Genomic DNA, 72,089 nt, shown 5'->3' with positions numbered 1-72,089 from the left:
CAGCTGCTGAGAGGGAAGAGCAGAGTCTTGGGGAAGAAATGACATTCATTATGCAATCATGATCGAGGCAATGTCTTTTTCAGAGATATATTCCAGTTAGAGTGCATAAGGAAGTTCCATTGTGACTGCTTGCCTTTCTCTGATTTCAAAAATGAAAAAAAAGGAAAAAAGAAAGGAAGGAAGAAGGAAAGAAAAAGAGAAGGAAAGAAAGGAAGAAAGAAAGGAAGGAAAGAAGGAAAGGAAAGCCTTGCGGCAGAGCCTCTGTAAAGGAAATCAGTGGGGAAAGACAAACTATCAGACTGTGAAAGCTGGAAAGACCACAGAGATATCCATGTGGTACTTTCAAACTTCTACTCTAGCCACTCGATTGTTAAAAATCTCTCCTTCCTTTTCTTCAAAAATTTCTTGTCTAGTCTAACACACTCAAGTCAAGGCCTAGAGAGAAGCTGAGATGTCTAGCTGGTGAACTGGGACAGGCGATGGGGCCAGGACTTGCTTCTCTAATACTTAGGTCAAGGCTCCTCCAAGCTTTCAAGACTTGACCTGCTGTGCTAGGGTTCTTTGTTCTGGTGCTGAGATACAAAGAGGAGAAATGGGGCACAGGTTCATCTGGTTTTCTGAGGGTTTCCTCCTCATCGGGCAGGGAGTGAGTGTGACCTCACTCATCATGTTGCAGCCCTTGGCCAGCCTTGGGTAGAGGAAGCTTCCTTGCAGAAGCTCTTTTCAGGGCTCAACGCAGGGCATCCCCAAAGCTTGCAAAGAAGACACAGTGGGAAAGCAACAAGAGCCCACCTGCACTGAAGGCATATATGTACATATGTGGTGCAGTGTGTTCCCAGGAAGTTCCATCAGGGTTTCTTGTAGAAGGGCTCCCTTCTGTGGGGAAGAGGGTGGGTTGGATAGCACAGTCACTGATTCTCCTGGCTGGAAGAAGCTGTGCTCTGGCCATCACTTCTGCTAATTCAGAACCTGGCATCGTGAGGACTAAGGGAATAAGAGCGGAAGAAGGATTGGGAAACTCTAGGGGGAATGAAGAGAACAAGCCCTCTGGGCTTAGTATGACTAGACAGAGTATGGAGCAGGTTTCACGCTGAATATGAGAACTTTTGGGGTCACTGTCAGCATTTCTCTGGATTCTACTGCTTGGTGAGGGATAGAGAATAGGTGTGTGCAATCTACATTGAAGTGATATGTAACATATTTTGATGTGCACTAACAATGCACTTACTTTTGCTGCCTCCTTACCAGTCAGTTTGAATAGGTTTAGGACACTTTTTTGGCTGCTGGACCTTGATCTTTTGAAACAGACATGGCAATGTGAATTCTAGCTATGTTTGGCATGCTGGTGCATAGCCATTGTAATCTGAAGTTGATAGCAAGGTTTTACAAAGGTTCTTGTGTCATCTGACTGGTGCTCAGACCAATTCCTTTGCTCAATCAGGTTAAGGTACCAAGACTGAAATAAGTAAATCCAACACCTACTTCTGGTGCAAGGGACTTGGGCTTCTGTGATCTCATATGAGGGGTTGAGTAATAGGCAGGTGTCATCTGAGTCTGTCCCAGGAGAGGGAAGAATCACTGGCCACTTCACATGTTAAAAAGAAAAATAATCAGTTGATTGAACTGGGTGGGGTTGACTCTAAGCACACTAGTTGCTTTGAGACAACTGCGTTAGCTGGAACTGTTCCATCTTGAGAAGGGAAATCCAGAGCTGGCTGTTGATACAGGCAGAATTTGGATGTGAAGAGAATAGGATCAGAGCTTTTAGTGAGAGAAGACAATTGGGTCAAATGAAAGCCTAAACATGTGGATGGATAAGTCACTCTCAGTGTCACAAAGGATCCTAGTAGCTACCATTTGCTATCACGCTCTATGTAGCGACGGTGTTGAAAGCCCTCCACATGCATCTTTTCACTGAGTTCTCACCAATGTTTGAGTCAGTCCCTGGAGTAAGGGAAGCTGGAGGATGCAAATTAGAGAACAGTAGGAAGCATATTTTGCATAAAAGATGAGGTAAATCAATGATTGGTGGTTGATAAAAACCAGTTATACAATATTCAACAAATAGGTATTGAGCTCTGATTAAGTCCTGATTGGTATACAACTTTAAAAAAGACTTTAAAAAATTCTCCTGTCAGTTATTTCTGTCAAAACTTGCCTTTAATATTTTATGTAGATTGGGATAAGATAAGTGATGTTGCATTGATAAAATACCACAGAACATAGTGGCTCCGTAAGCCAAGCTTTGTTTCTTGGTCAGTGACGTCAAGGAGTAGAGAGAGCACCAAGTGTGTTCCACCTTCCCCCCTCTCTTTACTGCCCTTCCTTGGTTTTGTTTGTCTTCAAGATTGGAGCTGGAGTTCGACTCCAAGTCTTGGATATGGCTTCCAGAGACATATGGTTGGCTGACTTTTTTAGTTTCAGAACTCTAAATCCGGCAACTGGACGAGGCTGTATTAGCCTGGGGAGACTGAAGGTGATTAATGACTGTGTTTGTGTTTGACTATTCAGCATTGTACTCCATTTTCAATCATACCAAGCATCGCATAACTTCAGGATTGATGAGTTGCACCTGCTCCCGGTGCAGTGCTCTCCAGGAGGCATCCAGAGCCGCTCCAGGCGGGGGCAGGGTGAGCTGAGCTGCCAGGTCAGCCTTCCTTAGCAACGGATCACTTAGCAACAGGGAGCTGCTGGTAAAGGCCTGGATTCCATGAAGCAGGCGCCTTGCTCAGAAATGTTGGCTATCTTCAGTGAGTTCCAAAGGAGCTGCCTCTTTTCTGTTGTTTTAGATGAGAATTTTTGTTTCATTTCCCCAAGGAGTAGCTATGCATGTGTTCTGTCTATCCAAGCTTACTAGTCCTCTGTTAACACAATACTTCGCTCTCTCTTCTTTTTCTCCATCCTCTGAAGCACTACATTGTAGGCGCTGTTACACAGGTCATGTGAGATCAGGAAAACTCATATTTGGGTTCCTCTTCTGCACACTGGCTTCTGGAGTCCAGCTGCTGCCCACTGGTATGATAGAAGGAAATCTATTTTCTCGTTTGACAGTGGAGGCAAACAAAGAGCTGTTTGAAAACCCACAGCAGCTCAGGCCAACCCTTGCCCTTGGGAAAGGAGGAAAATGGGATGGAATTGTGATTTGACAGAGAGAACTCTGGAATGGCAGGGGAGAGCAATCTTATGAAACATCCAGAAGTGGCACTCAAGGTCCCATGATGGACACCATGAGCTGCAGAGGGGCGGAGCCACTCAGCTCTGAAATCAAACTGTGGAGAATTCCCTGGAAATGTAATGTCTCTTCAAGGCTTGTTTTGCATGGTCTGAGTCTCCTGAGTAGGATTCCCAATGAATTCTGCCTGCTTTGGGAGTTGATCATTTCTCAGTCTTTGTGACTTCTTCATCTGACAAGAGGGTGCATGTGTGAGACTCCTCCATTGCTTGAATGATTTCAATTACTACTCCTAGCTGGTCCTGTGGGTCATTAAAGGGAACATCTCAAAGAAATTCACATGTTCAGTTACCCACAGGAGGAGGCACCAATATAGGAGGCCGTGATGTTGAATTTTACATTTATTTATTTTCAAGGAAGGTTTTGGGGTTTGGGGAGAGAGATCATCATGAGCTAGTTGACTTCCTGAAAGGTCTGTGACAGCAGCACAGGCTGGGAACTCAATCCAGAACGTCCATAGGGGTGGCAAGGACTGAAGTAGTTGAGCAAAAAATCATCTGTCTCCTCCAGGGTTGTTCATTAGCAGGAATCCGGATCAAAAACAGAGGATCCAGGACTTTAAGCGTTCTGATAGATGTAGGTGTCCCAGTGACCCAACTGTCGTGTCAAGTGGCCACGCTGATGCTTATTTTCTTTTGTTAGGAATGTATGGGGATGTTGTGATAATGGTAAGACAACACAACCCCCCAAGTCCCCCAAACCCCCAAAAACTTGGCTTCTGAATTTAGACCTTGGTTTGAATCATGGTTTGGCATTTGACCATGGTTTTAGGACACAGCTCCTTGAGTCTTGATGTTCTGGTGTATATAATATGGGGGCGACAATAGACCTTTTCTCCTGGCATGATTTAGTTAACACATAGAAAGCACTTGGCATACACAGTCTGGTCTCTAGTACACGCTCAGTTGACACTGGTTTTCATTAATAAATCCTGTCTTGTCCCATTCATGAAGGGCATAGATAATAATCCATATCTCTAATCAAATATTGGGAGATTTTTTTTTTTTAGGTTAAAAAGGCAGCATCTGGGCTCAACACAGTAGCCTAGTGGTTAAAGTCCTCACCTTGAACGTGCGGGGATCCCATATGAGCACTGATTCTAATCCCGGTTGTCCAGCTCCCTGCTTGTGGCACGGGAAAGCAGTTGAGGATGGCCCAAAGACATGGGATCCTGCACCTGTGTAGGAGACCTGGAAGAGGCTCTGGGCTCCTGGCTTCAGACTGACTCAGCTTCAGCCATTGAGGCCACTTGGGGCATCATTGGATGGAAGATGTTCTTCTCTGTTTCTCCTCCTCTCTGTATATCTACCTTTCCAATAAAAATAAAAAAAATCTCTTTTTTAAAAAAGGAGGCATTTGTTTGTACAAACCTGAGGTCTCAGGAGGAGACATCACAAGCAGCTCTTGATGTTATGTAAAGGTGAGGGGTGATGGTTCTGTGCTGTAAGGTAGAGAGCATCAACCATGACTTAGCTTCCAGGGGAGTTTGATGAGGATAGTATTCATGTTGAATTCATTTAGCTGTTAACATTTAAAAGCCAGGAGATTTCAAATAAAGATTAGCATCTCCTTCCAGCCTAATGTCTCCCACGTGTTACTCTTTTGTGTTAGTTTCTTGTGGTAGGCAGAGTCATGGTGCCCTGAAGATATCCACATCCCAATTCCTGGAACCTGTGAATATCTTAGACTGCATGACAGACAGACATGAAGGACTTTAATTAGGATTGCTGTTTGATCTGGAAGTAGACATTTGGGTCCAGGTTGTATTGCAGTGGGTTAAGCAATGCTGTCTTTCTATTTCAAGGTGCTGATTCAAGTCTTGGGTGCTGTGCCTCCTATCCAGCTTCCTGCTAATGAGTCTGGGAAAAAGCAGCAGATAGCCCAAGTGCATGGGTCCCTGCTATCTGTATGGAAAACCAAGATGGAGTTCCTGAATCCTGGCTTTAGCCTGGCCCAGATGGAGATGTAATAGCCATGGTGAAGGGTAGGGAAGTATGTGTGGGTGTGGGAAAGGGGTGGGTGATGGACCAGGCCATATAAGATCTCTCTCCCCCTGTCATTCTGGTTTTCAAATAAATATATAAATAAATCGTACATTTAAAAAAATGTATTATCCTGGGTTGTCTTGGCCAGCCCAGTGTGATTATAGGACTCACTGAGAGGAAGAGGGACGCAGACCGAGAAACAAGTGGTTGTGGGAGAATGGCCATGGAGATGCAACATTGTTAGCTTTGAAGATGAAGGAAGAGACTGAGAGTCAAGGATTGTATGTGTGCGCTAGAAGCTGGCAAGGGCAATAAAACAGGTTCCGTGGCAGAATCTAGAGGAAGGCAGCTCTGGGGCAGCCCTTAGTGGCTTCTGTCCTGTGCAAGTTTAAGATGATATTTCTATGGTTTAAATCATTAAGTTTGTAGTGATTTGTGCCAGTATGAAAAATGAATATACTGCTTTACCCTGGACCTGTAGGATAAGACTTTCCTCACCTGTTCTTGATGTTCACATTTAATCACAATTCCTTTCAGGTGTTCCATAATCCCAGCAAAGCTCCTAAGCCAAGTGCAGGAGCAGAAAAATCTTCTGCCCACTGGTTCACTCCCCAAATGGCCAGAGCAGCCAGAGCTGAGTTGATGCGAAGCCAGGAGCCAGGAACTCCGTCTTGTTCTCTTACATGGTTGTACAATGCCAAGGGCTTGGGCCAACCTTGACGGCTTTCCCAGCTATAAGTAGGGAACTAGATGGGAAGTGGAGTAGCTGGAACATGAACTGGTGCCCATGTGCAATCCTGGTACTTGCGAAGTGAGGATTTAGCCATCGAGCCATGGTGCTGGGCCCACGTGTTGACATTTGTAAAGGACTTTTATTTTCACAAGAGACTGGCCCCTTTGATATGGAAAAGTACCACATGAAAATAATTATTTAGAGTGCTTGTGTTCTGTGCTTTGAGATTTTAGCCTCAGGTTTTCTCATGGTTGGAGTAGTTCAACTTTTTCCTGAAAGACAAATTGCCTGGGCTGTATAGGTGATTTCAGAGGAGAGGGGGGTCTTGACTGAGAAGACAGCTTCATTCATCTCTGCACCAATGACTGCAGGAAAACTTAAGAGGAACTTGAGTCAAGAGAGGCAGGAAGGATCAGAATTCTTCCTGAGCTCCTGGAGAGAGGGCCACAGGGCTTTGGGAGCAGACATGAATGGGGCCCAGATATGCATGAGGAACACGGCAGTGCTCCAGCGAGGCCACCAGTAGGAGATTAAGGCAAATTCTTCAGATGCTTCCCTGCCCTGGGCGTGTCGTGATGGGAGGCTGATGGGGGAGCCTGTTTATCCTCATTTCGTGTTCCAGGGAGCCTTTGGGTGGGGCACAGCTTATGGGATTAGACCTACAGGCCTGTCTTGAGATTGGGACTGTCTGAGAGATGCACACAGGAATCACAAATATGGAGTCATTGATTCCATCCTGGGTACATACTTAAACGAATAGAAAATGGACTCAAATAGCAGTTTGAATTTGTGTGTTTATAATCGCATTACTCACAGTAGCCAAAAGATGGAAGCAACACACATGCCCTTTAGTGAATGAATGGCTAAACGAAATATGGTACAGCTATGCAATAGGATATTATTGAGCAGCCTTAAAAAGAAAGACAACTTTGATACTTGCTACAGAGGAACAAACCTTGGGGACTTTATGCCAAATGAAATAAGCCAGTAACTGAAGAATAAATACTCTGTAATTCCACCTATATAAGTTACCTGAAATTCATAGCAATAAGAAGTAGGATGGCATTGCCAGGAGGAATGGGAAGTAGTTACTGTTTAACACGTCTAGAGTTTCAGTTTAGGAAGATGAAATCTTTTGAAGATGGATGGTGGTGATGGTTGGCAAATAGCTTAAAGGTCTTTAGTACCATGCAACTCTATATTTAGAAATGACCAATAAAGCAAATTTTATGTTAGATATATTTTACTGCAATTAAACAGACTGAAGAAAAAATGAAAAGCATTTCTGGATTCCTTGCAAAGTTTGTATTGGATGGCGAAACTTAAAATGTGCAATGACGTGGAACTGAAGTCATTTTCTGAAGCCAAGGGAAGCTCTTGTGACTTCCTTAGCATCTGACTTCCTGCTGGTACAAGAACAAAGTGTCAGAAACTTCCCTCAGGGATTAGCAGAGAGTGGGAGCGTCCCAAGGCTGGCTCTACACAGACACCTGCTGGATGTGGTCAGTTCTCTATCTGTTCTCTAAATTCTGCATTCACACAAGTCTTTCTTCTTTTCTTCTGGATTAGACAGTGAAGGAGGGTTAGAAAATCTCTTCCAATAATTTTTATATTGATTGGGGCTAATGGAAAAATCTCTCCCCTCTGAAAAATACGGAGTGGAGAATATATGGACCCCTATAACTTGTATCTTAAGTTGGGTGTTTGGGGAAGCTGTTCTTTAGCAAATGCTTTGAGGTATCTGAAATGAGGGACATTCTGAAGTAATTAGATCTCCCGATTCAATGGTGCTCTTGGTTTGTAGTGACTTTGATTGAGGTGTTGCACCATCTTAGGAGAGAAATGGAATTCCATAGTTTACTCTTGATCTTGAATGCCTGACTCTAGGCCATGTTCTCTCAGGTTTCTGAATATTGTAATCTTGGGAGTTGGTGAGCTGTTCTGGGCATTTGAGAAGAGCACAAACTTTTCTATCCTGACCTGCCACCACTCTTCTCCACTGGCCACTGCTTGGATATTGGCCATTAGCTTGGAAGGTGCTGCCTATGTTCCTTTCAGCACAGGTCTCTCAATGCCTGACTGAGGATGCGTTAGCTTATTATTTGTTCACTTCAGGGTGGTGTTGGTTATGGATGTTCAGTGAGACTCATCCATTACATTTTGGGTTTTGATCTTTTCCTGTACTAGTAATATCCAGGACGATCCTCTTGCCATGTGGAGCAGTAATAACAAGTGCAGCTTCAGCCTCATGAGTGACAATGTGTGCAGTGTGTTGTCCATTTTTAAATAGAGGTATCTAATGCACTACCTGAGTTGTTGACAATGTTCTTTAGATGATGGGTTTTGTGTTAGATGATCTTGTCCATGGTGGGTTATTGTTGAGTGTTTTGCATCCTTTATAGTAAATTGGACTAAGCTGTTATGCTTACAGGTTAGGTATATAAAACGGGCATTCAATTTCAGATATTTTAAATTTGCAATGGGTTTATCAAGACACAGCTTCAGTGAAAGTAGCACCTGTAGTTTTAAAGTTATTGATTGCTAGGACTCAAGGCTTGAGAACAATGATATCCTTCAAATACAGACTCTTATATGCTAATGCTTTGATTGACTCCAGATCCAGAAGTGAAAATTCATTCTAACATGTTAAATTTTCTGATAGAAGGATAGAAGGAATATTTACCACTTGTCTCTGTATTTTAAAGGCAGATGATATTACAATTTGTTCTCATCTCTCCAACGCATACAGTGAGCTTACCCCTGATACTTCAAATCCTCGTCCTTCCATGTGAACAATTGCAATGCTTCTTTGTGGATGCATAGACACTGACATGATCTTCCTGTGAAGTCTTAAAGCTAGCTTGATGGAGGCGGCCAGCTTACTGTCTTGGAAACTGACTGAGCAGTGGTTTTTAGAGGTTTACTACATAAGCCCAAGTTCGAGTCTGACTTGTCTGGGAGGAACTGGGGGGCTTGACCACTGAAGTAGTGAGATCCTGATCCAAACATCGTCTGTCCTGCTGCTCCTCATGGCTCGTAATTCACCAGGTAGAAATGCAGAGTGTGGTACTTGGTATTGTCTAAACAAACAAACAAACAAACAAACAAACACACACACAAAAAACCACCACCAGCAACAAAAGAAACAAGCAGCAGAAGGGAAGATCTGAGAATGATTAGTTTTTCAGATGAAAACTTTACAGATTTTCTAGGCAGAAAGAGGCGATTCTGGCTCCCAGAAAGAATGCCATTGCAATGAAATTTGAAAAGCAAGTCCATGAGCTGGGCTTCATGTATCAGATTTATGTGTGCTGTCAGCTTTTGAGCAATATAATTATTGTCATTTTTCTGCCTTGAGTTACTGCCTCTGGTTTCTGGGAATAGGGCTAGAATATTTCCCACTTGGTGACATTTATTGTCATCACCCCCCATGGCAAAGCTCGCCCCGAGTCTTCAACCTGCTGTTCCTCACTAAATCTTGCATCTAAAAGGATTCCTTAGTTGTGTTTCTACTGTTAACACAAATAGCAACCAGGTGACACGTTCACTTTACAGTGTTGTACCAGGGTAGATTTCTGTATCTCTGGCAGCTGAAAAATTGCTGAGTGTTTCAAATTTCAAGTAAGCACCAAGAAGTCTATTTCTGCAGTAGAGATGGGTCTGTGGAGTGCCCCTGCAATGGACACTTTGATCTGTGAACCCCTCCTGTCTTGGAAATATTGATGATGATTGAGTGCCTCAAGGTGAAATTCTCAACTGTGTGTGTGCATGTGCAGATGCATCAAATGCCCCTCCTGCTCCAGCCTGGCATTGGTGGATGTTTGGCACTGGGGTGTGTTGTTTCCTAGCTCCTGCATTGAGGATGACCTGCAATGTGGCAGTCTGCCCAGTGACAGTAGTTAACCAGTGCTCATCATTGAGGTGTGGAGAACAGTGGTTTACAGATCTACCATGTTGGTCTTGAGGCTTTTCCATCATCACTATCAAGGCCACAAGTGTCACACCATCGCCTTTGACATGATCATTGCCATCATTTCTAACATTTACCAGAAATCTCCAGTCTAATGCTGTGCTGGGTACTCTTTAGGAAGCATCTTAGGGTGGACATTAGGTTTACTGGTCAGAATTCTAGTTAACATGCCTAATTCCTGGATCAGAGTACCTGGGTTCAGAACCTGGCCCTGCTTCCAATTCCAGCTCCCTGCTAATACAGATCATGAGAGGCAGTAGGTGTTGGCCTAAGTTGCCAAGTTCTTGCTGCTCACATGGTAGACCATGCTTTCACATGACCCAGTCGTAGGCATTGTGGCTATTTGTGGAGTGAAAAAGCACATGGGAACTCTCTATCACTCAAATAAAACTTAAATAAGAACCATCTTAAATGTATTATTCATATAAAAATCACAAAAATTAGATATTTCTGTGTGTCAGCAAGGCAGGTGTGGATCAGAGTGATTAAACTTTCATTTTTAAAAATTTATTACATTTTTGAAAAAGAGAAACAGGGATAGATATATGAGAGAAAAACATTTTTCAATTGTTAGTTTATTCCTCAAATGCAACAATGGCTAGGAATAGCCAGGCTTAAATTGGAAACTTGGACCTCCATGTGTGTCTCCCATGTGAGTGGCAGGGGACATTCTGTGGCTGCTTTCGCAGGGCACATTAGTAGGAAGATAGATTGAGGGTAGAACAGATAGGACCAATACTGGCACTCACATGGGATGCTATTGTCTCAGGCAGTGGCTTATTCTGTTGGGCTACAATGCTGGCTCATTGACTGAACTGAGTGATGGCCACAGAGTTCTTTGACTTCCAAGCCGGTATTCTCAATACCATGGTGTGCTGTTTCACTTAAGGTTTTAGTCAAACCAATTTTCTTTTTCTTTTTTTTTTTTTTTTGCAAACAGAAAAGTTTATTTGCGAAGGGACCAGGGAGCAGGGAAGGGAAGGAAAGGGAAGCACCTCCGGAAGAGAAGCCGGGAGGTGGGGTGCTCTCGAAAGAGGAGGGAGAGAGAGACACCAAAGGTTTGAGGAAGGGTCTAGGGGTTTTAAGCCTTCCTTGACCCCTCCTTGTTGGGCGGGGAACCTATAGGTGAGATGTTCCCCATTGGTGGTCTCTTGATTAATTAGGAAATGGGTGGACAATGCTGGTACCGCCCACCTGAAGGTGTGGCCAAGACCTCAGAGGACCTGGATGGTCTCAGTCCCCCCTCTTGAAATCCCACATCCTACTTCTGTAGGGGAAAAGGGGCGACGATGTCTTCTGGCTGCTTCCTGCTGAATCGGGACGACGTTTGGGTAAGGGGCCCCTGAAGGTGTGGGATCCAGAGAGATGGTCCAGGTCATCCAAGTTGCCATGGCAGAAGTTGGTCTGGTTGTCACACAAGTTTGCATGTACAAGGCCACCTTGAGTCTGAAGACCCCTAATCAGGAAACAAACATAAGACAGTTGAGGAGCCAGTTGCATGCTCTATGTAGAGCAGGAGCCAACACAGATGCAAAGAGTATCTATAGGCTAATTTTTCCAATTGAAAGTTTAATACAGGAAGGCTATGGTGTAGTAAGTTCCGATGCTCAAAGGAATCCCAGTATCTAAGGTAGCAAAGACTGAAATATCCCTGTTCAGCCTCCCATTTCCTGCGCCATGCTAGTTCTGGGACTCCTGCCAGTTCAAGTATATCCTGGTTTTGCACTGGGACACACTCGTCAGAATAGCATGTGCTGGGAGTACTGAAATGAGGATACCTATGACTAGCCTGTGGCATCCAGGTATGCACTGAAGACCGCAGAGGAAGGAGACGAAGGTGAGATCAGCACACTTGACTCACACTTGCTCAACCTTCCACGCCTTTGGGATATCTCTATCAGAATAGCTTGTGTCTAGGAGTGAAATTTCGCTCCAGTTCCCTGCACTGTGCTAAACCTAGGCTTTTGTCTGATAACCTTAAGTTGACGAGCCTGCTCAACAATGGGCCTGATTCTATAAGCCTGCACTATAACGTTCTTAGTTAGGGCCCCATTTTGTTAGTTGCAATAACAGTATCAGGTGACAAGATGTGGGGGAGCATATAGGAAACACTTATCTGTTAGGTGCCTTTTTGAAAAGCAGCTTTAAATCCTCCAGTGCATCCCAGGTTGGTTCTATAGAATCTGGTTGACAGGTCTGGTTTGGTTGACCTTAGACCATAGAGTCAGTATCTACCCCAGGAGGGAAAATGACCTTGTACATCAGGGGCAAAGACTGAGCCTGCAAGGACCTTTACCAATATCAGCCCTAACAAAGGGGCAGGTGTCAGAGGAATAACAAGTAAAGAGTGATAGAAGTGGAGATATCCCCAAGTACAAGCCCACGGCCAGAGATGTCTCATACAGTTACTTTGAACAGACCTCAGCCTAGGAGAAGGGCAAGGCAGAGAATCAAGCATCTGTGTCCAGCAAGAAAATGACCTTTTGAGAGCCCACCATCAGGGAGACCTGAGGCTCCTCAGTATGAACCCAGGTGGTGGGAGCCTAGATAGGAGTCCCTGGGACCCATCACTGGGGGTCCTGGTTAGCAGACCCCTGCTCTCTCTGGAGCTGGGGGCAGCACGATTTCCAATGATCCCCTTTGCAGACGAGACATGGTCCCGGAGGAGACTCCTGGCCTGTGGTTCGAGGGCACTCCCTCTGAAAATGTCCTGGCTTCCCACAGTTGTAGCAGCACCTCATGGTCCTTTTCCCTGGGGTGGATGCACTCATAGCGGCCAGCATCTCACTGTGGCGCCTGTCCTTCTGCCTTTCCTTCTCCAAGTCTCGATTATAGTAGACAGCATTGGCTGCCTGGATCAACTGGTCCAAGGAAGACTTGTCAGGGTCTGCCATAAGCTTTTGGAGCTTTCTCCTGATATCTGGGGCAGACTGTACAAGGAACTTGTCCTTGAGGATCGCTCCACCCTCCGCTGTATCTGGGTCTAAATTAGTGAACTTCACAATTGCCCCCTTGAGGCGTTCTAGAAAGGTCATTGGTGGCTCATTCTCGCCCTGATGGACAGTGGTGAGCTGGCTATAATTCAAAGGCTTAACTTTCGCCCTTCTTAATCCCTCTAGAATACAGTAAATGAAGTGATTTCGTTCCCACTCATGTCTTTCGTCCTGTGGGTCCCAGTTGGGATTCTTTGTGGGGATTGCCTCTGCTCCAATGGGGATGTTTGCCTTGTCTCTGATGCTTTTCCCCTGAGATGCATAATAATTGTTCCCAGCCTCACGAGCTTTTTCCAGCACCCTCTTTCTTTCTAAGGCATTTAGGGTGTCATCTAATAGTAACATTACATCCTTCCAAGCTAGGTCATATACCGACTGGAGTCGCTCAAAAGTTTGTACATATTGATCAGGGTTGTCGGTGTAACTGCCCAAATCATTCTTTATTTCCTTGAGTTCTCCAAGAGAGAAAGGCTTGTAACCAATCTGTACACCAAACTCTCCTACCCCCACAGCCTGAAGAGGAAGCATGGCTTCTCCTTTCACTGGAGGATAAGACCTAGAAGCCTTTTCCTTTGATGCCTGTGGATAAGGGGGGCAGGGCTCCTCCGGATAAGATAAGCAGGGACTAGGTCCCTGTGGAGGAGGGGCTGATGGAATCCCTTCAGGTGATTCCTTCAGTGAAGGAGGATCTTTATTCACTTGCAAATTACCTTCTTCCTTTGAGTCAGAAATGGCCAACTCCCCAGTTGTCTGAATTAGGTTTTTTTCTATTCTGCCATTCTTAAGATGATCCCGAAGATGGAGAAACATTCGAATATATGAAATTTCTACCCACCTTCCCCAACGTCTACAATAATTGTCCAGTTCTGAAATAGTATGGTAATTAAGACTCCCTGTGGGAGGCCAAGTTTCACCATTAGCAAGAGAGTATTTGGGCCAAGCCTTCATGCAGAAAAAGATCAAGTCCTTTTTGCTCACGATCCGGGAACCAAATATGTCCCAATGTTTAAGGATACAACCAAGAGGAGTTCGGGAGTCCACTCGCGAATGTTGAGATCCCATCTGAGCAATAAAGAGACAATGAACAGGCTAGAGAGAGAGACTTGCCCCCTTCTCCCTTGTCTAGCCTATGCCCAAAGTGTATGTCAGAGCTGGGGGCAAGTCCAGTCTGACCCCGTGCGCAGTCATTACAGGAGTGGTCCTGCTGTCTGCCGGGACAGGATCCACGAGCTTGGGGACTACCACTATTACCCCTGCCTCGCCCCACCTGTCCGTGATCATGATCATTGTCCCATACCTTGTGCGCGGTCATTACAGGAGTGGTCCTGCTGTCCGCCGGGACAGGATCCACGAGCTTGGGGACTACCACTATTACCCCTGCCTCGCCCCACCTGTCCGTGACTATCTCAACCCCCTGTGGAGGCTCCGGAACCTTTGGTAACCACTTCTCCATGGTGATCCTTTTCCTGAAAATCTAAAGTAGCCCTGTAGCTAAGGAACATAACTGCTAATGCTTATTGCTTGAACTTTCTTCTCGGCCTGATCAAAATAAAAGCCCATAGAAATGTGCATGATCTCAATATGGCTGAAAGTTGGCAAGGCATGGAGCTGGCCTTAAAATAGGCTTGCCCCAAAACAAACTGGGAAACGAAAAGCAAACTGGAAAACAGCAAGGGCAAGTTTCTCAAATTGCCTTGGGCTAGCTGATTTGGAAGTTTCCCCCATCCCAAATGGTGCCTGTTAAGAATCACAATAGGAATGCAAATAGAACCTTGGTCCTAAATTCCTGAATGAGCATACTCCAAGACTGCCCCTCCCTTTTCCATGGCTGGTTCTGGCTTCAAAGGTGATAAGGTTTCTACCTGGCTGCAGGTTCCCTGAATTCCTCAAAGACTCCCTGTGGCTATCGGAGCTTCTAAGGGAAAAATCTCCTAACTGCGCAGCTCCAAATGCGCTCTCCCATTCTAAGGCTGTTTGGATTTCAGAGGCGGGAAGCTGCTTGGGTGATAGACCGGAGATGGGAGACAGAACAAAGGGACTGGCCTTTTCTCAACTCATCTGGGGAGTGTAGAGGGGGTCGTCCAAAGCTCCGCACGAGTCACTTTAAGGGATCAACCCAAGCCGCACACTCGTGGGGGTGGCCAGGAGTCTCACCCCTCCTCCACCGAGGAGAGACCAGCCCGAAACGTGGCTGGGAGCTCGGCACTAGGGTACCCATTCGGGCGGTCGGCGTTCAGAATCCACCTGGGGAGTTTCTAGTCACGCAGAAGTGTCGCCTCTGCCAGAGACTGTCAGTCCTCCTCCAGATTTCCTCCGAACACACGCACCCACGGCCTTGCTCCCGAAAGGAGAATGAAGGTGATAGGAAAGGGCGAAGAGGTGGTTAGGGATTAGGCCTCTGGAAGCCTAAACAGCCGCCCTTCCTTACACCACCCCCCTAATTATACAATCCCTCTGGAGGTTCGACCGTAGCTAGGCCGTGGCCGGGGGTCCTCCGTGTTCATGCAGAGCCATGGGGTGCCAAGGGTCACTTCCACGGGTGCAGTCCCACTTGAGGGAAGGCATACAGACCTTGTGAAGTCTTCTCTCAGTTGAGTTGGGCCACGTGGCTCCCGTTAAGTCTCTTTTTTTCGAGCCCCACGTTGGGCGCCAGGGAAAATATGTTACCAGAAATGCCCGGTGGGTTTTTTCCTCAGCTTAGTATAGAAATAAAAAGCCGGGAATCTGTTGCAAACAGAAAAGTTTATTTGCGAAGGGACCAGGGAGCAGGGAAGGGAAGGAAAGGGAAGCACCTCCGGAAGAGAAGCCGGGAGGTGGGGTGCTCTCGAAAGAGGAGGGAGAGAGAGACACCCAAACCAATTTTCTAAATAGAGATTCTGTCATACTCCAAACCAGTGGACTGACTGACGCTAGATTCAATTTGAAAAACTTACTTAAAGCTGAATTCTACAATGAAGCAATATGGTTTTTCCCCTGAGCTCTCTCAGGAATGAAACATTCAGTGATTTAATTAAAGCACGTTTTAACTTTCATTGTAGTCGGTGGAATACACATATTTGGGGGCTGACTTTGCACTGCTTTGATCCTTTCCCAGTCCCTTCAGATGGCACATTTACCCTATTTTCTCCAGCCTATACAGAGTTCCCATGTGTGACTCTTTCATTTTTCTTTTCACTTTGGGGAAAGGAGGAGTTAGAGAGGTTTTAGGTGTAAAGACTTCACAAGGATCAATGACCAGCAAAGTAAAAAATGAAACAAAAAACCTCCAAATTCCAAAAAGTCTAAAACTCATAGTTCTGCTAGATTAATGCACATCAGAAGGACTGTGCCTGGGGGATTAAGGAGAGAGGCAACCAACATTATAGGGTAAAATATGATGCTTGTCGTTCATAAAACAAACCTGAATTCTGTCATTGCTTTTCAACAGGTTCAGGAGCTTGGCCTATTTCATTCATTTGCTTTGTAACAGAAACACTGAATTAATGTACAAGAAAAAGTCATTTTAGGATAGGTGAAAACAGAAAGGGGATATTGATCAGAAAAATGTTTTAGGGAAACGACCTGGTATTTTGAATTTAGATCCTGTCTTAAAGACTATTACATGGGAATATGATATATTTAAAGGGTTGAATTTTAAAATAGATGAATTCTATCAGAGACAAGAGAATTATTTAAAATTGGCATGGAAAACACTAGCCAATGTGCGTCTCTTGCTGCAGTCTTGGAAGTGACTTTCCATAGGTAAGAAAACTCATGGTCTTGATACATATCCCAAATCCTTTGGTGGTCTCTACTCTTCTGATTCAATTCAAGGGCAGAAAACTAAAGCGTGAAATCCATTTTTTCTTTATTTTTGACAATCTTTATATAGTTAATTAGGGCAGAGTGAAGTCCATTTTTAAACAAGATTTACTGAGGCTGGCATTGTGGCCTATTGGGTTAAGCTGCTTCCTGCAGTGCTAGTATCCCATATGGCCAAAGGTTTAAGTCCCAGCTACTCTCGATCCAACTCCCTGATAAATGCCTTGGAGGTTAGCAGAGGAGGGCCCCCGTGCTTGGTCCCTGAACCCATGTGGGAGACCTGGAAGAAGCTCCTGGTTCCTAGCTTCAGCATGTCACAGCGCCAGTCATGGCCATAAAAAGAGTGAATTAGACAGAAGATCTTCCTCTATGACCATCTTTCCTGCTGTTAACTCCACCTTAAAAAAAAAAAAGTCCTAAAATTTATTTGAACGGCAGAGTGACAAAAATGGAGAGATGGAGAAATATTTGTCCATATGTTCATATTTCCAAATGCCTACAATAGCTAGGGGTAGGCCAGATTAAAGCCAAGTGTCAAAAACTTCATGTGGGTTTTCCATGTGTGGGTAGCAAGCAAAACATTTTATCCATCAGTTGCTACCCCCACCCCCAGATGCATTGGTGGAGAGCTGGATGATAAGGATGGACTAGCTGGAACTCAGACATGGTATAGAATGAAGACATTCCAAGTGATGGCTTTGCCCACTGTACCATAATGCCTACATAATGTCAATTTCTGAAGTTTCCAAAAGCAGGAGCTCTTCTATCTCTGCCTCCAGAATTTTCTTTCTTGCAGGTTGGCCACAGACTAAACCACATGAGACATATCATGTTTCACACATTTGTATGATTTACTCTGACTGTAAGCTAGTCAATGGATGTGTCATTTTAGAAGCCAGGAAGTTCTCAAGCTCATGGGTTTAGACACAATTCCTATTATTGACCATCCAATCTCATCTCACAGTCTAATTTTTTGCTCTTGCCTCCCAAGACTTTGTCCAAGACTTTCATGAAGTAGACAACATCAAGGCACATGTTACCTTTGTCTTTCTTTCATTTTTCTGTGGCTTGCAAAACCGAGAGCATTATAATGTTATGGTTTGATTCTGCAAATTCCCTGGGAGATAGTGGTGATGATACTTGGATCATCGCTACTCACATGGAAGACCTTATAAATGGATGAATTCAGCTTCTTTTTTCAGTTTCTTCTCTCTCACACAAACCCACCTTGAATCATGGGATTATGAAGCAAAAAGATCCTTGCCAGACAGATGAAAGCTCCTTTGTCTTGGACTTCTCATCCTCCAGAATCATGAGACTTTGGCGTTTTGTTCATTGTAAATTCCATTTATAAGGAACCCACTTGCATGATAATGAACTCACAGTAATGCAATAATGGTATTAATCCATTCATGAACTCAAAGCCTTCATGTTTAGTCACCTTGCTTAGTTCCCATTTCCCAACAGTGTTGCATTAAGCATCATGTTTCCAACTCACACTTTCTCGGGGGAACATTCAGTCAATTGCACTGATGTAAGATGTATGTGTGAGAGTGCTTTGAGAAGTTCATGGAGAGGTGTGTGTTTGAGCAGTTAACATTGCTAGTTGGAATGAGTGCATTCTGTTGAAGTGCCTGGGTTTAGATTTTTGCTCTGGTACTTAATCCTGGCTTCCTGCCAGTGCTGTTTCTAAGCCATAGTAGATGATGGCTCAAAATGAATTTGTGCCACACACACGGGAGATCTGATTTAAGTTCTTGGCTTCTGCTTCAAGTTCTAGACTTGGAATCGAAAGTGGATCTAGCACTTGACTCCAGGATCTCTGACAAGGGATGCAACTGTCTCAAGTGCTGACTTAACCACTTCACCAAACGTCCACCCCGAGCTTGTCTTTCAGTTCCACTGTATGTGAACTGTTAGAAGTCTTCTTGCATTCTTTTTTTAAAACTCCAACCATAACCAATGCTGCTATGACATTTCATTATTCCAGTTTTTCAAGTGAGGGAAGTCAAAGTGTAAAGAGGCTAAGAAACTTGTTCCAGGTCACAGAGCTACGAAGCAGTGAAACTGGAGCATAAGCCAGATTCTAATAGGGTATTGAGAAGGTTCTGTTAGAATAACCTGCCACTACTGTGACCTGGCAAGTTGGCTGGGCACTAAGGAGTGCCAGAGTCCCAGGCAAAACTGAATGCTGGGACGCTTTCTCCCAGCTCTCAAGAGTTAACATGGATGTGTTCATTGTCTGGTTAAATACCAAGTCATTTACTATTGATCCTTAGAAAGCCACAGTGCTTCTTCTTTTTTCTAAAGTGTATCTGTAAATGCTGTATATTGATTTCATAAAGACAATCTAAGCTATTTTTAAAAGGCTATGAAAATATGGATTTTTGCTAAAAACTTGAATGTTATAAAGCCATTTTTGATTTTCCACGATTGTGCTCTAGCTTTTGACTCTCATCAAAGAAGACTGAATGTCAAGAAAGTACAGAAAGGCTTGATATTATTACAATATTTCATATACATGAAGCTGAATTTTCTTACTAAAGCACCCAAGAAATCTCATGTGATATTTTAGTTTTATGTATGTTGTGGCCAGCACCATATCCTCTCAATGGAGAGGCCCACCATATTGGAGTGTAGGTTTTAGATAACCTGTTGTACAGATCAGAAAGCCAGGGGGAGTCGGTGGAATTTCTTCAGAAGTTCTATCTATTATGTTCATGTAAATTTTTGCTATTATTGATAATGGCATCTTCCAGCAAATCCAAGACCAACTTTGAGATTCATTCTCTGTCTATGTGAATGACAGAATTTCCACTCAACTGTCTCAGCCAGCAAACCCACCAATCCTGGATCTTTTACCTTTACACATCCCTGTTTGCTCTTCTGTCTGAAAATTCTGTTGTTTCTCGTGCCAAAATGCATATCATTCTTTGTTCAGATGTCATCCTTGTCAGATGGGCTTGAATTCAGTAACCTCCTTACAGAGTTAGGTGTTCCTGGTCTCTTCTTTCAGTTCAAAGGAGAATTTGTCAAACCTTGAGGTCTGAAATCAGATTGCTAGGGTTTATAGCATGCGATCACTAGTAACTGAATCCAACTTCTGGATAAACCATTCGGCCTCACTTAAATTCTTAATTTGTTACACAGAGGAAATAACAGTGACAACCCACCTTATCTGACTGTTGTGAATATTAAAGGATATGTCTAGCATATGTGTAGATGTGTATGTATTATGAATTCAATAAATGCTAGTGGCTATTATCACCATATTCCTTTTTGACATTAGAACAATATTTCTAAAACATAAATCTAATATGATTGCTTTCTTGCTTAAAGCGCTCAATTCAGATCAGAATACTACTCGACAATTTTTTAAAGGTCAGAAACAGCCATTATTTTACTAAATGTTCTAGTTACCTCAGACATGTTTAGTCTCATAAAAAATAAATTAAGTTACATATAAATATTTTCATATGAGCTAGTCTTTTCCTTCAATAATTTGATGTGGATATCTTTAAATAGTGTTGTTCTGTAATATACTAAATAAATCTGTTATCCTAGGTATATTATTTTCCTTTTTTAAAGATTTATTTTTTATTGGAAAGACAGATATACAGAGAGAAGGAAAGACAGAGAGAAAGATCTTCCATCCGTTGGTTCACTCCCCAAGCAGCCCCACAGGCTGGAGCTGAGCCAATCTAAAGTTAGGAGCCAGGAGCTTCTTCCAGGTCTTCCATGTGGGTGTAGGGCCTCAAGGCTTTGGGCCATCCTTAACTGCTTTCCCAGGCCACAGGCAGGGAGCTGGATGGGAAGTGGAATAACTGGAATTATAACTGGCCCACAGAGGAACCTGGCCCATCCCCAGCCCATCTTCCCCACTTATTTTAACAAAACAAAAACAAAACCCAGCAACTATGCTGGCACACAGATATAGTAACACAGATTTGGCACTAACCAGGCCCAGAATGCCTGCCAGTTATTGTCAGTTTTTCTCCCAGCAGTGTAACACTTGCCTAGTCACAAACTAGTAGCCTACAGTTGAGAGCATCTTTCTAAAAATTTATTTTTATTTTCTTTTTCTCATGTTGAAATTTGCTAGAAGATTGCCCGTTTCATTATTCATTGCTATTATTGCTCCAACAAAAGCCTGGCCTTCATTTTGTGAGCCAAGACTTTAGCATTTATTTTGCATGTACTTTCCATTAATTATATTTTTTATATATTGTTGGGTTTCATTACTTTTTACATTATTTAATTTGAGTACTTAAATGATTTAATGTAATAAAAACTTCAAAGAATTCTGAATAACACTGTGGTTACATTTCAAAAATGTTCCGTAATGCTCTTACTGGTGGGAATTTGGAAAGAATAGTTTTTAAAATTTTTGAGTTTACTCAAGATTATTTAAAAGAGGGCTTTAAATTTTCAAGTAGTGAATTTGGACTGGGATGCTGTTGATTGTCTTTTAATGTAAATTTCTAATTCCATTGGATTGTGTAATAATTATACTTTCAGTTTTAAAAGATTTGTTATTTTAAAAGAACTTCATAGAGAGGGAAAGGCACGGTCTGTCGAAGCACTCCCCACACGGCCCTAATGGCTATACGGGACTGGGTTGAAGCCATTAGTTAGGAATTTCATCTGAGTTTCTCATTTGGTGGCAGGGGCCCAGACACTTGGCGCATCTTCTGCTACATTCCCAGGCCATTGACAGTGAGCTGGGATGGAAGGAGAGCATCAGGATACTAGCTGGTTTCCATATGGGTTGCCAGCATCTTAACTTTACTAGCTATACCACAGAGCTAGCCTCACAATTCCCATTTTTGGAGTTTTTCTGAGATGATCTGTCTATATATATATGTATACATATGCATATATATGTAAATATATACATATATACATACACACATATATTTTTTAATTGTTATAGGTTAAAAGTGTACTCACATATTCTGCTTTGTGGTTCTGGGTGCTGTTTGGTTAAGCTTATTGATGTGAGAGAATCAAGGTGGCAGAATAGGGCAAGGACACATTTAATCAAACAGAGAAACATTTAATCAGGATGAAGCAGAGAGGACATATTTCAGGAAATAAAAAAGGACAGAACAACAGCAGAGGGGTACCTGGAGACTGACAGACACAGGAAAGCAGCGGGCACAGCAGTGTGGTGTTGCAGTGAATGATACTCCAGCACGGCGATCTGAACTCCACCAGCAGACAGAACTCCACCAGCAACCAGGTGGGAAGGGACTTTGACTGGAAGCTTGGGAGGTGAACCCAGACAAAGAACTGTCGGTCCTGCTGGTCCCTTTGATTTGACCAGGAGCAGAGACAGAGCAGCAGATCTCAGGCAGTGTGAGAACAGAGTGAATTTCATAGCCCAGTCAGCCCCCTAGAGCTGAATTGGGAGCCATTTTGCATAAGGAGAAAAGGGCAAGGGAAAGGACTGAGCATACGCTGAGCAGAAGTGAGCTCATTTCCGACTCGGTGAACTGCAACGACGTGGCATTCTATGGGTTCCATCCGGGGCATGTCTTGGTAGCCCTTGGCTCTGACGGCCAGCAGATCAATAACTGTTGTGGTAGCACGTAGGGTGCCATTTAGCGCACTGTGGCAATAGCTTTGGGACTGCAGGGACAACAGTGAACTGCGCATAGGCTGAGCTGGCGAGAGCTCTCTGAGGTCCCGCAGGTAAATAATACCGACTGTGACATTGTACTGGGTCCATGTGGCACCCAGACCTAACGTCCAACAGCTTCCGACAAGATCAGTGCCACCAACAACCTAACTAGATAGGACACCTGGTGTCTCTCTAATCCTGGAACCCACTCCAACCGGAAGAGGGAGAAAGGTTGCAGAGACAAAGGTGCAGCCTCAGCACGGTATCACAGGAGGTGGAGAGTGGTGAGCCAAGAGCTGGGGCTACAGAGACCACGGTGGATATCTGACATAAGAACGCAGACCTGGAACTCACTGGAGGTTGTGGCACAAGTGGCTGCAAGCAAAAAGTTATGTACCAACTGCAATAAGTAAAATCTCATTGTAGACCTGTGGGTGACACAGCTTAGAAAACTGTCCCAAGGAGAAAACTCTGCTCACCAGAAGTACAATGAGCAAGAGCAAAAGAAGAGACAAAGGCACAATGAATATTACTGAAGTCTCCCCTGCAAAGGAGCAAAACCCTATGCCAACCTCAGAGTTAACTGAGGAAGACATCGAGAAAATGGGGGACACAGAATCCATAAGACTCATTTTGAAGATTCTGGTCAAAAATGAGAAGCTCATGCAAGAGTTCAAAGAATTTAAGGAAGCAGTAAAGCAAATCAAGGCTGGTATATCAGAAATGAAGAACACAGTAGATCAAATTAAAAGTACAGTGGAGAATCTCCAAAATAGAATGAAGAAGGCAGAAGAAAGAATCTCAGGATTGGAAGATGTTTCCTGTCACCAGTACATAGCAAACAGCAAGCTGGAAGCAGAGCTGGATCAGGCCAAAAAAAAAGTATTCAAGAATTGAAAGACACTATTAAGAGGCCAAATATAAGAGTTCTGGGAGTCCTGGAAGGTGCAGAAAGAGAAGCTGAGTTTGCAAATGTATTTAATGAAATAATAAGTGAAAATTTCCCTAATCTGGAGAAATAATTGGGAAACAACATTCAGGAGGGGCACAGAACTCCCAACAGGCTTGATCAAAAGCAATCTTCACCAAGACATATGATTATCAAACTCTCTTCAGTCAAACATAAGGAAAAGATCCTTAAATGTGCACATGAAAAAAAAAATCAATTGACATATAAAGGAATGCCAATTAAGCTCACAGGAGATCTCTCACAGGAAACTCTACAGGCAAGAAGAGTATGGAGTGACATATTCCAGATTCTAAAAGAAAAAATTGTCGGCCTAGGATAACATACCCAGCAAAGCTTTCTTTCATCTTTGAAAATGAAATAAAATTCTTCCACAGTAAAGAAAAGCTAAAAGAATTTGCATCTTCCAAACCTGCCCTACAAATGATACTTCAAGATGTTCTCTTGACAAAGAGGAATAGGACCTACCAAAACCAAAGGCAAACGGGAAGAACATCCCAGTAAAATCACGGAAGTACAATGAGAAGACTAAATCAATGAACAACCTATTCCTAAAATGACAGGACCAAAGTACCACCCATGTATATTTAACTCTGAATGTAAATTGCTTAAGCTCAAGCAAACCTCATAGATTAGTAGACTGGATTAAAAAACAAAACCCATCTGTTTATTGTCTGGAGGAGACACACTACAACAAAAATCAGCGGAAATACATCACATGGGTTTTGTTGTTTTCTGTTGGTTTCATCTATTCAACACACTTTCTTCTGATTAAATCATTCAATGACTCGTAGATCATACAGTGGCATCATTTTCTTCAAGAAGGTTCTTGATTTTCATTTCTTCAGCTACACGTCAGACATTTAATAGCATGTTGTTTAACTTCTTAGTGTTAATTTCTTTTTTCTCTCAGATATTGATTTTGTTTTGTGGCTCTTCATTTAAGGGAAGGTATAGTAGTTGTGTAATGGAGACTGTCATATCTAGTAACATGTCATTTAACTTCATGGCATTGTAAATTTCTATTTTTCTTTCTATTGCTGATTTTGTATCATGACTTTTCATTTAAAGCAATGTACAGTAGTTATGTAATGGAGACTAACAACCAGATGTGAGGATGCAGTGTGGTTGGCATCTCTGTTTCCAGACAAAGATGGACTTACAGTGAATCTGTTTATATTATATTTTGACAATGGGATTCTGGACTCTCTGCCATTGTCCATGCCCGCAATGATGAACATATGACTGAGTATGAAGTATATGTTAGTAATGATATAAAGGAACTGGGGCGGGGAGAGTTGGGGAGGGGTTAAGGGAATATGGAATGTATCATAAAATGATAGCAATAATAATAAAATGTGAAAAAAAGAAAATTAATATATAAAAAGTATAAAAAAAAGCTTATTGATGTGAATGCAAAGTCTACCTCCAGATAGAAATAAATGCCATCATTTTTCAGAGAGATGTTTACATATTACTTGTGTGGGTTGACAGCTTTCTGCTTGCTTTCTAACAGTTCTTGGAATGATGTCACAGGCTTTGGGTAGAATTTTTTGGGTAGTAAAATAAAATCTTTACTTATTATCATCGTAAAAAATTTCTTGCCTCCTTTAATGCTCTACCCCTTTGACTTTTATACGCTGTTTTCTCTTGGAGATGACAGATTGGGGAGAAGTAGCCAGAATTTGTGGTATGTATTTTCCTCTGCTATTTTAAATCTCCAAGGTTTCTTTTTAGTATGATTCCTATAAACAGCATAAAGAGTTTTTATGGTTTGGTTTGACTTGGCTTGATTTTCATCACCAATCTGGGAGCGCCCATGTGGTAAATACAATCCAGGTATGTTTGTTGTGAATAATGTTACATTTGGTTTTACTCTTAGTTTTTGCTTCATGTTTTCATTGGTTCCTTATAGCCCTTTGTCAAATTTATAATGCTTTTTCTTTTTAACCATATTTTCCTCTTCTAGTTGTTCAGACTACATAAATATTACTCTCATTCTTTTAGTCATTTTCTTATAATCACTGATTCACAGTTAAATGTACTTTAAAAACCAACATCTAGCATCACTTTCTAAATGTTGAATGTGGCATTATCTGTGATTATCTAAACTTTCCCCCTTAGGACTGTGGTCCCAGTCTCATTTCATTTTATGGTGCAATAACATTCTGAAAAAATACATTTTGGTTCTAAATAGGATTGTCAAATTTTATTTTGTCAAATAAGGGCATACCTGTCACCTGTCATCTACCTTTGCCACCACACCATAGTAGAGAGGATCTGAGAGTCTTTAAAAAAAAAACTTCATAGGAAAGAAGTAAAAGATGAGTTTATTTTGGTTCAACATTTTCTTTGAAATTTGCACATACAAAGACGCTTCAAAAAGCTCATGAAAAATGCATCCTGTGAAAAGATCATCTATGGATCTCAAACTAGCTTGGTAACAAAGTAACCTTTGATTTTTGTTTATTTGAGAGGCAGTGTGACAGGGAAAGTTAGAGACATCTTCCATTTGCCGGTTCATTCCGTGAATTGCTGCAATGGTTGCAGTTGGGCCGGGAGTCTGGAAGTGTGTCCAGTTCTCTCATGTACAGTGACAGGAGTCCAAATACTTGGGGTATCTTCCGCCTTTCCAGGCACATTGGCAGGAGCATGGTTCAGAAGCAGAGCTGCTGTGACTTGAACTGACAATTTATCACGGGATGTCATTGTTACTGGCTGACAAGTAAGCCAATCCACACAAAAGCAGTGCTGTAACTCTGCCTCTCAAAGCCATTTTCCGTGAACTTTTAAAAGTACCCTCACAGTTTAATGCCAACAAGTTACAGATTTGTTCTTACAACAAATGATACTTTGAAAATATGACATACATGTATTTGGCTTCACAGAAAATGTTATTTATGTTTTTCTCATCTCACTGTGAGTCCAGGAACACCCCGTCTTGGCTTGAGGCTGAATTGAGGACTGACTTTGGAAATGGTTTGGCTTGTCGTTGCAGTTTTTGCAGCTTAATTTCCTTCATCATTTTCTACTGCTTCTTGCGTATTCTGAACTTTCTTCCTTCTGCTCTGTTGTTCTCTCTTTTCTCCTCACCTTGATTTCCTTCTTGCACATATAGATTTGCAAATAATGTTCATCTTTCCTGGAACTGTTTTTCCCTTTATAGAGATTGCAATGTGTGTGAGGGACAACTTTTCGAAGAATTTACATAAGACAAAGTAACATAATCGAAGATTAATTTGCTCACAGATCTGACAAAGGTTTTTCTGATGGGTATTTCTATTTACCAGTTTAAGTGGTATTAGTATAAACACTGCTGATAATTCATTTTGCATAACAACAGTTCAAATAAACAATTCCTGATGAATTAAATGTTTTGAAAATTGCATAATTTCAAATTTTATGCACAGATAGGGACTCTGTTACCATTTTTACAGCATAAACTTTCAAATTAATTCACTGTTGCATACTACGCGATTGCCCTTCATTATAGTGCCACCTCTGATTTCTCATTAGTGTTTGATTATATTTGTGATAATAATTGCAATAGCGGCAGCAGGAATCCTCACTCAGGCTCCAGAAGAGAGCAGTTGCTGCTCTGAATCCAAACTGCCTAAGCTCTTGATTGTGCCAAGTGGAAGTTTAACTAGCAAAGGTATTGTTGGGGTCCAGAAAATGATGACCCCCAAATACGGCACCCTGATGGGCTGAGTATTTTAAATTAAAAGCCCATGGAGAGTGCACATGCTGGAACAGGTTTCACTCGGACGATCCTCTTTCAGCCGTAAGAGCAGAGCTGCCCAGGAGAAATGCTTGCCTTCCATCTCCACCTTGACGTGTCTGTTCCTTTGGCAGAGGAGACTGAGCAAAGTAACCGCAGCCTGGATGCTGTCTGTCTCTCTGACTCAATCCAAATCCCAAAATAACAGGGCAATTTGTCTCCTGGGCTCACTCAGCTCCCCTGAAATTCTGTACTAACCCTTTCCTAATTTGTCTGCACCTGCCTCCCCCTCTGTCCTCTCCCCGCCCCGCCATTTACCTCTCCCCGTTGAGCCTCACCCACTTAGTTCTGTCTTGGATGTCAATCCCATTTTGTATGTCAGTTTATCTCAATGACTCTGACAATCCGAGCTTGAACTATCCCCCTGTGTATGCTTTAGAGAGGGTCATGCTCGGTATGGTTCTTTCAGACTAGCCCCCGTGGATGTCCATGTGGTCACTCTTGATCAGCACCTTTTAGCAGCAGGGTCTTCTACAGTTTCTGGTGGCCAACTTTGCTAGACGTTGTTGGTGTTCTCCACTGGTTCTGCCTTGATCTTTGCACCTGAGAGGGATATTCAGACTCAGGGCAAGAGACTTACTGGCTTTTCTAGTCTTTCAATCTTTGCACATACTGCAGCGCACGGTGTGAAGTACCCCACATTCCCTGGGTGGTTCCTCTTTATAAAGCTTGCTTAGCTTCCTCTTGTGGTGTGTGGGGACAGCGCCCTCTGGAGGCAAGGCAGGGAGGAGCAAGTGCAGAATCGCCCACACCCATTTTGCTCCCAAGCTGGTGGTGGGATGGGGGGCTGGGGAGTGTGGTCCTCTTCTCTTGCAGGAGAAGCTCCCCATGAGCTTAGTGTTCCTGCCTTGTTGGTTTAGATTCAGTCTTGGCAGGTCCCGAGGCTCATTTCTGCTTGATTCAATCAGACTGCTTCCCTTGTAAACCATTACCTTTGAAGAGACAAGTCTTCCTTGTGACTAAACGAAATAGCTTCCTTACTGTGTATTAAGTGTAATTTTCTCCTCTGTGTGCCCCGGGACTCCCTGGCAAATGCCACTTATTAAGCCTCTCCTGGTACCTGCGAGCAGATATTGTCACCTTCAAATTCTATTGCTCTGCAGTAAAAGCCACTAAACATTTAGTGTTTCCCCATTGTGACTCTGCTACAACAATTAAAACCACTTAGTTCTTCCCTGGACCTTCTCCATTTTTCTCCAGTCCCATCCCGCTTCAGATATGGAGGCCAAAACACGTCTGCTGCTTTCATTGTCTTATCTCTCAGCTCAGCTCCTCATCATGTTAATCCCACACTCATTCCACTTGGTGTCTACTGTGGCTCTTGTGGGCTTTTATTCTGTGTTTTAGCATGTCCTTGATGTTCTTATATGCATGCGTTTTGTTTGTTTTGGTTATATTTTAATATCTTAAGGACTATTAAATTATATTCTTTTTTTTTGTAACTTGTTAAATGTGAAGGTAACCTGAAATGGTATATTGTGTATTTTTAGAAACTCTGTCCAAATCTCAATAAGTTTTATTGATTACTGCTAGTAACTGACTATTATATATTTGACATATTTTCAGTAGAACTGCATTATTTAATATGGTGGTCACTAGTCTGAAAACAATTAATGAAATGAAATATTCAGTTTCTGAGTCATCTTAGCCACAGTTCATGCACTCAGTAGTCACATAAGAATAGAGGCCACCGTAATGGAAAGCCAACATAAGGGGTCTTCCCATTATCAGATGTAAAGCTTTATTGGGCAGACTGACCTGAAACATTTTCCACTTTGAAGAATATTTGGAGAAGTCAAACGAGCACCTTGTCTCCTCATGTGGTAATTTTTAATATTTTCCATTCTGAGAACTTGTGTTTGTATCTTTCCCATTTCATAAGTTTTTCCTTAGAAGGTTCTTACCACATAAAAAGTATCTTCTCCCACTTGTTCATTCCAGATATAAGTAAATAAAATGCCAACTGTTAGGAGATAAAAATCATTCTTGCCAAAATTCAAACACGTGTATATTATTTCGGTGGCTTTGTCACAGGTAAGGTGTATCTTTCCCGGTGTAGACTGTGACTTTCTTTACAGAATCTTTTGATCCTCTTAATAATTCTTTAAACCAGGCTGAACCGTGTCCTTTAACACAGTGAACTCCCATTGTTCGCAGCCTTCTCCTCATCTGGGTCCCTTTTCGCTTGTATCTCACCTTTTCTGTCTGTAATTTCTGTATCAGTGGCCTCCAAAGGGGGCTGTATTTCATGCCGAGTACTATTTAAATGCTTTACATTTTCTCTCTGGTTAAAAACTTGTGCTTTTTGTGTCTATTTCATAGCGCACACAGTTTATTAGTATAGTCACATATGTGTATAATTTGTATTCAGACCAGGTATACACTGCACTAAATTTTTTCAAGCACTGTTGTGAGTCTGCTGCCCGTTGCTTTGTCTGGGCATAGGAGCCCTAACTTCTGTTCTGCCTCTGCTCTTCTGGGCTCAACACCTGCATCTTTGTATTTGTCCAAGCAATGTTAGTTCCTGGTCTCATCTGCAGTTGTGCAGTGTCCTCACCAAGGCTTGACTGGCACCCTGAGAAAGCACCCACAACAGACCCCTTTGTTTGACAGAGGGTCAGTGGCCACCCTTTAGGACTTGTGCAAGCATGAGCAGGTCAGGGAGTTTAGACTGGAAAACTAGCTCTTTTTTTCTACCACATTTGTATTCATCTTTGTTTACTGAGGTATAAGACAAAATTTAACTCACACTTTACTAAAAGCTCTGAAGAGCCAACTGAATATTATAGAAAAAGGTCTGTGATTGTCATTGTCCAGCCCACCAGGGCTTCTTTGGTTCGGGGTAGCCTTACTCAGAACATCCCACACCTAGTCTCTGCTGTTGTTGGTCTCACTCTTTGAGACACTCACCTACAACTGCTTGGACCTCATTTCATCCCACAGGTGACTCCTGGTCAGGTTTCTGTTGTCCATTTCCTTTTGCATGCTCTGTTGTTCGGAGTGTGACCTGAATTTTCTGAATAACAAATTTTGGGAGGGTAAGGCTGTTGCCCTGCTGTTGGCCACACAGATTTAGGCTGTTTGAGAATGCCTTCTGTGACAAGGAATTGCTGAAGACGTTGTACCGTCTCAGTTTCTGGGTGGTTATTCTTGCATCATTTATCTCAGGCCTGAAGGTGGTGTCCAATATTTTCTTCAACCTCTCACCTTTATCTCCATTGGATTTGCTCAGAGTCATTTAATTTATGAGCTAGATGAGCTCCTGGAGGTCGTCTAGCCCAACGCTCTCATTTTCTAAGAGCATGAGCTGAAGGGAAGGAACTTGCTCCAAGTTATACAGTTAATTAAGACAGTGAACCTTGGGCTGATTTGTGACCTGGTAGCCTTTTTCATGTTACCAATGTTTCCAAAATGTTGGTGCACAAACAAGACTTCCTTGATCAAGTTTAGGCAACACCGAGTCAGCTATCTCTAAGCAGGTGTCTGCACTGCAGTAGTTCTTCAGCACTTGAGTGGACATCTGTAATGTTAGACTTCAGGGGCATGGGAGTGTACCACAGTCAATGCTTCCACACTTATGTAAGAATAGAATTCTATATCCACCCACAATTATGCAAATGTGACAGTACCATTTCTTCAAGGCCAGAGGTGTTTGAATATTTTCATGGGTAATTAACTACTGCTTAAATACATTTTTCCTTTGCCTACCAACAACCCCTTTTAATAACAGGTTACTTATACTTGGGTCATTTTTGTTCAATGAGGTCAAAATGGAAGGGTTTAAAAGAGGACACTTATCACACAGTTCCATTTTTTCGCCTTTAGTGCAGCAAGCATAAGACTCTTAGTATTTTGCTTTGAGTTTAAGTTGGATCCCTATTTGTCCAACCTGTAGATTTGACTTATAAATGTCAAGGTTAAGTAGAGGTGAAACCGAACTGTTCTAGGAAAGCCAAGAGGCGAATGCTTGTTAATCCAGGGCTGTTTTCAGGCACTGTGCTTTTCCCATCCATTGGTATTCAGACACTGCTATCAGTACATAGATGAGCAATCACCCATGTGCATTAGCCAAATTAGATATGTTGATTAAAGGTAGAAATTATGTGATATGAGTTTGTATTTCAAAATAAGATGGTTTCAGCTACATGGAGGTAGATTGCTTTGCTATGTGTGTGAGCAGTGGCGGAGCCGGGAGGAGAGAATGGAAAAGGGAGATGAGTTATCAGAAAAATTTCTATTTCTATTTTGTGATTATTCTCTTTTCTAAAGCAGTCTATGGCAAAAAAAAAAAATCAATTTTCCCCACGCAGCCACATTTTACAAGGAAATTATTAAAAATTTAGCATGACCAGAATGTCAAGGTCTTAGTGAGTGTGAAACTGGTGAAAGAATCAAGAATCAAGAGCCACTTCTTTGTCACTTATCACACACAGTTTGATTATAGCGTGAGGCATATCATGTTAAGTAGTAGTTTCAATTTTTATAAGGAATTATCTTTCATAGGTTGACAAGCTGTTTATCACTTTTTAAAATACAACCACATACATGGATGCTGACTAGGCAGATGGAAGAGTTAGTCTTTAGGGCTTTGTTTTTCTTAAAATTTATTTATTTTCTGTTGGAAAGTCAGATTTACAGATAGAAGGAGAATCAAGAGAAAGATCTTGCGTCCACTGATTCACTCACCAAGTGGCTGCAACGGATGGAGCTGAGCCCATCCAAAGCTAGGAGCTATGAGCCAGAACCATGTCCAGGTCTTCCATGTGACAACGGGGTCCCAAGTTTTTGGACCATCCTCTGTTGCTTTCCCAGGCCTCATGCAAGGAACTGGGTGAGAAGTGAAGCAGCTGGGAAATAAAGCGGTGCCCATATTGGGTTCCACAGTGTGCAAGGCAGGGATTTAGCTACTAAGTTACTGCACTGGGCCCAGTTTTCAGGGCTTTTAAGGCAGCTGATTTTTGTTGTTGTTGTTCATGTAAAATTCATGAAATAGGATGAAAAAGGTACAAGGTTATCTGAGTGTTTTCTTTCTTATTTACTCATTTACTTGTTTGTTTAAAGATTTACTCATTTTTATTGGAAAGGCAGCTTTTACATAGAGAGAAACATCTTCCAACCGCTGGTTCACTCCCCAAATGGTCACAACAGTCGGAGCTGAGACAGTTCAAAGCCAGGAGCTAGGAGGTTCTTTTGGGTATGCTATGTAGATGCCGGGGCTCAAGGATCATGGCCATTCTTCACTGCTTTCTCAGGTCATAGGTAGGGAGCTGGATTGGAAATGGAGTACTTGGGACATTAACTGGTGCCCACATGGGATCCTGGTGCTTACAAGGGGAGCATTAGCCAATTAAGCCATTGCATTTGACCCAAGGTTATCTGTGTATTAAGAACATAAAAATGAGACAAAAGAAACATTTTGAATGTTTCTATGCAGCCTATGCCCTTTGTTTCATGTTGTACCCACTTAACTGCCAAGATAAGGTCTCCACACTGACAGCTTATCAGTTATTCAGCTTGGGCATCCAATTACTCTCTAGCAGCCTTGTAACCTTTTACTTGTAATTACTTAATACAAAAGATGTTTACAAATCCTTACACATCTGGCTTGCACAATCTCTATTTCCTCCAAGGAAGAAACCTGTATATAATTATTCGTTTTCGTTGATACTTTTGTTTTTCAAATTTAGAACTCCATGGATTATAAGAGGCACCATTATTTTATGTACACCAAGATACTTCTGCTTAAACTATGATATACTGTTATGTATAAGATGTATTTTAAGTGTGAGATGTTAAAATTTGAAAATATTGTGCACCTTAGCAATGAAATATGGATATACAGGGTATGATTTTCTTTTTTTTAAAAGTTACATTTCTCAAAAAGATTTTTTTTATTGGAAAAGAACCAGGTTCCAGTACCCACCAGCAAGAGTTGGGACTGGGGGCTGACTGGTTTGCAGAGAGAAGGAGAGACAGAAAGATTGGTCCTCCATCCAGTACTTTACTCCCCAAATGGCTGCAATGGTCGGTGCTGAGCTGATCCAAAGCAGGAGCCAGCGGGTTTTTTTGTGTTTCCCACATGGATGCAGGATCCCAAGTTATTGGATCATCCTGCACTGTTTTCCCAGGCCAAAAACAGAAGACTGGATGGGCAGGGGGGCAGCTGGGACATGAACTGGTGCCCATATGGGATGGCAGTGCTTGCAGATGAGGAGTCACCTATGAGCCACTGTGCTTGTTCCAGGGTATAACTTATTAAATATATATATATATATATATATAACTTATTAAATATATATATATATTTACTTGAAAGAACAACAGAGTGCACATTTCCTCCCATAGGTCCACTCCCTAGATGACTGAACACCTGAGGCAGGGCTGGGTCAAAACAAGGGTCCCAAGCTCATGGTAATTTTCTGCTGCTTTCCTGGGTACGCTGCCAGGGAGCTCCATCAGAAGCAGAGCAGAGGTACTTGAACAATGTGCTCTTGTGGGATGACTCAACACACTGCCTCACAATGCTGGCCCAGTGAGCTACAATTTCCAACCCATGTGAGAGGTTTTGTTCTCCATAATGTCTCTATTGCTACTGAGGTAGTAGCTTAGTACCTTGGTGTTACAGTGGGTGATGGGATGTGAAAAAGAGAGTGTAGTTTTCCTGGTAATTAGCCATGAAGTTCAATTGTTTATTGTTATAAGCTCTTGTTTATTGTTCAAGCTCTATACCCACAGACTCAACCAACCTTAGATAAAAAATAATCAGGAAAGAACTCAACAGTATTGAATATGTACAGAAAATTTTCTTGTTATTCTTTCATATATTTTTGTGGGAGATCACCCCTGAACTTCAGGGAAGTTCACTCCCGGGACACCCATCAGGTGATCCCATAGACCCGCAGGACCCATCAGGTTGCTGCCCCTGCCATCATGGCTTCGACTTGCCTTTCAGGGAAGTTCACTCCCAGGACACCCATCAGGTTGTCCCATCAACTCAGAGGACCCAATGCGTGCTTGGCCTCCTCATCACTGCTACTGCCTCCCTTTGGCCACGATGGCTACCAGTGCAGTGTCTGCACTACCACTAACTTAGACCATCTGGACTGCAGAAACCGTAAACAATGTGACCATGCTAACCACCTATGCCCTTGGGACTTGAAACATCTATAGGCCCGCCATCCTGACTCTTCAACAAAAATTGGAATTACATCAAGGACAATTAGCATTATTGTGATAGGCGTTTTGTCTGCAATGTGATGTGATGACTGTGTTAAAATTTTTTCCTCCATTGTCCTATTACAACATCTTAGGGTTTCAGGATGAAGGTAGTCTTGGGTGTAGGGTTTATTTCAAGAGCAGAGTGGGGAGATGTGGGAGATTGCCTCTGGATCTCTGCCAGCCTAGACCAATATGGGAGGCCATAGGCATATGGGACACGGTGCCTTTGGCTAACTGAGACCCCAACATGGCTTGTTCACTGGATGTGCCACAAGAGGGCCTGCATCTCGTCTCTCTTCCCTGCTTTTGTTTCAACTGTGTTAGGACTTACTTTGTAAACAACTCTAGGAAGGCAGATGTTTTATTCATCCTGTTTTGCAGCTAAAGAGTCTGCCCTGAGACACAGTTTCTGTGTTTCCTGACCTTTAATGTCATTGGAGGGTCCAGAGAGATCAATCTTTTAGCCAATCACGATGTTATTTTGGGTGGAAGTAGGTTGGGACTGCCCTTATGCCTGTCCCCTTTTCCTATCCTGAATAAGCTTGTAACTTCTTTCAAATAAATGGACATTCTTCACCACCAGTTTGTCTCCAGTATTTCTGCTGCAGAAGAACAATGTTGCTTCACCCCTTGGTGGTCTTGGGACCTGCTGAATAGAAGACCCCTGAGATATTGTAGCAACTATTTACATAATACTGAGGAAATGCAAATGGTCATATTGTGTTATTTTATTAAAGGATTTGGACATGTTAAGATTTTCATTATCTTAGGGTGTGGTAGCAGAGGGTGTCTTGAATCCAACTGCTCCAAATAACAAAAAATGACTGCATTTAACTTGTCATCCATTTACATCTTGCTCTCCCAATGGAACAATTTTTAAAGCATAAGATCTTCAATTCTGGCCCATTAGAGTGACCTTTGTAAATATCAACCATCAATGAGTTTTTCATTTGTTCACTCATTCAACAAATATTTGTGCAAATAAATCCTGTGTGCCAGGTAAAAGGAAGTCAGGTTCTGGGCCCAAGTGCTCTTCATGAAGGTGCTCATGGGATGACAGGAGCAGGAAGCGATCTGCTGCAAAGCAGCTGAGAAAGCTTTGCAGTCAGTGAGCCTGGTTGATGGCCAGCACTGGTGAAGCTTGGGTCAGGGAGGCAGCCTGGAGACAGTGAGCGAAGAATGTAAGTAGTGACCAGGTCACAAAGAGCTTAGTTTTCTATTTCATAATTTACTTAGTAATTTATTTTGTCGACAATTAACAGACCTTGAAAAGTAATCACTGTAGTGCATACATGTACACTGTAGTAGCATCAAACTTGCTCTGTTTCTATACTCAGCCCTCTTAACAGCTCATCCCCGTGATAACTGATGGCTCTTGCACTTATCACAGGTGTGTGTGTTCTTTGTCGGCTTGTATGACAATTACCAGGAGAGCTAGAATGATCTCTTCTTACTGTTTGGGGTGGGGAGGCGTTAACAGGAGCTGAAGGTTGCAGCTGCTCCTGAAAGGAAATGGTGACCAAAGTAATCTGCTTCCCACTTCTCCGGCGAGGACCACCCTGCTAAGACCTGACCCAACCCTGACCTTGGACAACCCTGCTAAGACCTGACCCGACCCTGACCTTTGATGTGAAGAACTCAGAGACTCTGTGTTGTTACTTATTTGGAGCTGTTTGCTTTATGATCTGAATGCCAATAAAATGAACTTGCATTCCCTGTAGCATGTTTTGATAGATCTGACAAGCAAATGGATTTCAGTGCTGACATTTTCATAATTTAGAAACAGGAGTGGGAGTTGGCCTAACTGATTAAATATGGGTTGAGAAGTCAGTGTTTGCTGTTGGAGTGCTTGAGTTTGAGTGCTTACTCCTGCTCCTAATTCTAGCTTGCTGAGTTTGGGGAGGCAAGAGATGATGTCTCCAGTTCCTGCCATCTACATGGGAGACCTGGGTTGAGTTCTGGGCTCATGGCTTCATTCAGGCTCAGTCCTAGCTGATACAGTCTTTTGGAAGAGGCTGTGAATGGGAGACTGATCTTTCTGCCTTTGGAATACAAATAAATAAACAGAAATGAAGGCATGTGGTTTTCTGTTTTGTTTTTGTTGGTGACATTATTCTTCATGGAGTGTGTTCATTCTCTTATTCTTCCTCCCTTTCCTTCCTTTCCTTCCTTCCTTCCTTCCTTCCTTCCTTCCTTCCTTCCTTCCTTCCTTCCTTCCTTCCTTCCTTCTTTCCTTCCTTCCTTCCTCCCTTTCCTTCCTTCCTTCCTTCCTTCCTTCCTTCCTTCCTTCCTTCCTTCCTTCCTTCCTTCCTTCCTTCCTCCCTTTCTTCCTTTCTCCCAACATAGGAATCATGTCATGACTCCACTTTGCCCTTCTTGTTTTTAGGCATTCTATTGGAAGACATGCATTTGATAGAATGCTAATTTTTTAAGTTAGCTGAGTTATTCATGATTAATACCATATCATCACTATTAGAAAAAAAGAACCATGCAAAATAACAATTTGGCAGATTTCTAGTTTTTGTAAGGATGAGAAATAGATTTCCTTTTTTTTTGCACTGAATATGATGACTATAGTAAAGTTTCCTGAATTTTTTCCAGAAGCCTGGGGAAGAGTTGCTCTCTCTCTCAGGGCAGGTTTGGAAGGCCGAGAATATTTATATAAGAGTTGTCAAATAACAAAATTGAATACTCAGTGCAAAGTAAACATAAGTTCTAATGTGATGTGCTTCAGTTTTGTTTTCATTGTCCTTTGCTCACTTTATTTTCTATGTATGCCCCCACTGTGTATGTTGCTGGAAGGTTTTCTTTGAGCCTGAGCCAGTTGTTAGTGCTGTGTAATCCTGATGCATCATAAGGTTCACTGGTAGAATCTAAATCTCGTGACTAAAAGAAATGAGTGTTAACAATTCAGAATGCCAAGTTTACTTTGAAAAGCTTGGCAAAACGTGCCACCGCTTTTAAAGTGTCCATCTTTGTCTTTTGGATAAAATATAATTTACATTTTCAGTGTGTCTTTGCAAGCATGAGTGGACTTCTTATAGGCTTGTGAAATTTTACTAATGTCAAACTTGAGGAAAAAGACAAAAACAGAAGCCATGTCATCCAGCTACCTCGCTGTTGATTTCTAGGTGCTGTTAACATTTGTGATTGCTTGTAGCCACCAGTCAAAGCAGATTAGCTACTTCTCTGTTATTCTGATGAATGCTTATTAGCTTCAGTTGCTAAAAAATTTGTGTGTGATGTCACTTCCCTGATATGCTTCTAGTGTAGGGGGTTCCTATATGAGCAAGCTCAAGCCCATTGTGAACAGTAAGATGTAACATAACTAACTAACCAAAAAGTACCAATAACATTTAATTGGAAGCTACCCACTAGCTTTTTATTTTCTTTAAGGTTTGTTTATTTGCAAATCATAGCTCTTCCATGTACTGTTTACTCCCCAGACGGTTAAATCTTCCAGGGCTGGACCAGGGACAAAGCCAGTAGCCAGGAGCTTCATCTGTCCTTCCATGTGGGTAGCAGGGATCCAAGTATTTGGGACATCTTCTATTTCTTTTCTCAGGTCATTAGCAAGGAGCTGGATTGGAAATGGACAACTGGGATGTGAGTTAGTGCCCATGTGGCCCATGTGGGCTGCTGGTGTCACAACTCGGGGTCTATCCCCTCTGCTACAGCACAGGGCTAAGAAACTACTCACTAATGTCTGACTAGTGATTTTTCACTTTAACCAAACATATTTTCTTTGACTTCCATGAACACCTTGTGAAAGTTTTGCTTTTGTGCATAGCATTGCACACACATCTTGAATCACGAGTCTGTGCAATTTGTGAGTCACTAAAGGTTCAAGTAAGCTCATTTACATTGTAATGTGCCTTTTAAAAGACATACTTATTTTTATTGAAAAAGCAGATTTACAGAGAGCATGATCTTCTGTCTGTCCACTGGTTCATTCTCCAACTGGTTGCAACAGCTGGAGCTGAGCTGATCTGAAATCAGGAACCAGGAGCTTCTTCTGGGTCTTCCACGTGTGTGCAGGGTCCTAAAGGGCCATCCTCTACTGCTTTTTCAGGCTTCCAACCAACTGCAGGTGGCCAAGATGAGGGCTATTTTTGCCTTGATCGTATTGCAAGTGTAAGACTCTTAGCACTCTGAACAGGAGCACTATGCTTACTGGATCTGAAGAAGGAAATTACCATGCTAGAAGAGGCCCCCTGAGAGGGGCCCATGTGGTACAGGAGTGCCACTAGACATCACTGGGAATGACAGCTGCCCCAGTAGACAGCGTGCGAGGAAGCAGGGACCTCTGTCGTGTAACACCAAGAAAATGAGTTCTGCTGACAATGTGAGTAAACTTGGAAGTGGATTCTAACCCCTGTTAAACTGCCAGCTGAAAAGCCAGCTTGACTGATGCCTTGCTTTCCACCTTCTGAGGCTGAGCAGAGGACCCAGCCAACTGATGCCTGGACTCCTGATCCATGAACACGGAGATAATACATCCACTGAAGGTTTCCTGCAATTAGCTTTAAAAAGTAGTTAAACACACGCCATAGAAACTTTAACACCTGAACTGGTTTAAGTGTACAGTGCAGTAGTGTTCAGTATTTCACATTCTTGCTTAAGAGTCTCCAGAACATTTTATCCTCCCCAAGCAGAATCTTGATTCCCGTTGAACAGTAACTGTCACGGCTGGCCTTGCTACACCACAGGTTAAGCTGGAGCTGTGACACTGGCATCTGTATCAAAGGGTCAGTTTGAGTCTTGACTGCTCTGTTTCTAATCTAACTGTCTGCCAGATGCTTGGGAAGGCAGCGCTGGTAGCTCAAGTATTTGAATTCCTGCTACCCTATGTGAGGCTAGGATGGTTAAAGTTTTGACTTTCCCCAGTTCTGGTTATTATGGCCATTTGGGCAATTAAATAGTTGGCCATTTGGGCAATTAAATGGAGGATCTCTTTCTCTTTCTGCTTCAGTCATATGGCCTTTTAAATAAAGATAAATAAAGCTTAATTGGAAAAACTGAGATTAGATAAGATCTTAAAAAATAGAAACCAAATAAAAAGCATCTCTCTCTCTCTGCTACCCATTCTCTTCCCCTACTCCTGCCACCCCTTTTTTACTGTTTCTTTTATTGTTTCTGTAAATGTTACCACTCTAGCATATGATATATATGTGAAATATATATGTATAAATTTGTGAGCAACTTATTTGACTTGCATACATACGATCTTCAAAGTTCAATCAATAGGGGCCTGTGTCAAAATTTCCTTCCTTATGACGACTGAAAAATATGGCAGAGTTATAGGTATTGCACTTTATTTATCTGTTCTTTTATTGATGGACCCTGGAGATGTTTCCATGTTGGCTATTTTGGGTTAATGTGTGTCCTATAAACCTCAAGACTTATGGTAATCTGTTATTCAGTAATACAGCACAAATACAATAACAATGCCACTCAAGGATATAGTAAAATTTAATTATGACATCAACTTTATAACGCACACTGTAATTTGTGATGTAATTACATAATGTAATGATGTGAGATCACACTATTTAAACACTTGAATAAACGTAATTTAATCTGAGGACTCAAGAAAACAAATAATTGAAAGAGCAGTTACAGAAGCGTGAGTGATTCTTTTAGCTACCCTGTGTGAAGGATGACACCCTGGCATTCTGCAGGCAGGTGTGAACCTGCTTCCTCCCTTGCCAGCTCCTCTAGCAGAGTGAGCTTCCAGTGTGCCTGGATCTCCAGGGGGTCTCCAAAATGTTCATGGAGAATGTATGTTATAAAATAACTGCATCAATTTCAAATTGTTGTGTACCATAATAACACTACCTTTGCAGTCCATCTTCCCACAAATTACTGAGTTTTTATGCTGCAGAACAAGTTATGGTTAGCAGTGTAACATGGTACATACACATTCTGTCTTATAGTGCCTATGCATCATGGAGCCAGCCTGGTTGAGTCGATTTCTCTGCTCCATGTTTTCCTGAAGCCACAGTCTAGGCGGTGGACAGGCCGTAGGCTCTTCTACAGGCTCTGCTGGAGAGAGACAAGCTTCCAGAATTACTCCAGCACTCTTGGCCCTGGTCCTCTCCCTGTGGCTGGAGGACTGAGACCTCAAGCCTCTGGCTCATCGTTGGCTGCAGGATGCTGTCAGTCTCAGGGGCTTCCCCCCAGCTCCCTCCCTGCCACCACCTTCTGCGGACTCTAATTCCTTACAGGCCTTCAGGAGAGCAGGTTGGTACAGCAAGTTAGGCAGCAAGATGCAGTCATGCCATGTAGGAGAATCACAGGTGTGACATTCCATCATCTTTGCCATATTCTACACGTTAGATGCAAGGAACTGTAGATATGAAATCTACCAGAGGCCTTAGAGTTAAAACAGCCAGCATAGTGCCCCTGCAGTCTTATTTAAATGCAAGAATGGTCTTACCCACTTTCTTGTAGCCCTTGACCCTTTGTGTCCTAATCAACTATGTAAAGATTATCAAAATAAAATAATGATTTAAAAAATATAAGAATCACCAAAGGAATTAAAGACGACTGAAGGAGAGAGATGACGGCCAGTCTCCTGGCTGGTGGAGTCCAGGCACTGCAGAAGAAGGACAGATCCTGGTGGTACACGTGTGCTGTCATGACCAATGCCCACTAATCAACTCCAAATCCCACCTCTCAGTCAGCAGAAGATCCTATTTTGGTCATAACTGTACAAACAATGCTGAAAACCATGCCTAGTATGTAATAGATCACATTTCCCCCTGCATGAATGAGATTAATACTGTATTTGTGTCATGAAGAGGTGCAGGTTAATATTATTTGAATGATTGTGGAGTTAGTAAGAGGTGGAAAGACCCAGGATTGGAATTGGAATCCATGGGTTTAGCTATCCTGCCCAGACTTCACATGACAGTGAAATTCTCATAGTCGCTGTGTTTCTTCAAGTCTATGCTAAGCTGTAATTGCACTCAGTATTGTTTCAGGGGAGATAAGATTCAGAAAAGATGCCTTGAAAAGATATTTATTTTGAAAGATTTTATAACCTTACTGGGAAAACATGGCATATATCATGAAGCAGAAAATAACACAAGAATATTGTTGATTAAGTAATGTTCAACAGTTGAAGCAGAGGGAATGCAGCAGAATTTCATCAGAAACTGATCAATAGTAGGCACAAAAACTGGAATTGTTTTTGTTTCCTAAATCTCTTCAATTTAATTCATCTGTTCATTTATGCCACAAATGTTAACTACCTACTAATTGCCAGGCCCCAATTTGGATATATAGAGGTGCTGCACACTCAGGGATTGCCTAGCTCATGGGAAAAGCAGACATGAGCAGAATTTGTTAGGATACATCTGTTAGCTATAATGAAAAAGACTTGCATTGGGTATTAAGCACACATGGAAGAAGAGGAGCTTGGCTGGTAGCCAGGGACCAGCTGATGAAGTGCTAATTTTGCTACATTAAGGAGATTCAGCTTTTTAATTTTTTTTATTTTATTTTTTAGGTCAGTGGTTCTCAAGATGAAGTGATTTTTTTTTTTTAGCCACTAAGGGATAATTGGCATTGTCTGGGGACATTCTTGATCATCACAATGTGAGGGGTGCTACTGCTATCCAACGGGCAGAGTTCGGGGATGGGGTCAGGTATCCCATAATGCAAAGACAACTGCCCCCCCCCAAAGAAATTGATGGAGACAAGGTCCAGAAGGCTGAGGTTAATCCTGTTCTCAGAAAGGGAGTCGGTTGGGTTATGGCAGGGCTTGAAGTGAGTGAATGGCATAGCCACATGCTTCTCTTAGACAGTTGGTAGTTAGGTGGAGGTCATATGACGGGAGGTGTCTGTAGGCTAGTCCATGGCAGCACCAGTGAGAGATCCAATGAGAACAGATCCACTGCACTGGAGTAAAGAGCAAGAGCTGAACCTGAGGACTTAGTGATGGTCTGGATGCATGTGGCAAAAGAGGGGACTGGACACATTTTTCTCTGGCGTGGTAGGGCCCTCTAATGCGGTCATTACTGAGATCAACCCACGAGGAAGAAGAGACCATGACACAAAGAACTGAGACTCACTGAAGCAAATTGGTTTGAGCTAGCCATGGTCACCCAGGCAGGGACATTTGGCAGGTAGTGCACATGCAATTTAAAGCTTAGAGAAGTCTGATTTTGGAGGCACCAGTTTGGAGTAGTAGATAAAAGCTGGGGGACCTTGGCTCCTCCTGGGGAATTTGTAAGATGAAAACAGAAGTGCATTGAGGGCATTGGTCACAGAGGCATATACAGGAAAAGGGCAGATAGAGGGAGAGGACTGTAAGGATGGAGACAGGGACTGGAGGGTGCAACCACCAGGCAATGGATGCCAAGGGATCTACTAGAAGCTGGGAAGAAATTGAGGCAGCATTAGCCTCTGGAAGCCTAGAGGGAGCATGATCCTGCTAACCCGTTTTCTGTTTTGTAGCTTCTAGAACTGTGAGTGTCTGTTATTTGAAGCCAGTTGAAATGGCAGTTGGTGATACTTTGCCATGGCAGCCGTAGGAAGTGATTATAGTTGGGAAGATCTCCAAAATATTTAAGCTGACTCACATATGTTTGTGAACATCATACATTTCACTAAATGAGATTCATTTTTATTATCTGGGATAGTAATTGACAAATCATTGTTTTACGTGAAGAAGCTAATTGCTGATCCTCAGTGTGCTGATTCTCAAGGTGCTGGTACACACTGAGTATGGCCACTCGACTGTTACAAAGTTCATAGGTTGGCATTTAGGCCCCAAGGTGCTGGCGTTGAGAGGGAAGGTGTCTAACAGTGAGTTGGTCAGGACTTTTCCCTCCTGAATGGGTTAGTGTCCTTATAAAAGACATCGGAGGGAGCGAACAGTTCCTTTTGTATCCTGTTGCCGTGTGAAGACTCAGCATTTGTCTCTTCCATCACATGAAGATTCAGCGATAAGATGGAGTACTTCACAAGTTGTCACCAGCACTCAGTCAGCTGACACTGTGATTTGGACCTTATGGCATCTGGAACTAGGAGAAACGCACTTCTATAGTATCACCTGTGGAAGGCGTTTTGTTTTATTGGTGTGAATGGAGTAAGACAGCAAGGTAAATATGATGGAAGTGATGGTAACAGCCTTTGCCACGGTGTGTCTCCTGTTGTTGCAGCTGAGCTGAACACACACACACACACACACACACACACACACACACATACAATCATTTCAGTGCTGAAGTATTCAAAGGAAGGACACCAGTAGTCACTGAGATTTGTATTCCAGAACGGGAAAGACGTGGCCTCAGGGGCAAGGAAGTTCTTGGGAGGTGAGAAAAAAACAGGCCACAGAACCTGGTGTTCACTGGCAACCAGGAGCCTCTTAAAGTACCATTCTCTCTTGACTTCTAGAAAACCATCTTCCTTCTTTTGTTTTCAGTAGAGCTGTGGATTGAAAAAAATGTGTAGCTACCGTTTATGTAGTATATGTAGACTGTTACTGTATGCATAATTTTTTAAAGACCCAGATTTCTTTGAAAAACTCAGTGATCCAGGGCTTGCATGGTAGCCTAGTGGTAAAAGTCCTTGCCTTGAATGTGCCAAGATCCCTTATGGGTACCAGTTTGTGTGTTGGCTGCCCCACTTCCCATCCAGCTACCTGCTTGTGGTCTGGAAAAGCAATGGAGGACGGCCTAAAGCCCTGATCCTTCACCCACATGGGAGACCCGGAAAAAGCTCCTGGCACCTGATTTTGTCTCAGCTCTGGCTGTTGCAGCCACTTGGGGAATGAACCGACAAAAGGAAGATTTTTCTCTGTCTCTCCTTGTCTCTGTCAATCTGATTTTCCAAACAGAACAGAACAGAACAAAACAAAACAAAAAACAAAACGAAACAAAACAAAACAAAACAAAAAGATTCAGTGATCCAGAAACAGGCAGTGTGCAGGCCGCAGAAGGTAGGAGAGCCTGCCCACTGCTGTCACTCAGAGACCGAACTGCTGTAACAAACAGGCGCAGAGCACGTGATGAGCTGGGGTACAAATTCCAACCCCAGTGAAACCCAGAAGCATCATGGTGATGATAATGGTGGCAATAGTGATCATCTGCAGTAGACATGAAGCACTGCCGATGGAGAGTCACTAACACGTTCAGCCCGTGAGGTCTCTTGGAGCGGAGCGGTTGATATTTCTGATCTTTGAGTCTTCTTTTCATATTTCTCTGGCACCTGAAGGTACCATGAACTGTGTATGGAAGAAGATAGGAGTAGAGCACTGGAGAAAACTAACGTGAAACTGTTTTAAAAATCTCAGTAATAGACGCTGATCTGTGGCAACTGAACTGCAGAGAAGTCCCCACTTCTCCCCTTAGAAATACCAAAAATGGCAGTATGCTAAAAGCTTTCAGTTTGGAAAGGAGAGGCTTGTGAATTTCATTGCATTTGCAGCTGGGATGGGATAACATAACCAGACTCATTTAGGCAGGACATGGTTTGGCCAAGAGGTCTTGGAAATCTCAGTAATAGTTTAAAAGGATGGGCTCAATTGCAGACCTTATTATATGCAGTAGTTACTCCATGGTGTGATGTTTGATCCAATACCAGCCAATAAGGGCTGCAGAAACCTCTGGGGAACAGAAATGATGGGCAGAACTTAGGCTTTGGGAGTTTCTACCCATTTTCTGATCACTGGAATCTTTCATATCAGTGATTTTTTTTCAACCTTTGATTCTTCTCCTGTGATATCTTCCTCTTCATTCCATCTGAAATGCCCCTACTCAGCATTAGGATCTGGCTGTCTAGCCTCTTCGTGGCTTGCTCCAGACTGACTGATAGTTAACAGGTTTATGTACCCAACCCTTCCACGAGCTCAGAGGCCAGCATGTCTTTTACTGAAATGGCCAGATGCTTAGCATCTTGGGCTCTGTGGCCCACATGGTGCTTGTACACCCACTCAATGGTGCTGTTGTAGCACATAGGCAGCCACAGGCAAAATCTCTGTGAACTGGGGTGACTGTCAGTCAAATTTTATTTATTAACACTGACATTTGATTTGTATGCTGGTTAATATCAGATTTAATGTATTTACTGAGTATAATTCCTTTACCCTCCCCCTCCAAAGATCTGTCTATTTTTATTGAAAAGGCAGATTTAAAGAGAGACTTAGAAAGATTTTCCATCCGCGGGTTCACTCCCCTAGTGGCTGCAATGGCTGTAGCTGAGCCGATCCAAAGCCAGGAGCCAGGAGTTTCTTCTGAGTCTCCAACGTGCTTGTAGAGCACCCAGGCTTTGGTCCATCCACCACTGCTTTCCCAGGCCACAAGAAGGGAGAGGCTTGGAAGGCAAGTGGAACAGTCAAGGTAAAAGCAAGCACCTGTATGGGATCTTGGTGCATGCAAGGCAAGGAATCTTGCCACTAGGCTACTGTACCAGGCTCCCTTTCCCATTTTTAAACCAGATTATTTGTTTTGTTATTGTTGAACTTGGAGCTCTTAATGGATTTTGGATATTAATCCTTTATCAGTGACCCAGTTTTCAAACATTTTCTCATTCCACTGGATGCTTCTTCACTTTGTTGAATATTTCGTTTGCAGTGCAGAAGCTTCTTGGCTTGCTGTAACCCCATTTGTGGGTTTTGTTTTAATTGCCTAAGGTTCTTTTCCGAGAAGTCTTGGACTATGCCAGTGACTTGCAGAGTTTCCCTAATGCTTTCCTCTAGTGGTTTGATGTTCTTAGGTCATAGATTTAGATCCGTGGCACATTTTGAGTTGATTTTTGTCTAAAGCATAAGGCGTGGTTCTTTTCCATGCTCTGCATATGTAGATCCAATTTTCCCATCACTATTTGAAGAAATTGCTCTTATTTAGGATTAATTTTAGCTCACTTATCAAAGATTAGCTGATTGTAGATGCATGGGTTAATTTCTGGGGTTTCTATTCTGTTACATTAGTCTACATGTCTATTTCTATGCCAATACCAGGCTACTTTGAATTTTAACTGCCCTGTAGTATATCTTGAAATCTGGTATTATGAGGCCTCTAATTTTGTTTTAATTGTCTAAGATTGCTTTAGCTCTTCAGGGGCTTTTGGTGTTTCCAAATGGGTTTTAGCACGTTTTCTTTTCTAATTCTGAGAAGAGTGTCCTTCGTATTTTTATTTCAAAATGGATGATCGAGCTTTAGTTTCTTTTGCTTGCAGGAAGTTATGCTTTGAAGTGGATAGAAAGCAATCTGCTATTTTGGCTTCAGTTTCATTTGCCTGAGATCTTGGAGAATTGGAGAGAGACGCTTTGACGTCAAGGCTTGAGTAGGCACGGGAAACAGAGCCAAGTCTAGGAAGGGAGGATGGTGGTGTTATAAGTAGTGGAGCCCACGCCTGCTCCCTTCTCAATGTATGGAGCAGGACTTAACAGAATAGATTCCAATGAGAGAATCTGTAGCTGTTTGGATTTCAAAGCTGCAAGGAACACCAAGACTCACACATCCATGCGTGGTATGAAGTGGACGCTTAATCTCTGACCATGTCTCTAGACTCCACCTCTCCCATGTGGTTTTGTGGCTCTCCAGCAGCCAGGAGGTGCATTACCAGCTGTGGAGGACTCTCCAAACCTTTGGATGACTGCTCTCCTCTCCATGGGAGCAGTCCAAAAGTGGAAGAGGATTGGCACCCCCAGAAGCAGCTGTATACCGAAGAGGATTCTTTGTGATGTTTCCCAGAGTTCTCTCTTGAGATGAAGCAGTTAGGCATTCTTTAACCACTATCTTTGTATTCTTTGCCTGACCTTCTGCCTCGCGCAGTAAGTCACCAGCTCTCAGGGTCTGCATCAGTGGAGGGCCTCACCCCTCATAGAATCATAAGGGCATTGAGCAGTCAGTCATGAGCACTGTAGACCAAAGACTGGAGCAGATTTCTGAATTTTCTCTTGTGAGAGAGGTTGCTGTGCCTTCCTTTATCTCCAGAGAGGTTGAGTATTGTGGGTGGAGAAGGTGAGGAGTCTAAGTGACTTGAAGAGGCAACTGTGAAAGACCAACATGGACAAAGAAAAGATGACGGATCGTTTTGTCTAAGTATATCTTTCCTGCTTGTCTATGTTTTTCACTGTCCTTGAGCTCCCACTTTAAAAATATTTACTTATTTGACAGGCGAAGTCTCTCTTTCTCACACACATATACACATGGGGTGGGACAGAGGGAGGGCAGGGAAGAAAGGGAAAGTGATTCTATTTTCTGGTTCACTCTTTTTTTTAATTGTTATTAACATTGTATTATGTGATACAGTTTTATAGGCACTGGGGATTCCCCCCACCCCTCCCATATCCCTCCCCCCATAGTGGGTTCCTCCACCTTGCTGCATAACCACAGTTCAAGTTCAGTTGAGATTCCTTCATTGCAAGCATATACCTAGCATAAAGTCCAGCGTCTTATTGTCCAGATAAGTTCAGTGGCCTCTTGGGGAGACCTTCTCTGGTCTGAAGGTAGAGCTAACAGAGTAAAGTTCCGGTCAGTTAAAATCCCCAACAAAATCTCAGTATCAATATACAACATTATGGAATTAATTGACATAGTATTGAGTAAACAATATGTTAAAAATAATGCAAGTTCCATTCTTCGATACATCTGGGTTGAGACAGTATCAATGACAGGTTCAAAAAATAACAACCAACCAAACAAAAATTACAGGTTAAATCAAGGCAAACATGTGGTTCACTCTTCAAATGGCTCCAGTGGCTGTATCCGGGCCAGTTTGAAGCTAGGAGCCTGGAGCTTATTCTGGGTTTTCCACCTGGGTATAAGGGCCCAAGCACTGCTGCTTTCCCAGGCACATTAACAAGGAGCAGCAGTGGAGTGGAGCGGCTGGATCTCCGGTCGGTGGGCACCGTTTGGGACATTGGTGTTACAGCCAGTGACCTTACCTGCTATGCCAACAGGGCCAGCCTTAGTTTTTATAATTCTATAAATGATGAAAAAACTAATGCCAGTAAAAAGAATTATGATCAGTAACTGGCAGCTCACTTAGGTCTCTGGGGTGCAATTAATTATTGCTCTAAAGACAGATTCATGCTATATGTATTTTTGAACTCACTTGGACATTCCTTACTTGTCTAAATAGATGTAGCTTTTAAAACTCTTTTTAAACTGATGCTGTTCCTCATTTTTAATGAATTATATGATTTTCTGACATATTCATTTTATATTTTTATGAAAGTCATGATCATACCTTTAAAAATGTATCTCGTAGTGTGACTAAGATGAAAATGTTTCTTGGTGCAGTAGGAATAGAATTACCTTCCAGGAGCCCAGTGGAGGATCCCACAGGCCTATGGTGACACTGGTTGTGAGTTTCAGGGAGGGAAGCGGGGTTGCTGGAAACAGAAGCAGAAGAAATTTCAAATATTTTCTTTTGCATATACTAAATTTTGAACTATAACCAATTCAAACAAAAATTTCAAGGAAAATTTAAAAAGAAAAAAATAAAGTGATAAAAAGTACAGAACTAAAAATCTGGTAAAATTTTGTTTTGAAGATCTATTTTACTTTTACTGGAAAGGTAGATATACAGAGAAGGAGAGACAGAGAGAAAGATCTTCTGTCTTCTGATTCATTCCGCAAGTGGCCACAGTGGCTGGAGTTGCACCGATCTTTAGCCAGGAGCCAGGAGCTTCTTCTAGGTCTCCCTCATTGGTGCAGGGTCCAAAGGATTTTGGGCCATCCTCTACTGTTTTCCCAGGCTACAAGCAGGGAGCTGGATGGAAACTGGAGCATCTGGGGCATGAACCGGTATGCATGTGAAATCCTGGTGCATGCAAGGTGAGGATTTAGCCATCAGCCTATTGTGCTGGGTTCGGCAAAATTTTTTTAAAAAATATTTGTAGTGGTCCATTTGGGCAATGGATTTGCAGTGAAGAAAAGCTAGACAGTTTCACTTCCTTTGGGTGATAGGAATTTCTTTTGTAGAAGAGAGACTCTCATGCAAACTTTGGCCAAGGTGTGTGTTTGAAGTTGTATGTATGTATAATAGTCTCCACAACTGTACCAAAAATGTTATTTTATGTTCTCTGTCATTTTTCCATCTTATAGGTTTAAAAATTTTCATTTTTTTCTGAGATAATACGTTAAAATAGTACAAAATTCAAAAAGCATCAAATTGTAGAGTGAAAGGAAAACATTAAGAAAATGGCACCTTTTTAATTTAAAACTTGATGCAACTGTATTTTGCTTCCTAGTATAACTGCTTATTTAGGATTAAAGGAAAGGTTTCTCTATCCATTGTTAGATTGATAACCTTGGGGCTCAAATGTGTCTGTATGCTCTGCTCGTATCCTATGGTTTGGATCCCTGTAAATCCGGTTGCACTGGCATTCCTGTCTGACGAGGCATGCAGTTACCTCTCGGAGTATTTGTCATTTTACCTTTGTTGGAAACTGACCAAGTTCATGAAAGCCCTGTAGTGCTTGTCTGCTGATCAGGGTTGGTGGAGTGAAGTTGGCTTAATTTTATAATAGTTTAAACAATCAACAATACATTTTTTGAGTCAAGGTTTAATAGTTGAACTTATTCCATAAAGGGTTGACTTCTACATTCTGACAATAAAAACAAATCCAATTCTAGGTGCAACTAATTATGTATAAAAAGCATTAAAAGCATGTTTATATAAATGTGTTTATATAAATGCTGAACAATTACAAATGTGATGTTCTGGTTTTCATTGTCTTATGGGGCAGGATTCGGTTTTCTCTTTGATCAATTTGACTAATTAGATAAAATTTCTTAGATCTTTGTTATGGGATGTTCACTACCTGATGGAATGGTGTGATACTGAAGATAAAACAGTATCTATGGATTGAATTTCTTATTGATGTGTAAAGAAATTGCCATGTTTATCAGATTCTGGGCTGAATTTTTATCTTAGAATACTTACAATTCACCTTTAGTTCTAAGTTCTTATCCAAATAACTTTGCACTAAACTTTGTGATTCTTTTTAATTGCCTCTTTCAGTTTGTGCTTCTAGGTAATAACATCTAATTTATCAGATCATACAGGTGAAGTTATACTGTTAGGGCTGAAAACGTGTATAAAGATTTAAGATTTTATGTAAGTACTCATACATATGGATATCAGTAGATACCTTGATTTATCTCCTAGATCTGTTGAAAGACTAAATTAACACACATGTAACAGGCTTAACTGCCTCCGGGTACAGAGCAAGTACTAAATATATGTGCTTATTCTTATTGGGGTGGGACTGCAGAGAATCAGGTTTTGCTTTCTAAGGCTGCTCTGGGGGCTGTTAACCTCTTCCACTGAAAAAATGCAGCATGCCCAGTTACTATATTTTCCAAGGCTTAACAAATTACATAGTGGTAAAGCACAGGAATGATGGGAAGATTTCTAGCTGAAGGTCAAATTATTTTTTTATAAAATTTTAAGCTGGAGAAAGAAGAGAAGGCATCAGTGAGATGGAGGATTGGCCTTGAAAGTCAAACACAGCTGGATCCCCATCGGGCACGTGTGGCAGTGAAAACCAGGAGTGAGCTAAGACAGTGTACTGGGGATTTACCTCACTCCCAAATCAGGCAGGAGCTATGAAAGGTCTCCCACAATAAATGAGATAGTCAGACATATATTGGAATCTATCCTTCAGAGGTAATTAAGCAAGTGCCCAAAGATATAGGCTCAAGTATGCTCATAAACCCTTGCCTGAAAAACTACTCAAATATGCAGACACAGAAATCTCTGTGAATAGTTTGTGTGAAGTCATGATGATGTCAGTGTGTTTCTATGTATTAATATGAAAAGGCATGTATGTTGTCTTATTGGGACAACATACTAGTTAGTTCTAAAAATATTTTATGATGTTTTATAAAAACATCTATGTATATATATGCTATGGTATGAGAAGTTTAGGACACACATGAATTTGTTAACTCTTGATTGTGGACTTCTGCATGATTTTGTAATTTGCATTTACCAATCATTTTATAATAGTATGAATAGGCAAAATAGCTGTAAAGCAAAAGGAAAATGGTTATACTCTGCTGTGCTAAACAGTTCATAAAGAGAGGGAAATAGGTCTTTTGTCCTCTAGATAGCAATTTCAGGTGCCTAGTGCTGGGATCAGCAGAGTGGGGTGTGGGGACCCCGAGTCCAAGGAGACTGACAAATGCAGTGGCAGCTGGAGGGAGTAACAGGTTGGGAGAGAGTGAGAAAGTGGGGCGCAGACAGCTACCAGCTTGAAGTACTCTGCTGAGCCCTCCTGGCCCCTGACCTGCCTTTCCCATTCTTGACCCATCTATTCATGGAGACAGATTCCAAGGCGGCTCCAAAAGCAAACTTCTAAACTTTTATTGTATGAAAATATGCAGAGGGCCCGGCGCGGTGGTGCAAGTGGTTAAGGTCCTCACCTCGCAAGCCCTGGGATCCCATATGGGCGCTGGTTCTAATCCTGGCAGCCCTGCTTCCCTTCCAGCTCCCTGCCTGTGGCCCGGGAAAGCAGTCAAGGATGGCCCAAAGCTTTGGGACCCTGCACCCGTGTGGGAGACCCGGAAGAGGCTCCTGGCTTCGGATCAGCATAGAATTGGCCGTTGCGCTCACTTGGGGAGTGAATCATTGGACGGAAGATCTTCCTCTCTGTCTCTCCTCTCTGTATATCCGCCTTTCCAATGAAAAAATAATAAAAATAAATTTTTTAAAAAATAAAAATATGCAGAAAGTTTGTGACTAGAGCTTACTTCACATAGCGTCGGTATCTTTGAGTGTCAGTTGTGTCTTTTAAAGTGCTCTTATGTGATAATGGCTACCATTTACATCCAAGTGTATTCAAAGATCACTCTGAATGTAAATATTATCTCTTTTCCTCCTCATAACAACCTTATTGGATAGAATATTTTTTAAAAATTTTGTTTTATATATAAGAAACTTGAGGCATAGACAAGTTGAGGAAACATGGATACTACAGTAAGCCATGCATCTAGAAGGCAATAGAAATGAAATTGGAACACAGGCAATCTTGCTCTTAAATCATACTTCTAACCATATCTTGGAGTTGCTTCAAACATGTAATTTGGGTGGTCCCTGAAATCACAGGAATAGGTGCTGTTATTGACACAATGATGTGCTTTTGGATAAAGAATTCAAGTCTCTGTGAACTTAGGTGACTCAACTCAGTGAAGATGAATGTTCCAGGGCTTGCCAAATCCTGTGTACACTTCTCTTCTCTGCTAGAACATATACTTTTGATTGTCACAGATCAGAGGTGAGTTAAAGAGCTAATCTTAATGATATTCGGCTATTATTCCCTTTCTGGGACAGAGTGTCATCTCCCCTTATCTTTGGTGCTCAGGGTTGGGACAGGAAGGAAAAAAGCAGTAAGATCCCACCTAGACTACAATGCCAGGATCTGGAAGGGACCACTAGAGGAGTGTAGGTGCAGTTGCCTTGTAGAAATTTCCTCAAGATTGGACTCAGCTCAATGGTTCAGTGGTTAAATCCTCACCTTGTAACTACCAGGATCACATATGTGTGCTGTTTTGTATCTTAGATTCTGGTTTGCATCCTGGATGCTCCACTTTCCATCCAGCTCCCTGTTTATGGTGTGAGAAAGCAATCAGAGGTAGCCCAAAGCTTTGGGACCCTGTGCCCACATGAGAGACCCAGAAGAAGCTCCTGGCTCCTGATTTCGAAACAGGTCAGTTTCAGTCATTGTGGCCATGGGGGGAGTGAACCAGTGGAAAGAGATCTTTCTTTCTGTCCCTTCTCTACAACAATCAGATCTGCCTTTTCAATAAAAATAAATATCCCCTCCCCACCCCCACCCAGTTCCCCTATATCATTATTAAAGTATAGTTCTGCATACACAGTCACATGTCCATCATTGCAGGCATGCACAATGGCAGAGAGTCCAGAATCCTATTGTCAAGATATAGTAAACAGTTTCATTGGGAGTCCATCTTTGTCTGGAAGTAGAGATGCATATTGCATTGTATCCTCACATGTGGATATGTTAGTCTCCATTTCACAGCTACTGTACATCCCCTCAAATGAAAAGTCACAATACAAAATCAACAATAGGAAGAAAAATAGAAATTTTCAATGCCATGAAGTTAAATGACTTGTTACTGAATGACTAATGTGTTGCTGAAGAAACGAAAATCAAGAACCTTCTGGAAGAAAATGAGGCTACTGTATGATCTATGAGTCATTGAATAAATTAATCAGAAGAAACTTTTGAAAAGATGAAACTAAGAAAAAGAAAAACATCAAAATTCATGAGATATAGTCTCTGCTGATTTTTGTTGGTGAAATAGATGGATTTTGTTTTTAAACCCAGTCTACAAATCTATGATGTTTGATTGAGCTTAAGCCATTTACATTCAGGGTTAATGTGTATGGGTGGTAATTTGGTCCTGTCATTTTAGGGATTTAGTCTTCTACTGTCATTTTCTGGGATGTTCTTCCCATTTGTCTTTGATTTTGGTAGGTCCTATTCCTCTTCTCTGTCAAGGGAACATCTTGAAGTATCATTTGTAGGGCAGGTTTGGAAGAGGCAATTTTTTTTTTTTAAACTTTTCTTTATTGTGGAAGAATTTTATTTCATTTTCAAAGACAAAAGAAAGCTTTGCTGGATATGTTATCCTGGGATGACAATTTTTTTTCTTTTAGAATCTGGAGTATGTCACCCCATTCTCTTCTTGCCTGTAGAGTTTCTTGGGAGAGATCTTCTGTGAGTTTAATTGGCATTCCTTTATATGCCAACAGTTTTTTTTTCACATGCACATTTAAAGATCTTTTCCTTATGTTTGATTGAAGAGAGCTTGATGATCATGTGTCATGGTGAAGATCACTTATGATCAAGTCTGTTGGGAGTTCTGTGCCCCTCCTGAATGTTGTTTCCCAATTATTTCTCTAGATTAGGGAAAATTTCCCTTATTATTTCATTAAATATATCTGTAAAACCAGTTACTCTTTCTGTACCTTGAGACTCCCATGACTCTATTAGGCCTCTTGTGTCTTTCAATTCTTGAGTCTTTTTTTGGCCTGATCCAGCTCTGCTTCCAGCTTGCTGTTTGCTACGCACTGGTGACAGGAAACATCTTCAAATTCTGAGATTCTTTCTTCTGCTTCCTTCATTCTATTTTGGAGACTCTCTACCGTACTTTTAATTTACTCTATTGTGTTCTTAATTTCCGATATCAGCCTTGATTTGTTTTATTGCTGCTATTACTGTGTAACATATTCCTTAAATTCTTCGAACTCTTACATGTGCTTTTCATTGTTGATCAGAAGCTTTAAAATGAGTTTTCTGAATTCTATGTCCCCCATTTTCTCGATGTCTTCCTCAGTTAACTCTGAGGTTGGCACAGGGTTTTACTCCTTTGCAGGGGAGTGCTCAGTAATATTCATTGTGCCTTTGTCTCTTCTTTTGCTCTTGCTCATTGTACTTCTGGTTAGCAGAGTCTTTTCCTTGGGGCAGGTTTCTAAGCTGTGTTACCCCAGTTCTACAGTTTAATTTTACTTATTTCCATTGGTGCACAGCTCTTTGTAGCCAGTTATGCCACTCCCTCCAGCGAGTTCCAGGTCTGGGTTCTTATGTCAGATATCCACCATGGTCTCCACAGCCCCAGCTCCTGGCTCATGACTCTCCACCTCCTGTGATATTATGCTGAAGTTGCACTGTTTTCTCTGCAACATTTCTCCCACTTTTGGTTGGAACAGGTCCCAGGATTTGGGAGACACCATGTATCCTATATAGCTAGGTTGTTGTTGTTGCTGTTCTTGCTGGAGCCTGTTGGCCATTAGGTCTGGGTGTCACACAGACATATTTTGACCCATATGCTGCCACAGTCGGTATTATTTTCCTGTGGGACCAATGCAATCCGTGGAACTCAGTGAGTTCTCGCGAGCTCAGCACACATGCAGTTCACTGTTGTCTCCTGCAGTCCTAAAGCTTTTGCCACAGTGTACAAAATGGCACCTGACATGCCACTACTAGAGTTCTTGATCTGCTGGCCATCAGGTTTGAGGGCTACCCAGACCTGTCTTGGGTGGAACCTCTAGAATGTCACGTTGCTGCAGTTCACTGAGTCAGAAAGGAGTTCACTCCCAGCTCAGCGTATGCTCAGTCCTTTCCCTTGCCTTTGCCTCCTTAAGCAAAAGGGCTCCCAATTTGCCTCTAGGGGGCTGATTGGGCTGTGAAATCCACCCTGTGTTCGCACTGCCCATCTGGGATCTGCTGCTCTCTCTCTGTTCCTGGTGAAATCAAACAGACCAGCAGGACAGACAGTTCTTTGTCTGGGTCCACCTCCTGAGCTCCCAGTGAAAAGTCCCTTCCCACCTGGTTGCTGGTGGAGTTCCGGCTGCTGGTGGAGTTCAGATCACTGTTAGCTGAATGCTGCTGGAGTATCAGTCGCTGCAACACCACACCATTGTTTTTGCTGCTTTCCTGTGTCTGTCAGTCTCCACGTACCCCTCTGCTGTTTTTCTGTCCTCTCCTATTTCCTGGAATGTGTCCTCTCTGCTTCATCCTGATTAAATGTTTCTCCATTCATTTAGACGTGTCTTTGCCCTATTCTGCCATCTTGATTCTCCCGCTCTTCAGCATTTTGAACATCAGTGCAGGGAGTCCGTAGGATATGGCTCAGGTGGCTGCATGTCTGTCTCATAGATGGGAGACCCGGATTGTGTCCCCAGCTCCTTCCTAGCCCTGGCCGTTTTGGGCATCTGAGGAATAAATCAGTAGATAGGAGATATCTGTCTGTTTCTCTACCTTTCAAATAAAATAAAAGTGTAAAAGAAAATGAGTTTCTGCATCATTCCTTCTTGCAATAGACTCCTGAATAATGTATCTGCCAAGTATCCCCTGCTGTGGGCATTAAGCTAGATGTGCGTCATTTGTTACTTGGGGTATTCTCCTGAGGTTGGCCCAATTGCTGTTTTATAACCGGAGTTGAGCGATCTGGTCTGTGAGTGAGTGCTGTATGTTTCCATTTCTTTGTTCTGCCCCTAACAGTACTGGCTGGAAGGTGGGAACCCAAATAGCTTTCATAGTGATCTAAGTTATGATCTTGTTTATAAAAACCATATGCTAAAAATAATTATTTTGAGGTAGATAATAATTCTGAAGAACTGGAGGGTGATACATCAATCTGTTACACAGTAAGAAAGATATTGTGGAATGTAGAAATGTTATAGAGCATGTTTTGAATTATGATGTGTTGAAGCTTGGCAGTTGAGAAAAGATGTTATTAAAGGGCACCACAGGTGGGATAGGAGTAGAGATGGTGTGAGGTTAAGGAGGATGAGGGTGAAGTCTGGGCTGGAAGGGCTGTAAAACCACCTCCTTTGGCCTTCACTGGAAAGCCTGAGATTTTCATTTCCACACCTTCTTATGTTTCAGGTCTGCAAGTGATCTTGGCCATGGAAGTCCTGTTCTTCATCATGGATCTGTTGTAATATGTGAATGGAATTTTTCTTAAATACCCCTCAAGTCCAGTGGACCTGTGGAGGAGAAAAGACTAGGAACAATCTCCTCAAGGGTCTTAATTCATTGTCCGGTATTGTGGTTTAGATGTCGATGCTCTGCCTCATCCCGTGGCCCCCACACACTCACAGGTTGGACCACAAAGTCTTTAGACGAAACAGTGATGGTATCTGGAAGTGGTTTTGTTTGTTTACAAAATACCATGTAGACGTAGATATCCATAAAGTCCCTCTCTCTTGCATTTGCTGCCCTGAACTCTTATGGGACTTGGTCAGCATGAATGGTGTCACCAGAGGTTCAACCAGTAGGGCCTGCCGGATCTTGACTGTGAACCTCCAAAAACTATGATCCAAGGTAAACCTTTTTCACTTAAAAAAAAAAGATTTGTTCATTTTTATTGGAAAGGCAGATATATATAGAGAAGGAGATATATAGAGAAAGATCTTTTGTCTGTTGGTTCATTCTCCAACTGGCCACAATGGCTGGAGCTGAGCCGATCTGAAGCCAGGAGGCAGGAGCTTCCTCTGGGTCTCCCACGTGGGTGCAGGGTCCTAAGACCTTGGCCATCTTCAGCTGCCTTCCAAGGCCACAAGCAGGGAGCTGGGTTGAAAGTTGTGCAGCTGGGATTTGAACCAGCACCCATTTGGGATCCTGGGGCATGCAAGGTGAGAACTTTAGCTACTAGACTACTGTGTCAGGCCCTCTGCATTTTGTTTAGTGGCACTTATTTATAATAAAAATTTAAAAAATATACTTCTAGGCTTATATGGCAGTCAGAGCGAACCATATGTACTGAAACGAAGAGAAATGCATATTAAGATTTTCATGTTAATAGCTGAAGCTTTTCGTTTTATAAAGGTGTCTTAGGTATTTTAATATAGTGACGTAAAGTCTACTACTTCACCTGAGAAGCATTAGGCTGGAGTGACAAGCTGCACATAGCTTGGATGGTCAGGGAACAACCTGTGGCTGGTGTCCCCATGGGACTTCGCTTAGTCGTGTCAGATGACAGGGCACCCTGTATCATAAAGTCTCATCTATCCAGCTCTTTCTGCTGAGATGATTCTCTGGAAAAACTCAGTTGCTGCAGCTCATGCATCTTATTGGCAGACTTTTGAATTCCCAGGCATGCTGACGTGAACTCTTGACGGCCCTGTTCATTTTGTGGTTACTCATTGCCAAGTGCCCAAGTGGGTAACAGAATATTGGTTTGTGCAAAAATAGGTGATGTACTGTCATGCATTTCATCATTCTCCACCATTTTCCTCCAGGATAGTGTTTTTCAACATCTTTTGTATACCTGGCGCTTTCTTAGACACTGTGAGCACTCCACTTGCTTACTGGAAGTTACCTGTGTCCCCCAATACAGTATACAATTATAAGAAGACAACTGTCAATGGTAGGGTATTGTTGCAAAAAGGGAGAGGTTGTATGAGAAGACCAGGGGGTCACTGCTCGCCAAAGGATTCAGGCAGAGGGAACTGGAGAAGGGTCCAAGACTAACCTGTTGGGGACCAGTCTTTCAAATGATGAGTTTACTCAAAACCCACTGTTTCCACTATCTCCAACTTTAAAAGTTTCTCACACTGTTTTGCTCTCATGCTCATAGACTTTCTTTTAGCTCATCATCTGTGAGCAAATTGCTGGCACACTGATGACTCAGCCTGACACCTGTTCAGAGCTGCCTCTGAACGAGGATATGCTACTTCACGGCCTAAATAATCACTGGCTAGGCAAATTTCCTTTTAATATTTTTTACATAGCTTTGGGAAAGTTTTAAGTTTTTCAGAAAATAAAAATTATAATGAAAAACAAAGCAGGTTAAATGATCACAACATTGGAAGAGAAGGTGACCGTAGAGGAAATAGAACAGTAGAGGAGATAGAAGTCTGGATGTGTAACAAACAGTAAGAAAGTTATACAGTGTTACAAATAGGCTATGAGAGAATTGGGCTGGAAATTTTAAATTGTGCTGATGGGGTTCAGCTCTGGTGCATCTGCTGCCAGAGCAAGTGAGAATCTGAGGTTATTAGGTAGATGTCTTTGGATTTGATCCTAAAAAGTGACAGTGGGAGAGAAGTTGTGAAGAGGGGAGTAACATGGTCACATACATGAGCAGTGTTGGAAGGGTTAGTGACTGTGGGCAGGTAGGAGGAGGCTCTGACAGTGGTCATCACACGTCAGCAAGGACGTCAGTAACATGAATCGGAGGAAGCCTAACAGCTGCTGCAGGGCCTCTGACCTTTTGGAAAATTACTGGATTGTTTCAAAATTACCAAAGGAACCAGCTGGCATTCTCAGGGGTGCCTTGCCCGTCCCATGATGAAGCCAGCTCATGTTGCATGGTAGCAGGCACTTTACCTGCGTGTGAATGATGTTCTTACAGTGTCCCAGGAATCAGGAACACTTTCTTTTAACTTTCCTCCATTGCATTCCTGAAATCAAGATTTTTTTTTCCTGGAAGAGTGGGTGCTTCTAAGTTAATAAGTAAGACTATTACCTGCCTCACCACAATTAGCAAATAAATTATGGCGAGATTAAATATGAACGCTTTTAAAAAATCAACCATGAGTCACAAATTATACTTTTTGTGGTGATCAGTATATGTTAAGTCTTATTCAGAGAACTCCCAAGTTTCTGTTGAATAAGTAAACTATAACAATTTCTTGAGCTGCATGATGACTTTAAATTTGAAAATGTGTTTTAGATAAATAAGAGCTTCTTCCCTAATGAATGCTACTTTTAGTAGCAAGTTCCATCAATATCAGTGTATTGACCATGTGTCAGAAATGTGTTTTTACACACACAGATTATCCACACACAGATTCCATGTTGTGGGAGCTGAGCTGTGTTGAAGATATGCCTTGCAGATGGCAAAGACTATGTTGGGACTTGCAGGAGCTCCCCTAGAGGAGTGTCTGGAAGAGAAGGGGAGCCTGCAGGCTCCTGCAGGGAAGGTGGAAGGGGGCGGGTTGCTGGGGCTACCTAGGGCTACCCGATTGCTCTGTAAAGAGTAGAGTGGACATGGGATAGTGGGAGACACAGGGCTGTCATATCAAGAAAATGAGTTTGTTTCTTGCTTGCACCTTGCTTGAATCTGTTGCATGATCCCTCTCTCGGAGTTGGAGATTTGGAGAGTGTGATTGGGTGGGGGAATGAAACAGGTGAGATATTTACAGGAATTTTAAAAAATTGAACGATGCCGCATGTGGGAAATCTTTTTCCCAATCCTACAAGTAGAGGTGTTGCACTCCTGTGTGTGTGCACATTCTGTTCGTGTGTACATGACATTCCATTTATAAACATTCTGTGCACATGTGCACCCATTGCATCCTGAGGTGTTCATATTCCAAGTTACCTCCTTTTATTCTGTTTCTAGAGCTGTTTTTTTTTTAACCAATAACCACAAACGAAGTATCTTAAATGACAGAAATTTATTTATTGTCGGTTATGCAGGCTAGCAGGTTTCCTGGTTTGGCTCCAACGCATAAAGATTCTGTCCTATGGCTGTCTCAGCCTTGGGAGGCTCAGTCACCCCTTGATTGTTGTTATGCCCCTCCAGTCTCTGTATTATGTGCTTCCTACCCTAAGTGCTTCTCTATGTGTCCAAATCTCCTCCTCTTGGCTCTTTCAAAGGTGTCAGGAAGAGATCCAAACACATGTTGAATGCAGGGTAATTGAAGAATAGGATTTAAATACATATTTCCTAGTCATCTAAACAACCCATTCTTGTTACCATGAGTATGGATAAGGCATTGTTGTTTCATTCCACCTGTGCACTAGACCTTGTACAAGGAGAAACAAAGGAAGAATAAGGCACAGGATGGGTTTCCAAATTGCTCGAAGTGTAATCAATGAGGGAGGCAGGCAGGCCATTCTACCTGACAGCAGCTAGAAGAAGTGCATGCAAATGGCTATCTGAACCCAAGGCAGGCAAAGTGGCTTCAGCCTGGGAAAGCTGTTCAGGTAAGAGGGCGGGGCATGGGCAGCAGGTGCAGGTAGAGCTGAGAGGAGGAGGCAGACAGTTACAGGCCAGGAGCTGTGGGTCACATTGGAAAGCAGGGTCTGAGGCAGGGTGCTGAGAAGTAGGACAGGCAGGTAAGGGATGAAAAACCCTGGCATGTCAAATAGGAGTTGGACATTGCTTTGAGAGCAATTGGAAACCACCAAAGTGCCTTAGAAACTGAATGATTCTCTAGACATGCAAGTAACATTACTGATATTTTTTGCTGTGTGCTGGGCCTTCATACTTAGTACAACAAATTACATTTGTTGGAAATACGATTTTGGCATGAGATACAAAGTATGAGTGCTTTGATACTGCTGAAATTACTTTCTTTTGAACTAGTCTGAAGTTAATTTTGAGAAAAAAATATTTAAGAGGAATAACTGGAAATGATTCCTCCTCTCCTGACATGAAAGAATGTTCTAGAAATCAGAATGGCGTGTTGTGGCTTTGTTCAGGGGGATGAGGATGGTGGTTGTGAGGTGAAGCTGCAGGAGACCCCAAATGAAGGCAGCAGGTCCTAGTGGGCGCCAGTACTGAATAACACAGACCATTACCAGGGCAGCTAAGCTGGTGATGGAGGGAGAGGTTCAGACTCACAGTTCCTCTGTGGGGTGGATCAGTGTGGTAGATGAAGTTTCTGATTTCATGGTTGCCAAATCTTATCAATGTGGACAGTATAGCTTCCACTGTGTATGGTCATGACTGTCCACTCATGCAGTCACACTGGGACATGCAGAGTAAAACTTTACTGAAACCTTCTCTCCTGAGCTATATATGTATTTTTCCTTTAACCGTTGTTCATGTGTCTCCGTTCCCATCTGCCACTGTGGCTCTTACTTCCCATCCAGCAGCCATGGTGAACTTCCTGAAACATTGAAACCAAGACTTGTTTCCTAAGTACATGCATATGTCTAAAACCCAAAGTCATTTAGTTAATGATGCTAAAGGGGGTGGAGGCTTATCCAGTGTTCAGGAGGTAGTACAAGTTCTCTGAGTCACTGAAGTTATGTTTCTGGGAGGTAAATCTTGGGAGAGTTTTTGGCTAAAAATGCCCAAGAGTCAGTCTTCATCATTAGCGGTGCTTCCTGGTCATTGGGCAATGCTTTCTTTGCTCATGCTCCGCCTTTACAGTCTCTTGCCTCATCAGACGACCAAGTCCATAAGGCCTGCCTGATCTTAGACTGAGAACTTACAAAACCGCAAGCCAAAATTAACTTCCTCCCTTTTTTCCTAAGTAGCTTAACTATTTAACCATAACAACAAAAGCTGCCGAATGAAATCATGACACTGTTTCTCAAGATATTTTCCTTCCCCATGTAATCCCTCTTGTCGTCTGTTTCAGCCTGCCTCTGCTCTGCTCTCAGCAATCCTCAACATTGAGCTCAAGTGGCCCATCCTACAGTAAGTCTGTGTTTTGTCAATGCGACACTGTGTAAGAATGTCAAGATTTAACACAGCCTAGAGAAGAGCTCTGCTCTCTCGGCATCATGGTTTTCCAGTTCTTCCATTTCTGGAATACAGAGCTGTGCTGTCCACTGCAGGAGCCATAGACTGCTTGCAGCTTTAGACTCCTTGTCATGTGGTTAGTCTTAAAATTGGCCAGTTCTCTCTGTGTAAGATATACCGTATGTTTCAAAAGACTCAGTACAAAAGAGAATGTAAGCATTTCAGTAATTAAGTTCACATTCAAGTTATAATATTTTGGTATATTGAGTTATAAAATCTTAAATTCACTTGTTTTAAATGTATGATGGGGGGCAGTGGTTTAGTTGCTAAATGATCTGTTTTGATGCTGCCATCACATATCAGAGGACTTGGGTTCAACAGATGCTTCTGGCTCCCGACTCTACCTTCCTGATTATATAGCCATGGGGAGTAGTGGTGAAGCATTAAGTAACTGGGTGCCTGCCACCCATGTAGAAGAGCTGCGTTGAGTTTCCTGTCTTCGGCCCAGCCCAACTCTGGCCATTTCATGCATCTGGGGTCTAAATCAGTGCATGGGAGCTCTCTGCCACTCTGTCTCTCAAATAAGTATAATTAAAAATATGATTTCTAGAAGATGTTAAATTACTAAACTAGATTTTATTATATTCCCATAGCATAGGCAGTCTTCCCTGATAAGAACAAATTTTCTTATTGCTATAGTAACACATGTTCACTGGTTATAAATAGTTTTTGTTTTAAAGCATTTTGAAAGTAAAATGATAAAAATAAAAATCTGCAGTGCTATCATCTCTGAGATAGCAGAGGCATTTTCTGAGTATTTCCTTTCATTATTCCTTCATATTAAAATAAACAAACTGTACCACATATCCTCTTGTTCAGTTGCTTTTTCCACTTGCAACTGGATTGTATTAATATTGTTGAAAAAGTGATTTTGATGAGTATAGAACATTCTGGTACAGATTTCAGGATTTCAGGTTTCAGATCTTCCTTCTTCTTAGAGCTTCTGACCAGTGTAGTATGTGTTTAGGGATCAATAGACATTGATAAATGAAAACCTTTTATTATGAGGCACCTGGGCATGCTGCAAACAAACCATCTTATATAACATGGTGCGTAATGAACTACAGACCACGAGTTAGACCTGAATCTGAATCTTGAATATCTACAGTATAAAAGGTGTGTGTTTCAGGGAGGATGGAGGGAAGGAACAAGTTGGTTGGTTGGGATAGCAGAATAGATAGCCATGAACATGATCACAGTGAGTGTCTGAGCTCTGGCCTAAGGAGCCACTGTCAAATAAGTCAGCGAATAGGAAGACGGAGATGAAGTAGGGCAGATTTGTCCTCCCCTGAACCCCACCACATAAGGAAAAGCAGTGAAATATCTTTTATTGCAGGCTACAGTGCAGAGAGAGAGAGAAGCACAAACATCTTATTTAAAACATATTCCAGAATATAAATTCAAGTGAAGCTGTTACAGACTGCCTTAACCCAAGGGATGGTTCAGAATGGTCCTGTTGATGTAGTGGATATTGGTTGTGTCCAGGGATTATAGCAGGTGAGAGGTGAGGTCCCATGTCTCTTCCAAAATTTTGAAATCAAGTGATGTTATGGTGAATCCTGCTGTCTGTGCCAACATGTGTTAGCAAGCAGAGTGCACAGCTGTCATAGGTAGTCATAGGTTTGATTTTGTAATTTTGGTGACTCACTTACTTCTATGTCCATTGGTATTCTTTGGCACAGTGGGGTAAGCTGCTGTATCTAGTGCTTACATATGAGACCTGTTTGGAGAATTAATGGCTTTATTTCCAATGCTTCTCCCTGGTAATGTTCCTGGAAGGAAGCAGCAGATGACCTATGTGCCTGGGTACCTGCTTCCTCATGTGGGAGACCCAGGTGGCATTCAGGATGTTGGCTTGGCCTGGACCAGCCTTGGCCGCTGAGGCCATTTGGGGAGTGAACCCATGAAAGGAAGGTCTCTCTCTCTCTCTCTTTGTAACTGCACAAATTACCTTTCAGAAAAGGTTTACTTGTTGGCTCAAGGAATAGACTTCTCTGCATCAAAATGAGACCAAATCACCATGAGTTTTTATATCCGTGCTATGATGGAGACATATGCTTTTGTTCTGTTTCTGGCCAATGCAATTGTTTGAATACTGCCCATCTCAACAGTGATAAATTATTCCAAATACCTCTTATGACACATTAATGAACTCTAAAGTATCGATTAAGAATCTAGCATGTGGAATGACTTTCATGTGTTTTTTTTGAGTCAGGCTTCTAAGTAGGATCTTTTAAATATTGACTAATATTCCTGGAGGTTTTTTTTTTTTTTTTTTTTTTTACTTCCAATTATGGTTCTACAAATGCTAACTTACTTACCCTTTTAGGTGGAGTCAAATTAATTTGAATACACACACACTTACACCACACACACACACACACACACACACACACACACACACACACACACACACTGTTCTTTCTATTTCAATGTAGCCTGAAATAACAGTGTGAAACAAAGTTTCCCAAAGTTTCAGGGATTGTACCATCCCAAGCTTGCCTTGCAGAGCCTTTATGATGAAAGAATCAATCTAGAAACATGGAAACTAGTTTTATGCGTGAGTTTCTTGACTCAAACTGTATGCTTGTTGTCAAAAGACGTTGAGCCACCACAGGTTGCTACACAGAGTGCTTGCTGGTCCACCCGCCTCCCCTTGCCCCAACCTCGTTAGGTTTTGAAGTTTCAGGTATCTGGGAGATAGGGGAATAATAAGCTGTTAAACACTGTTAGAAACAGAAAATAAAACACAAAAGCCCCAGTCACCAAATGATGGCGGCAACGTGAAATAAGACTTGCAGCTTCCCTTGCAGCTGAGTTCCCTTTGCTGTTCTTTGCCGTTGCTGCTCAGACTGCATGTTTGAGAGCGTGCTCAGAAGGTGGGCTGTGCCTGAGTTCTGCTAACACAGCCCTAGCTGGGATTCCCGGAGGCAGAGTGGGTGTATTTTTTATGAACTGAGTAATTAGTCCATCTGATTATATTCTCAGAAAGGTGCTGGGACTAGAGGATTAACCTCAATACTTAATTTACATTGCTGTTATGGGAGTTAAGAGAGAAAGTTTATGAAAGTGCTTTGTAAAGAGCTATTTATTTGCCAGGATTATAATCACAAATATCTTCATGAAGTCTTTCACTACACAATCTGAGTGCTTGTGTTACATCCTGTTAACACATAGTATATATGTGCATATATATGTGTGTACATATATATTTATATATATGCAAAATATGTATATATATGTACATGGCCTCACATTCAATTTTTTTATTTCACTTTTTAAAAACCTTAGAAAATTTATATTATGGCTTTATAAGCATAGGAATTCCTCCCTCCGCTGTTCCTTCCTCCCTCCTTAATATCATCCCACTGCTTCATATTTTTAAATAGTGTAGTCCTTCAGCAATAGTCATGAGTCCAAATTGTATCATGGCATTGTAGGCATAGGCAATGGTAAAAAGTCTAGTATCCTGTTGTCAAGGTGTATGTAACAGTTTCGTTGTGAGTCTTCCTTCTATTCAGGAGTAGAGATGCATGCTACAGTGCATCTCTACTTCCCGGTATGCTAGCTTCCATTATCAAGTTCCTCTAGGGGAATAAATACATATTCAGTTTATGCATATATCTATTGCTCTTGTATTTTGCGTGAAGTTTATCTTATATCAGAGAGAACAGATGATGCTTGTCCATTTGGGATTGGCTTATTTCATTGAACATCATGGTTTCTGATTGGGACTATTTTGTTGCCAGTGGTAGAATATAATTCATTTTAATGGCTGACTAGTATTCCATAGAATAGATGTATCATGTTTTCTTTAGTAAATATGTGTCAAACATCTGCCAGCAAGTATGTGTTTGGGGCAAGCACAAGGTGTGGTTTCTGCCCCTCAGGCTGTCAACACATTTGAAAAACACAACCTAACTTGTATGTTGATGCATTTACAAAATCAGACAGCATACGTTCAAGTGCCAAATGAGTGATTTGGTTACAAAACAAGAGAAGGTAAATCCTGGAGTCCATATTAGGAAAGGACATCTCCTAAGAGGTTAATTCCCATTAAAAAAAAGGTTTTTTTTTTCTATTTTACATTCCTATTTCTTGTGAGTCAGAAGCACACATCTGGGATATATTTGGGGCTAGTCTCATTTTCATTTTTTTTTTAGTTTTCTGCAATTTTTTTTTTTCATGGGCATGAGAGCAATTGAGTGTTGGCTCTTTCCTTGATTTATATCCATGCGTTCCCTTCCCCCAGCAGCCAACCACTCTAGGCCATTTGATTTCCTGTTCAAACAGTGAATCTTCAGGACGCAACCTTTTGCCTTAATCTTTTGCAATCAGCTTCAAACCGTTTTCTGCTGTGTTGTTTGGTGCCTGATGAATCTTCTGATGTTTCACTGACAGCTTTTGGCCCAGGTAAAATCCCTATTGATGCCCACAAACAGTGTTACGTTTCAGAAAGGTTGGAGAATTTTCTGAATGAATACTCGAGTAACAGTATGGCTTATCTGGCCAAGCTGGGGGTGTAAGTGTTTGTTCTGCGGCATGGTGTTGGGGAAACAGAAGGGAGTCTGAGCTTCTCTCCACTGTTTGGATTCTCCTTCTTTTCTTAGAATGTATTATCATTTCTGTTGCCAGGATTTCCAGATTCTAAGGGTTTTACTGAGGGAAACTTGACAAAGGTGAAGCCCTTGTGGCTCACACTGTTTTTCTTACTCTTTTGAAAACAAAACAACAAAATCAAAGTCAATAGCCACCCACACAAGAGCTAAGCAACATGTCCTTGGCACAGACTCATCTCATTTGGGATGAGATGTTCAAGTGTCAAAAATTACATCACAATTGTCTTTCTGCCTCTACCCCACCCAGATCACCCAGTGGAGGAGGGAGAGAATGTTGCAGAAATACGGAGCCAGCTGGTCGCTTGCCCATGATCAGCATCTTTGCCTTCAGACGTCTCTTCTTGCTCAACTTACGAGTTCTTACATTTTCTTTTCTTTTCAAAAGAGATTTCTGTATGGAGCCAGTGCAGTAGTGCAGCACGTTAGGCCTTCGGAAGCTCCAGTGTTTCATATTGGCACTGATTCAAGGCTTAGTTGTTGTATTTCTGATTTAGCTTTCTGTTGATAGTCTTGGAAAGTAACAGAGGAAGGCCCAAGTGCTTGAGCTTCTGCAGCAACGCGGGAGACCTGGAAGAAGCCCCAGGCTTTGGATCTGAAACAGTTATATAGAGAGAATAAAGACAGGAGACTCTTCCATCCACTGGTTCACTCCTCTAGTAACCACATCAGCCACAGCTGGTCCAGGCCATGGATGGAATCCTGAAGCTCCATTTAGGTCTCTCTAGTGAGTGGCAGTGGCCCAAGTAGTTGAGTCATCTGCTGCTTTCACAGGCACATTAGCAGGAAGCTGGGTTGGAAGTGGAGCAGCTGGAACTTGAAACAGTGCTCTAATATGGGATGCCAGCACAACACCTGCCCAGATTCTTGTATCTTCCTACAGTCACTACAGTTGTATGAGCTCTGAAGCCATTATGCTTTTCCAAACCTGTGAGAATCAAGGAACACTCTGAATATTCTCTCATGGTTTGGTTGTCACATTCTGAAAGATAGCCATGCAGGGACTCATGGGTCACTCTCAGTAGGACATTGATAAGATCTTTCATTCTCATCTGTGTGATTATCTGTTGTTTCCCATGCAGAACAGCAATTTGCTCAGGACAGAGACCTTGTGTGTTGGATGGTTTTCATTAGTATAATGAAATGTCTGAGGAAACTAACATAAAGAAAGTTTTATTTTGGTTTATGCTTTTCAAGATTCACATTCAAGATCAGGCTGCACCACTAGTTGGACATCTGTTGAAGTTTTCTTTTGGGCAGAAGGCTGAAGCCATTTTTCACCGGAACTCAGTAATGGAATTTCCACCTTAGTCACCCAATCCAACGCAATTAACCTCCTTGGAATCCCACCTTGCAAAGTTCACAGTTGGATTAAGTGTGCATGCTCTTAGTGCCACTTATATAAGACTTTGGGGATCACTTTTTTTTATTATAGGGATTTATTTATTTACTTAAAGGCATTGTTTCAGAAAGAGAGAAGTCAGATCTTTAATCCATTGGTTCACTTTCAAAATGACAGCAATAGGGCCCGGCGAGGTGGTGCAAGTGGTTAAGGTCCTCGCCTTGCATGCCCGGGATCCCATATGGGCGCCGGTTCTATCCCGGCAGCCCCGCTTCCCTTCCAGCTCCCTGCCTGTGGCCCGGGAGAGCAGTCAAGGATGGCCCAAAGCTTTGGGACCCTGCACCCGCGTGGGAGACCCGGAAGAGGCTCCTGGCTTCGGATCGGCATAGAATTGGCCGTTGCGCTCACTTGGGGAGTGAATCATCGGACGGAAGATCTTCCTCTCTGTCTCTCCTCTCTGTACATCTATCCGCCTTTCCAATGAAAAATAATAAAAATAAATCCTTAAGAAAAAATGACAGCAATATCCAGGACTAGGCCGGGGGAGGCCAGGAACTGGGGACAGCTTTGGGGTTTCCCATGTGGATTGCAGCGTCCTAAGCACTTGGTCCATCTTCCACTGCTTTTCCCAGGTATTAACAGGCACCTGGATTGGGGTGGCACACAGTGAAGGCACAAACCATCATATATGACATGCTGGTGATATAGGCAATGGCTTAACCTGTTGTGCCATGGTGCCAGTCTGTACCTTCTCCCCTTTTTGTTTGAGAAAAATAATTATATTTACTTATTTACTTGAAAGGTAGAGTTAGAAGGAGAAAGGGGGAGAGAAGGAGAGAGAGTTCAATTTTCCATCCATTGCATCATTCCCCAAATGGCCGCAATGACCAGAGCTGGTCTAATCCCAAGTCGACCACGAGGAACTTCATCTGCGTGTCCCCTGTGGGTGAGAAGGAACACAGACTGGAAGGAGCGAGGACACGTGCTTTTTCACGAGGATTCTGTGGTTAGGCGTAGGGAATTCTGAAGCACCACTGGCATCTCGACCAGCGGGGTGCTGAAGGCTTTCCTGAAGGTTGTATCATTGGCTGAGTTGTGGATGTGGAGCTCTTGATTGACAAGCAGCAAAGAGGGACAAGGTGGAGCAGATAGGACCCAGATGAATCAAGATGGGGCAGAGTGGGAGGAAGATATGGCCTGGGAGATATGTTAGCCTATTGTGCTACAAAGTCCGTATGTTAAGAAAAAAATGGATTCTCTTTACTTCAGTCAGTGCAAGTCCATTGTAAAACTAAAACCAACCATTAGTAGGATAGAAAACCAATACTGCCACCACTCAGTTATAATTATCATGATCGTTTTGGTGGATTTTTTCTCATTTTTTCTTTACATGGCCACACTTCTTTTATTTTGATTTAACATATTTGATCATAGATTTTGTATCAGCTTTGTATCTTGTTTTCACACAGGATGTCATCAAACACTGCTCCCTTTACCCCTCCACTTTAAGAACATTTTTTCATTGATTACGTACTCTGCCATTTTGTGATATGTCATAAGCCCTGGTATTGCATCATGTTTTCGGAACAGTGGTAACATCTGTGGAGAGCTTCTTTCCTTAGAGTCCATGTGGGATTTCCTAACTCCAGTGGGAACAACCTCAGGGAAGAAATGGATCTGAACTCCACACTACAAATTAGCCCTATTTTAGGCTTCTGTGTTTATTCACCTCCCGTTCTCCCGCAGTGCTTCTAGGAATGGCATTGGGAAAATTCCAGGCTGTTTTCATGGTGCTTCCAGTGAACAGCACAGGGACAGAGCCCCCAGGTGCGAGCATTGTCCTGTTGGCATGCCAGCCACTCAGTGGGATACCCTGGGGAAAAGATGACCCATGGGGCGGTGATGGTGTGGGGGAGTGGAGACTTGAGTTGGAACTAAATCTGCAGATTCCAGTGTTTGTTTTCCCATTCCAACAGGGTGTGGTTTCCTGGTAGCAAGCTGAGATAGCCATAGATGTAAAACATTTTCCTTTCTTTCTGCTGCAGCTTCTGGGTTCTGTAAGTGTGGCAGCCTGCAGCTAACAGACAGTTAACATTAATAGATGTTAACATGGCTAACGGATGGCAGCAGACATGTCAGGGTATGTGGGATTCAGGACACATGCTCTGAGGGACCCAGGGGTGGTCACTCGGTGGATGTTGGATGAAGACGATGCACTGATGTCTCTCCCTTTGAAAGGAGCTTGCTAGGGCTGCAATCCACACAGCAGCTGCAGCTGTAGTAACACCACGTGTCAATCCCAAATATGCTTTTGGCTTGGGTGGAGTGAGCCAGACCTTTACAGAGTAATGGAAACAACATACACCTACAATTCGAGCTGGTGGAAACTGCAAATGTCGTGATTAGCTCTCAGCTTCAAATATGGTGTTGATCCCAACAGCACCCGTGTTCTCTCTCATGGACTTCGTCACCCAAAATTGCCCACAACATTCATGGGAGATTGGTTCCAGAACCACCTTGGCTGTCACAATCTGGATACTGTAGTCTCTTAGGTGAAATGGTGTGGCATTTGCATTTAGCCTGTAGTTATTTTTCTATATATTTTGAATTTTTTTTTGATTACTTATAATAGCTACTCCAATGCAAATGTTGCATAAATAGTGGGTATCCTGTGTTGTTTAGGGGGTAATGACAATGAGACCCATCTGGACATGTTCAATATTGATGCAACTTTCTCCCTGGTTTTTAATCTGTGATTGGTGGATTTCAAGGGTGTGGATGACTGAATGTAAATGAAAATAGACACCAGTCATTTCCGTGTGTGTTACATAGAGCGGTCATTTTGTTTGCAAGAGGTGTTCCTCTGAGGATCTTTCTAACACTAATGTTTTCTGATTTGATGCACACATTTTTATTACCCTGGTAAATGAAGTCATGCAGTTCAGTTGCTGCCTGATCTTGGCCACATTAATATATTTTCCAGAGCCTCAATTTTCTCGTTTCTAAAATGGGAATAGTATCCACTCACCCAGGGCTGCGGTGAGGTTGCAAACCAGCATCTGCATCTGAGCTATATTTCTCTCTGTGGCCCATGCATGCTCCACTCTTGCCAATGTTCAATTTCACATACGCTGGCCAGAAGAGGGAAAAGGAAGTTTCTGTAAAGGCGTGTGTACCCAGTGGAACTTTGGATCATTTAAAACATCATTTATGGTGACTGTTTTGTAGTAACTGCATTTCTTTTTGCAGTATGAGAACAAACTCCTCCCTTCTACATCACTCCCCACTCCCACTTTTTTTTCCTATCAGGGAACGCAAAAGATTGCAACACAGAACCCCTTGGAGGTTGCTGTGTTGCTTTCTAACTTGGCCCTAACGTGCAGTGTGACTCAGGGAACATCTCTCTTGCTCTCTGAATCTCTGCTCCCTGTAAGATGAGATGGCTAGACTGGGTCCTTCCAGCTTGGCAGCTTTTAAATTCGATGAGGATTTGGGAATATAACCTGGAACCATTTTTTCTTTTTCTGGCAGGAAGAAAGTGATTATTTCAATCAGCCACTTGGGGTCGCTAGTGATCTAAGAGAGTAGCTGGTGAGGCCGGTGTGTGGGCTTTGAGAACACATTCTGAGGGTGGTTTATGAGATTTTTCTTTTTGTCTCTTCGTTTGGTTCCAAAACTCGCGGGGAGACTTGATCGCATCATTAGTGCCCAGCGGAACCACGAGCGCGTGCCGGGGACTGTGTTCGGAGCCGGGCCATGCACCGCATGCCCAGCATGAAAGAAAAAGGACGCCAGAAAGACGCTATAATCTGTAGGCAAAACCAACCGGCTCCCCCTTTTGTACT

The sequence above is a fragment of the Ochotona curzoniae genome, unplaced genomic scaffold (genome assembly GCF_017591425.1).
Source record: "Ochotona curzoniae isolate NIBS_2020 unplaced genomic scaffold, NIBS_Ocur_1.0 scaffold_4505, whole genome shotgun sequence".
In the NCBI taxonomy this organism is placed as follows: domain Eukaryota; kingdom Metazoa; phylum Chordata; class Mammalia; order Lagomorpha; family Ochotonidae; genus Ochotona; species Ochotona curzoniae.
The sequence above is the reverse complement of the archived record's forward strand: the minus strand, read 5'-3'. Positions refer to the sequence as shown.